Source organism: Phoenix dactylifera, unplaced genomic scaffold, assembly GCF_009389715.1.
Source record: "Phoenix dactylifera cultivar Barhee BC4 unplaced genomic scaffold, palm_55x_up_171113_PBpolish2nd_filt_p 000397F, whole genome shotgun sequence".
NCBI classification, from domain to species: domain Eukaryota; kingdom Viridiplantae; phylum Streptophyta; class Magnoliopsida; order Arecales; family Arecaceae; genus Phoenix; species Phoenix dactylifera.
This window is the reverse complement of record NW_024067841.1, coordinates 316,432-375,000: the sequence shown is the minus strand read 5'-3', so window position 1 is coordinate 375,000 and position 58,569 is coordinate 316,432. Positions and strand designations below refer to the sequence as shown.

At 36.6% G+C, this 58,569-nt stretch overlaps 3 protein-coding genes across 3 annotated transcripts; 2 read left to right on the top strand and 1 right to left on the bottom strand.

Annotated features, from left to right (window-relative positions):
- Window positions 1-8,236: 8,236 nt before the first annotated feature.
- Window positions 8,237-9,988, bottom strand: LOC103718503 (heavy metal-associated isoprenylated plant protein 39). The gene is made up of 3 exons (XM_026809031.2): window positions 9,733-9,988; window positions 9,109-9,184; window positions 8,237-9,018 (listed from the first exon to the last, which is right to left on the bottom strand). The coding sequence occupies exons 1-3, from the start codon at window positions 9,736-9,738 to the stop codon at window positions 8,609-8,611; spliced, it is 492 nt and encodes a 163-aa protein (XP_026664832.2). The 5' UTR covers window positions 9,739-9,988; the 3' UTR covers window positions 8,237-8,608.
- A 13,508-nt stretch (window positions 9,989-23,496) lies between these two features.
- LOC103718495 (transcription repressor OFP8-like) lies at window positions 23,497-24,434 on the top strand. Its single transcript, XM_008807351.4, has one exon. The coding sequence runs from the start codon at window positions 23,693-23,695 to the stop codon at window positions 24,350-24,352; it is 660 nt and encodes a 219-aa protein (XP_008805573.2). The 5' UTR covers window positions 23,497-23,692; the 3' UTR covers window positions 24,353-24,434.
- Window positions 24,435-28,356: 3,922 nt separating this feature from the next.
- Window positions 28,357-56,812, top strand: LOC103718502. Its single transcript, XM_039118703.1, has 8 exons — window positions 28,357-28,796; window positions 30,442-30,494; window positions 32,082-32,141; window positions 32,262-32,339; window positions 33,756-33,885; window positions 34,207-34,259; window positions 54,834-55,016; window positions 56,079-56,812. Exons 1-8 carry the CDS (start codon window positions 28,442-28,444, stop codon window positions 56,226-56,228), a joined length of 1,062 nt encoding a protein of 353 aa, XP_038974631.1. The 5' UTR covers window positions 28,357-28,441; the 3' UTR covers window positions 56,229-56,812.
- Window positions 56,813-58,569: the final 1,757 nt, after the last annotated feature.

Here is a 58,569-nt window from a genome sequence, read left to right as displayed (position 1 = left end):
TTTATTTTTAATTAAATAATTATGAATCACACATGCTACGTTCTAATTATCTAAATTACAACTTATACAATTTTGGATGCATTGGATGATGCAGTCGGTCACGAGAGAGATGCTATATTTTTTTTGGGTACATAAAGATGCTATATTCAAATGCAAAATATAATATCTCCAGGTTCCTAAATAATTTTAATTTCAATATTTAAATAATTTAATTCATAGACTATATTTGTTGCTCTTTAACCAATTAAAATTATTCACCATCAGCTGAATAAGTATCAAAAATGTTATTTTTTATACATTCAAAATTTTCAAAAGTAACCCTTAGAATTAGGACTTTATTCGGATCTATTGGAGAACCTAAAACATATTGAATCATATGTGTAGTGTATTGGCGATCTTCAAATGAAGATATATACATCCACATATTGCTCTTTCTTTTTCTTTTTTTTTTCCAGAAAAATAGTAGCATTAGCTTCAAACTTTAATGATATTCCAGCCTTCTTAGATGACAGCGATCCATCGGCAAGGAATAATATGGATTCCTTCCCAAATTATCCTGTACGGCTAGACCCCTTCTTGTAAGACATTAATGGAGGTCCCCATGTTCCATTGAATGAAACCATTTAGAAAACAGCCATGGCCACCTCCAGCGATGCATAGGCCAAGGTCCCGGGCTCTAAGTAGCCAAATAGTGCCATTTCTTTCTTACCCTATTATTAAGTGATTCACGTGAAAAGGATCTGTAGGCGACCTGATGTGGACCCAATCCGTGCCCAAGATCCGTACCCATGGGTTGGGTATGGTCCAGCTAACTCAGGCTTGGATTTAGTTGAATTTGACTCAACCCATCGGACTATTGGACTGGATTAGATCCTATACACCAATTCAAATTTCAATAACCATAGCTATTATTAGCCCATGCAAGTTGCCACAAGAGATGGCTGCAGACATGGTCGTAGATAAATAGGACATTGTTTGGCCTACAAATTTCTTCCTTAACAGGTTGCTTTGCTGCGATCAATGATTGTTGTAATACATCGTTCTCTAGCGATTATGATAATCTTTAATTCATAACTGTGATCGATCGAGGATGCATATGTTAATTGTCCAATTTTACTAGCGATATTCTTAATCTAACAATTATAAACAAGACAGACCTACGCATTAGGGGTAGGAAAAATGCTATAACAGAACATTAATAATATAAACAAAGATTATGCCGGAATAAAATCCAAAGAGCTATTGTCAATCCTATCATCAGAGCTTCCTTCATATTCCACCTTGTTATTGGCTTTGATAAAGGAAAAAGAAAGAACAAATAATGTTCCCTTTTTTTGTGTTAGGAACACAATACCGGCCCCGGCTCATATCTTTGGTGCACTTCTATCCTCTCCAGGAGCTCTTTGGGATGCCCCATCGAAATACATCTCCCAGTGAGGTCCAATATGTTCAATGACATGTCCTTCTTCATTTGGAAGATCAGTGATCAAAGGTGAGTCATCAGGCACCGGATGTGCAGCGACGAAGTCCACAAGTGCCTGTCCTTTGATATTTTTATATATATATATTCAATATATAATTTCATCAGCAAGAGAGCCTATTTGGCGAGTTCATAGGCTTTACAACTTGTCCATGAACATTCCAATGAGTAGTTGAGCGATGATCAGTGTCATGCCTTCCATAGACAAGGTAAGAGGTGGCTTGTCACGGTTTGGGGCCTTGAAGGAGCGAACTGCTATGGGTGGATTCACAAACGTTTCAGATAGGCTTGGGAATATGATTGTACGTTATTTGTAACCAGCCTAGGTTTGGTCACGGACTTCTGCTTGGATCTTGTTTTCGCCCACATAGAAACAGTTTCAAAAGTGTTTCAAATATTTTTTTGATGAAGAAGGAGGCAAAGCCACCCGGCCTTTATTGGAAAAGAAAGAGTTTATAAAAACTATTTATAAAAAATTTGTAATAAAAAAATACAAAAGTACAATAATTTTTTTTTTTAAAAATAGTAGTTTGTAAGTAGACATATTAAGCTATTCAACAAGCTGAACAAGTGATTTGAAGGATCTCTATATCTTCAGTATGCAACTATATGAGCTTTGTATCTTCTGCAAAAGATTACATTCAAAAAATAATTTCTGCAAAAAAGTATAGAATGAAAAAGATTCGGCCCTGGTACAACAACCTTGTAACACTTCATAACTAAAATGTTTCTCTGCAAAAAAAAAGGGCAAATATATATATATATATATATATATATATATATATATATATATATATATATATATATATATATATATATATATATATATATATATATATATATATATTTCTATGCCCGATTTCTGTACTGGGCTAGACGTTATCATTGTGTGTATGTGTTTTTTTTTCTCCTTTATTCGGCATTAGGCCTTGAAAAAAAAAAAGAAAGAGAGAGGCTGGGACTATGGGCCTATGGGCCGGCGGCAACTCTTTTCTATCCGAAGTTGGCTCCCAGTTTAAGGAACGTGGTCAGGTCCTTCACGCGCCAAACACCATCTTGGTTTTTCATGCACACGAGACCACCTAAGGCTCAAAAATTTTGCTATGAAATCTATATATCAAACGGATGTAAAATTTTTGGATTAAAATGATATGAGTTATATTTTACTATGACCTAAGCATTAAAATCTATTGATTTTCAATTTTTATATATATATATATATTAACATGTTTGGTTATGATCAGTAAAATTGATTCTCAAGTTAAGCATTTTCATGTATCTTAGTACATTAGCATTGTAGAAATCATCTATTTTTGTAAATACATTATACATAAGTTTAAAAAATAAAAATTATATACTTTTTTTATTTTTTGATATTTTTAGTGGTAAATATCATAATTTACGGTATGGATCTTTAATTTAGAAGCTCGCCTATTTATTCTAACCAGGAGAGGAATAGATACCCTCCTTCCTGAGGAGAGCATAGTGGATTCTTTTCACTTTGTTTCCTTGAAATATTGGGAGATTGGTGGAATTTTCAGCTTTTATTCTCAACAAAGGGCGAAAATAAAACGCTTCTAAGGTTTGCTAGAGTGCCCGTAAAGAGTATGCTCTCTATCATACCGAGACCAAGGGTGGTTTCATAAAACTCTAACTGGGATTCTTTGATCCCAAGAAAAAAGAAGAAGAAAAACAGAAAAAAAAGGGCTCTTTGTTGGCAGCGTTAATTAAAATAGTTTGAGGACTTACCAACTCAACCAACTGCCTCTGTTGGTGATTTGATCACTATGACATGTTATGTTTTTTCCAGAAAGAGAAAGAGCAAGGCTTCGCCTAATTTCGTTAAGATTACGAAGAGATACAAAACGGATTATCCATTAAAGGATAATCTAGAGAGAAGGAAGAATTTGGGAAGATCTGTTAAGTGCGGAAGAGAGCTTAAGAAAGCTAGAAATAAACCGGGTTGGAGCCATGCTTTTTCTTTAATTTGAAGAGGTTGATAGCTTTGCTTAAAACAATCTCCTATCGAGATTCTTTGGTGACGATTGCTTCGTTTAATCCTCTACGGTGTATGGCTCTGGATAGCAGCCACATTATCCATGTTGAAGATGGACGGTTGTCCCTCATCTTCAAAATCCAATTAGTAGAGCTCAGTGTTAAATATGGTGCACACCCAAGATGAGACATAATCATCTATCTCTGAAATGGATAACGTGGTGGCTATTCTGGATACTGTAGTTTTTTGTAGTACAAAATATGCATAGAAGAGTATCCTGCTTCATCAATGCTTCAATTTTGTAATTCTAGATAGCATTTATCGCAGTAAAAGTCCGCCAATTATAGCATTTGTTCTAAAAACATACAATTTGAAAAGTTCGGGCAATATGTTGGCGCGCCAAGCTTCTAATAGAAAGGTTGCACATTCTATTAAGTATTTTTTAACATGCATAATTTTTGTAAAACCAATATTCTGAAACATTTTGTTTGTTTACGTTTCCCATCGTTAAACAAATAAAAAAAAGGAGTAAGGCAATATGCTGGCGCTATGAAATGGAATGTGAACCTCCCCTTTTCTTATTTGTGTTTTGCATGGGAAAATCAATACCTAGAAACAAGCCATATGCCTTATCTAGATACATTAGATGACATAGCGAGGAAAACCAATATTCACTGTATCATGCCACTGGTAATGTGGGGATCAATATAAACAGATTATAACTGCACATTTTTCTGTTGATAAATATCTAAAAGAGACAATAATGTCTTCACCAATTTCTAATTTATAATGGCACGGATTACCCCTTGCTACATACATACATATGTATCTATGTGTTGTGTGTACGACCTAAATTTGGCTACATTTGAGTAGATCCCCACTCATCAAGTCTACATTAAACAATGGAGGTCCTACATCAATAATTGGAGCCATTAGGTAAACTACTTACACATCAAAAATTATGTAATTTAAAACTCCTAGCTAATGCCTCAAATGATCAAAAAATAAATATGATTTAATTTTATTTAGATGTCCAATTTTTTTGACTATTTGATACATAAGCCAGGGATGTTCGAATCAAATGATTTTTGTTATCTAAACAATATAGAGATGGTATATCTGCTCGAATCATTGATATGAGACCTTATTGTTCAACATAGATCTGATCGGAGATCCATTCGAATGTAGCCAAATTGCGCTCTCTCTCTCTCTCTCTCTCTCTCTATCTATATATATATATATATATATATATATATATATATATATATATATATATATATATATATATATGATCCAATTAAAATGTTATGTTCTGCTAATCTTAAGCAGTGAAAATCCATTATGGTCAAGGCCCATGCTTTTCATTAAATGTTTGTTGAGAATAGGACATCAGATCTCCGCCGGGATCCTCAGTTTTGGACCTTAGAAAACTAGCACCATCAATTACTTTTACTTGCGAGAGTCGTATCAACTTGAAGTACTTTGCGGACTCCATTCAGGCGAGATGGTTGAAGATTATCCCGTCCACGTTGGAGAGCTCTGGACGTTTGTACTTTAGTGTCAAATCATCTGAGTCACCCCACCGAAAGCCTGGCTAAAGGCGATGGTTTTGTTGCGGAGTCGCAAAGAATCGTTGCACTGCCCATGCCACTATCATCATGGTTCTGAATTCATGCCGACCCCCCCTGTGCCGTTCCTTAACCAAGTCGATGCATATCTAAGCAAGAACTTGTATCGCCCATCAATCAGTGGGCCAGAGAGTACCAGAATAAGGTTTCCCTTTCCTCAGGGTTTGCACAACTTCCTGTTTTAATATGCACAAGTTCACAAATTTAGGCAAGCATTGCTTTCGTTTTGTCTGAGCCATTGGATGATGGAGGCTTCTCTTTGCAGGGCGGTATTAGGCAGCGAATGGGAAGTCTCACTTTGCCACGACTTTTTCTCCATTGCAAGCTTGTTGTCAACTTTGAGCTGCGTCTAATGTCAGGCGTTGTTGTTCTGCTTATGGACACGAACATTTTCTAAATGAGTGAGATTTCAAGTTGCAAGCACCATTTGATAGATTGCCACCTCTGTGATTTTAACCTAAGACCTCTCCTATGGAAAAATAGATGCCAACCAATATAATGTCTGTTGATACCATTTGATAAATCTAGTGACGTGCTATCAATGTAAACATAGAGGGAGAGGAGAGAGAGAGACATAGAGAGAGAGAAGCAAGAGACGTAGGGAGAGAAAAATATGATCTTTATTTCACACATCAAATAATGTCATAGCCCACCTCTTATAATTGAAGATATATACAGCTAATAATATAGCTCATATACAGCTAGCAATCAAAAAGTACTAATGTGTTGTTTGATAAATCTAGTACTTCGATTCCAAAGAATGGCACTACCTATTATCTAAACCCGGTAGGAGCAATATCTTCTCATTCGCTTTATTTAAACTCAGTAGGGACGATAATAGCGAACCTTCTTAAACAACCCAAAATAAATAAGATTAGCTTAATTAATCATAATTCAGACTGGCACTACATCTTTAGATTTGTCAATTTTCATGTGGGAGAGTAGGCTTGGTTTTGAGGCTTCTTCGGCAGAAGAATTAAACAAATATCGTCCGTACGTTCCCATTTTTGCAAATCTGGCTATGAAAGCAGCATGTTAAGGTGGTTAAAATGTTGGCAATGTGAGAACCATTTCAAGCATCTTATGTGGTTCATGTCGCAAAAGCTTTACATTGATTAGGCCACCGAAGTCAAGTGAGCAAGATAATGAATTCTCCTAGTTGAATTAATTATTGAGAATAAAAATCCATATTCTTCTACGTAGACGTCCCAACTTCTAAACTCCAATGAGGAGACTACAAGTTTGAGTGTATTGCATTGCGGATGATTGATTGTTATGCATCACATGATGCATTGGATGTTTGATTGGTGTGAGTTTCAAATGGTGTAGATGATCAGGAAATCTGTATATCGATACACTGAAGGGTTTAAATCCACCAAAGGACCAAAGATGAAATGAAGGGGTGCTAATCATATCCAACATCCCTAGCTATATATATTGCACCATTCTTTATGCAAGCCTATGAATCAACGTGACAGTCTTTTGTGCTAAAAGGTTAAGCATTTAAATCCATTTTAAACTCCATTTTAAACAGTTTTTAATTTTTAAATGCCTGCCCGTCTTCATTTAAAATTTCCAAATATGTCAACTTTCAAAATTTCCTACACAATTATCATATTTCAGATTTTTAAAAATTATATAAAATTACTCTTTGGTAATTTTTAGTTTTCAATTAACTCCTCATCCTTCGTTTAAAATTTTCGTCTACCCCAATTTTCTATACAATTTCCAGCACCTTGATGACGGCAATTATTGGATTTCATATTTTCATAATTCTTTATTTTTTTTGTCCCTATAAAATTACATTTACCCTCACATAGATATGGGCAAACCGTGGAGATCGACATTGTGGGGTAAAAAAGTTGATGTATAGAGAGAAAAAATCCCTCTTTATATCAAATAAAATATAATAAGATCATAGCATACAACTTGGCAGATCCTTTTAAGGAAATGATATCCACATACGTAAATGGGCAGTTTGATGGGGAGAAAGATTAGTGACAAGAACTATTGAATGATTTGCCGATCCATGTGATTGCATGCATGATAAAGTTGCATTCTCGTGTCTTTTATGAAGTGACAAGAATCTTCTAGGTGTCATTCCTTGCCCACATTACTTTTCTTTGTTGCAAGGCTCCTTGTGTTGCAGGCTTTGGACTATTATAAGAGATATCCATTGTGATCTCCCTGTTTACTAGGATAATAGGAATATTTTCGAAAAAAAACACAATTTTCTGCTGTTTAGTTGGACAAAATTTCAGCTACCTAGTGACATTTGATTGTTCTTCTAAATATCCTTTGACATCATTGTTGTCAGTAATTGTGCATTTGTGCTTATGGTAAATGCTACCAAAACATTGCTTACTTTTTTGAAACAAGAACATCGAAGCCCACAATACTAAACAAATTATTTCAATGAAATGGTCGTGGAATTCTTTTACGAAGTTATGGAGCCTCAATCAATTTCTAAACATTGGAATATCTATTTTATTTTCTAATTTTTATGGATGTATTTTTACAAAACTGGTATAATAAATTCATCTTGCAAAAAAGAAAAATCAAATATTCTAAATAATAAAATTGAAATATAGTGACAATTAGCTAGAGCAGCAGGTACTGTAGCGAAACTGATTACAAAAGAGGGTAAATCGGCCTCATTAAGATGACCATCTGGGAAGGTTCGTTTGATATCCAGAAACTGCTTAGCAACAGTCGGATAAGTGGATAACCGGGTTATTCTATTCCACCTCTTATAGAGAAAAGAACTTAAGGCAAAATACTTAATAACACAGCGATACATTTATACAAAACTTCTACCCTGAGCACACGCCATGGAGCCATAGATAGTCAAGTGAAATCCAATCAACGAAATAATTTGATCCATGGACAGCATAATTGAAGGATAGATAATTTCTGTTTCCCTTGTTTTTCCCAAAAGCAACCTTGTGTTGCTCCCAACGCTTGCTGTATATGGCCGAAGGCCTCCATTTGTGCAAATCAGACAATCCACGAATTTGAGCATCAACGTCATCGGAATAAATAATTGAAGGTACCAACCAATGCACATATAAACTAATCATTTAGAACTGATACATGTGACTTTCAATCAGCATCCAATTGAAGTCCACGGTCTTTAAAACTCCTGCCATAGCTTTATATTCCCATTTATTTCAGTGAAAGATGCAATTCCAAAAGTGAGAAACCATGTAGAATAAGAAATCAAAAGTTTCTTAAGGCCGCTTCTTACAGACATATATACTCAGAAACCAGATACAGAAGTTTATTTAAATATTCTGTACATATTTCCTAGACATCGAAAGCTCAAGCAACCCATAGAACTTATTCGTTCACCATGAAACATACCTTCTAACAGAAACGGGAAATCTTGAAGCAACCACCCACCATCTATGCAGAGTCACTTCTTTAATTCCGCAGCTGGTTGGGAAGGCTCAAATTATTTCTTGTAAGACTTAAATAAAACCTTCCCTGTTTCCACGTAATCACTTACAAGATGGAACAAGAATTTGGATTCTCCTCTGCACTGTGGACATAGTAATGTGTGGTGAGTTGAGGATGGTAAGATTTGTAGGCATTGATGAGCTCGGTCATCATCTGCTCGTGGGGATCCTTCTTGGGTTCCTCTTTCTTGGGCTCCTCCTTCTTGGGTTCCTCTTTCTTGGGCTCCTCCTTCTTGGGTTCCTCTTTCTTGGGCTCCTCCTTCTTCGGCTCCTCCTTCTTGGGTTCCTCCTTCTTCGGCTCTTCTTTCTTCTCCTTCTCAGGCTCCTTCGCTGGGCCTACTGAGAACATATCGGTCGGCCAGAATTTCCTGAGTTTGCTCACAACGTTGACAGGGTCGACTGCCCCAACCACCGTCAGTTTCTTCTCCTTCATGTCCATTGAAATGGAATCGATTCCTGTGAAGTGAAATGCAGGATAACATGTAGCTAACCTTTTTTTAATTTGTTATTTTGGACGTGTGGATGTTATAGGAGGGGATATGACACCTGGAAGGGTGGAGACAGTCTTGAGAGCCTTCTGTTTGTCTTTGTCATCATGCAAGTCTAGTTTCACTACAACTTTCTGCAAAGAAAACCCAAATATCAGAATAGTTTTCAATAATAAATAATCTATTTTTTTTTTATGAAAGAATAGCCAGTAATCATGATTTGATCACTGGCGGAGATGAGCGAGAAAAACAGAGACAGATCCCCTGATTTATACTTGCATCATCATTAGAACAGAGGAAGGGAATTAGAAAAGGAAATAACAAACATGAATAAGCTTGAACAAACATCAAAACATCACTTGTTAGCTAAATTTCTTGTAACAGCTCACAAAAAACATACTCTTGCTTTCCGAAACATAAGACTTTACAAAGATAAAACGACACCCAACTATAACCACATTACTTTTGTCTATAAAAAAACTCTGCATAAAATTTAGCAAATGAGGAATCATTCTTCAGATCCCAGATGAAAAGTACAAGCTAGATGGTAAAGACGATTCCTTTTTAAGATATGTATCTTGCAAAATGATGAAGATGAAGAGAGAATCCATAAAGAAACCATGCCATTAGAATAGCATCTCATTTGATAGAAAGAAGGAATCAAATATAACAAATATCCAACCTTCATCTCTCCGAACTCCCCAAACAGCAAGCAAATCAAAGGCCAACAAGAGGCGGAGAGAGAGAGAGAGAGAGAGAGAGAGAGAGAGAGAGAGAGAGAGAGAGAGAAGTGGAGAGACAGAGGGAAGGGGAGGGGGGAGGCAGATATAGAAATGAATGAAGTACTAATAGGAAGGTCAAAGAAGGAGGGTAAAGAATGGTAGGAGGATTGCTGAAGAACTGCGTGAGAGGGTCCGCTACGGAAAAAGCAGCTGGGAGAATGTGAGGAGTGAGAGAAGTGGTGGCTGGTGGTCCGTGGGAATAAAAAGTGGTAGGTCACGGTCCCTGCTTACGTGGCAAAGATGCCAAGGATGGTGAGGGTTCGATTCCATTCTTGTTTCTCAGGCCTCTTGTTGACATCTTAATTAACGTGGCCCCGCAGTCAACGTCCATCCTACGTGTCGCCCCTGTTTTGCACTGGTCCCTGATCTCAGCCTTCGCCGAACCGGGGCGGCTAAACATCTATCTCATTAGTATAACGTACACTTTGCATGTTAACCCTTGGGTCAGGGCAATGGGCATCCGTATCTATTAGAAGATCTAATCTTTAGTATTCTTAGCTTCTCCCGTTCTCTTCCTTGTTTACACTTGCATCGCAGTATCATTGTGTAATCATTTAGGCAGTGTTAGGATTATGTTATAATCTTACAGAGCCATGGAACTCTATTAATTGTTGCTGTTTGATCAGATAGCTTATACGGCAACGGTTCATGACAAGGTATGAATACTGCCAATCTTCTTACGTAACAAAAAATATAACAGATACTGTTACAAAAATTAATGAGTTCATCGTTTGATAAAGCTTTAGTGTTATTATTTTATTCATCAGAATAATAGTGATAATATTATGTAGTTGAATAATTCTATCATAAAATATAGCTGATATAAAGTGACGAGATGCATGATGTATCTGAAATTGCTTGAGTGTTCACTATAAATTTATAATATAATGACAGCCATTTAAATTAAAGTTTGGATCTGGATGAGCTGTTTTTGCAAGTTTGTCTGCGTAGGCAATCATTCTCAAGGTTGAAGTGGGAAGCATCCCAAACAGTGGGATCCATGCACTTCTTAAACATAGCATTGGCGAGCGGGGACTCATCTATCTAAAGGTTCTTATAGTTATATCAATGGTGAAGCACCTGCCGCACCAGTAGTATCAAAGCGAATCTCACCGAAATGAGTCTTTGAACAAGAGCTCTTAGAGCCCAATGCATGGGTGATGCCAATGGAACTCTTAAGTGAGGTTTATATATGGAAACTGGTTGTTCTGGCCTCCAAGATGTTCCGAAGCCAAGCTCGTTGCTGTCAAATATAATGTTTGCGAGTCAGAGCTTATCTCTAGCCCTCTATTCCTATGGAATCCAGCAGCTAAAAGAATTCTCCACTTCGAATCATATCTTAAGAGAAAAAGGACGTGCTCTTTGCCGTTGAAGGAGGCCGACAACTTGTGCAGATTTGGACTCAATCTTGTTTCAGATCTTTACCGTGCATGGCTTTCGGCAGCTCTTTGCCTCCAGCAAATCCATTTTCGCTTTCAGAAGCTTTTGATCCATCCATAGATCATTATAAATGCATTGCAGTCAAATTTGGTGGACTTGGTGCAAGGTTACGAGAGCATATATATTGTTTTGTTTTAGAAGGGCGGCTCCATTTCAGGTGGTCGTTGGACCGGAGAGGTCCAATTTTCCAATCACAGCCATCCGTTATTGCATGATAGTCATGATAAAGTGAGCCCTAAGGGGTACATGGGACACCATATCAAGTAGAGCCTGCTCAATCACACTCATTAGCTGCACGTACGGCACATAAGTGCGTATTACTCTTGGCCAGGATTAATTGATAAAAATGACATATATAAGTGATATAATCGTAGTATTAGGGTTTTATTTATTTTAGTATTAAATCAAAATTCTTGAATGCCACTCTAGGAGGCTCCGCACCATGCAATTGTCTTTATTTTAATATGACCAATCTTATGTATGTCTTTCTTTTTTTTCTATTTAATAGTGGCATCTAAATGGAGTGGTTACAAAAGAGGTTACTTCCGCCATGAAGAATATCACTACTCTGACTTGGGCTCGGCTCGTGAACTAAACCGGTTCAGGCTCTCTTGGAAGCTAAATGAACCAATGTTGAATCAACAATTTAGGCTTGGAATTAATTTCACACTTAGCCAAAGATAGATTAAGGTTTATATGTATTTATAATTAGATCCAATGGTCCCTGGTATTAAGTTCATTTCAAACAGCTTGATTGTTTATTTAATTTTAGACCACATTAAATATATACTCAGATTCGAATTAAGCTCGAATTCAAGCTTGAACTTAATTTTTAGATCAATTTAGAATTTTCAAGCTAATCAATTAGGCTTTATTTGGACCAGTTTGAAATTAAGCTCAAATCGAGCTCAAAAGAATTGTAAATAAGTCGAGCTTGATCTCAACTTTTAAATATGAATTTAATTTCAAACTAAGTTTAATTGAATCTAAGCTCGATCAAGATCAGCTCGATTATACCCTTAATTATCACCTCAAACACCATGACAACAAAAGCTAAAATATACATCACTTTGCAACAATTGCTTCCCTCATATTCCATTTCAAATTTTTTTAAATGAAGCTTCACGTCTATCATTGCCAAATGATGACTTGTAACTTCTATTTTCTTCCAAAATTTAGAATATCTAATTTAAAAATTATAGCACCATAGCTTTATTGAAACTTTGTCGCATTCTTGCACGCATGAGAACTAATTTTATTTTCCCTTATTTCTAAAGAATAAGTTGTTATTGTTAGAGTTTATTGTGGAGTCAAAACACTGTCTTTTGCTTCTTCTTTTTTTTTAACTAGGTAGGTGGCACATGTGATGCATGTGCCAACACTAAAACCATATCAAATTATAAAATTAATTTATGTTTTTTCTAATTTCATAATCTTATTTGTTATCATGTTTAGTTTGATATATAAGTAAATTTTTTGCCATCTAATAATTTTACCAATAGCTCAAAGTAATTGAGATGGTAAAAAGCAACCTTAAAAAGATAGGATCATCAAGATTTGAGTACCATTTCTTGATGCAACAAGATCATAATATGTTAACCTTCTATAACGTATGTTACCTATGCATGCGTAGTTGAAAGAGAGAGAGAGAAAAAGAGATGTCTTGTCACTGTAAAACTTGGTGCGGTGTCTCTTTCATGCCTTCTAAATCTCCGTTAATGGCGATGGAGGAATTGGGCTAGCTTAATGCGTCTAATTGTGCCTCACCAACCAATTTCACCACAGCCAGGAGAGAGAAATGACTCGTGGAAACATCTGAACCTCGGTAGACTCTCGAATCTTCCGGAGTGCAGCCGGCTTCCATCGCTAGGGTAGAGTAGATCCCACCTACTCTTAACTTTTGGGCAAGAAAGCTAGGGTCCAATCGCACCATTTAAAAAAGCAATGTTATGCGAACGCCCATCAAGTCTCCAGACTAACATGTTCCAAAATTCAGAGCTAGCATCCCAAAATATACTTAAGGCCACCATTAAAGCCCAAAAGTATGGCCCTACCATCTTCACGGTTGTCTCCGCATCGTACGATCGCCCGTGATAGATGGTAGTAGCACGTTGTACACAGTAGTGTCCCGTTTAACTTTTGACAATGTAACTCATCTCTACTCCGCATCATTATTATAAGTATAATTAATCTTCAATAAAAAAGCAAGATAGCTTGTTTAAGTTGTTTTACCTCATGGACCATCGATTCGTGCAATAAACAGATAGCAGCAATGTCGAGCTTGGACTACAGAATTGGAGACAATCTTAACTCACCACGCAAAGCCCCATGACACTCTCACCCCCTGATCTTTTAAATTAATCAGTCATATTCAAATTAGTCTCCTGTACTATGTATACCATGTACAAGAAAATTTGCTGTATCGACCGATCTTGGTAGATACTGATTATACCATACCATATCGATATATAATATGAAAGACGTACCGACAATCGACACACTGAATCGGCCTTCATACCAGATCTACTAACATGGTAATAGGATGACGGACTTTGGTATAGAAAGATGTATTGTGCTTATATATTGGTGTAGAAATAGGGTTCCATGCTGATGATAGAATTTTTCATTTAAGGTTCATGAATGTATGGCTGAACAATTGAGGTTGCTTGGAAGGGTGTTATATGCTACAAATAGGGTTCCGATGTGCCTCCGCCAACCAAGCATGGATTGACGGATTGGAACATTTACCTTATCGTCTAGGTTGTGAACAAGGAGGCAATGTTTCACCAAACTTGTTACACTAACCTACAAGGAAGGTTAGTAGGTAACAGAATACTGTAGGCAGGCTACCCGTCAAAATCTAAAATGTAAGACAGCATCATCATCTCACTTGGCTCTGAATCAAAGTAGCAAGTTCGAGTCCATTTTTTTGAATAAAATTTTCATGCATCTACGCATATCTTTTAGGTTTATGTCTTTTTGCGTGTGATACGAAGGTAAACGCACACATATGCACACACGTGTTTAGATTCTTTTTTTTCAAAACAAAAGATGTCAAAAAAGAAAGCTAATTCAGAGTAGGTGGGCGAATGAAGTTTAAATATAAATAAATAAGTAATTTGCCCTCGATCAATCAGTAATTCAGAGTAGGTGGGCAAATGGAGTGATACTGAAACCATGCATCTTGTTCTCAATCTTGCTCACCTATGGTCCAATGATACCTTGGTTCTCCGGTGCGTTGAAGCTCATGATAACAAAAATTAACGATTGGAGATTTTTCAATACGAAAATTTAAGATATTTTTTGTAAAGAATACAAAAATGAAGAAATCTCATATGTATGTTTCTTGGCTAAGACATTAAGCCTTTTTGGTTGTGCTTGATCCTGGTTCAGACATGCATTTATGCATTATAAGAGCATAGTTTTTAGCCTTCATCCTTCAATTTCATAGATGTTATAAAATTAAGCTAGGACAGCTTAAAGATCTACTTTTGAGTGGTTGGGACAACATCCATGTATCTTGGTTCAAGATTTATGTGTAACGTATATTAATACATATAATTTTAAAAAAATATAACTAAAACATAACTTCAACAAATTAGTCGTTTGCGTGTTGCGTGCGCGTGAGAGAGAGACAAAAAAGAGGGCCCATATTTGCCAAGGCGGCTGCTAAATTAAGTTGGCAGCCAGTGATGTCAGTGTGAGAGTGAGAGAGAGAGAGAGAGAGAGAGAGTCGGACAAAAAAGAGGGCCCACTTGTGCTAGGTGGCTACTAAATTAAGTTGGCAGCCAGTGATGTCAAAATAATCACATCTTCTTTGATAACATAGTATTACTTTATTTTCATTGAGTTTATGTCCTAATTTCGGTTGGACTTCTCCTTTTCTGGATTAAAAGAATAATAAAACATATATAGTTGCAATTTTACTTATTAATAATTAAGTAAAAATATATTTCTAAGTATCGGACGGATTCCGCAACACACATATGTATATAGGTGGAAAGTTATCTTGGCAGCAGATGATGTCAAATTCATCTCAGCTTCTTTCATACGTAGAATTTGGTTGAGAAAAAGAAAATCATTTTCATACACATGAATTTGGACAGAAGAAGTCTATTTCGATCCTTACTCTTCGTCTACAGAATTTGTTTGGTCAACACATCTGTGCAAATATTCAATACAATGGTTTGGTAAAGTCTCAAAGATGTTACCTTTCTTATCTCGTCTCTTGTCCTAGCTGCTTATATTTCAGGTTGTAATCATCTGAGAAAATAGGTGTGGCTTGCCTCCCTTCAAAGTAAAGGCATCAAAATGAGTCCTTTATCAAACATGAAATAGGTATTTCTAGTAAAATTTTCTTGATTAAAAGTAGTGGCTAGAAAATTTCCATATATTGTGGTGTTCTCCTAATTGATCACGTTCCAAACCCACCACCCGGGTCCGAACACGTAACATGGTCGTACATTTTCTAGTGCAGAGCTCTAGAAAATATGCTAGGCCTGAAAATTTATCACAACTTCAATATCCGTAACTAATAATGATCTCAATTCATAACAAAAAATAAAACTGATCCAATTACAGAATTTAATCATTCAACCACTATCAGTGCCTCTGATCTCAACCATCGTGAAGTACTACGCAACCTGCAATTCTGACAAAGAAAAAGAGAAAGAAGTTTGTGAGTTTTACAGTAAAAACTCCGAACCGCTACACCATAAGTAATAAGAAATTAACCAACCAACAATACCAGATAACATAAATTGAGTGCAGTAACAGGCACCATCGAGAGATTTGATTCTTTAGAAGTTTAGGGTAAATCTACAAACTAGTACAAGAGAACAAAACGGATCTTGCTTTCTTCTCACTAAATTTAAATGAACCAAATCTAGCCGGATCCAAACGGATCCAAGGAAACATATTAGAATAGCTTAATTTGCCAAATGGATTGCACGGATATTCAAACTTTTTACAACTAGATCTAGCGTCTCAGAAGCTTACACTTCTAATTAATTACATTGACATCCACATCCGGTAGGCGAAGAAAAACTTGTCCGATGAAAGTTTATCGACGGCATCCTTAAAATTTAAGGATGACAGATGTACCAGAAGCGAACCTTTGTGGTTCTTTTTTACGCAACCAGCTTCTTTCAGCAATTCAACTTCTTAGATACAATAAGCTAATCAGACACCTTGAAAAGGTTGGTGATAAGAACATGTTGGGATCGACACTCAAGGTTTGACACCCAAAAATGGAATAGATGATGTGACAGATTCTCTTTTTTTTTTCAATCAACATGACACTAGCATGACCCCAAATGGAAATATTTTAGACGCTACCATTTCCGCCTTGTAAGAAAGAAAATGATACAAAGCAGAAGGAATAACACCAGCTCTAGTCTAGATAAACTTTCTGAAATGCCGTGCATTCACCTCTTCAATCCAACGTTATGAGGTTAGAGTAGATTTTTGAGTGAAATATTTATCATGTGTTTTAGTTATCCTGAAATTAATTAAGACCAGAAAACATAAATATTTTATGATACCTACCAAAAGTTAGCAACGCAGCTAGCCTCACGTTGAGATTTCAAATAATGTTTGTTTTAAGATTTTTTGCATACAAACAGCCATATTTTGGATTATCTAACAAAGTTGGTCATGCAAATTAATATACGTTACAATTTACACAGATTAGCGTGGTATAAGGTTATTTTAACTAGTTTATCATTTGTTTCAAAATAGATTGCTCTCAAAAAATAGTAACAAAGCAAAATAAAACTAGAGAGAGAGAGAGAGAGAGAGCATATTAAAACAATGAATCTGCTAGTACTTCTATTAACTATTCTTATTAAAGATGTTTTCAAGTATCGCCACTTAAAAAATAACATGGTTCGGATGCTTTTTATGCATGATTGAATTGGTGCGGATGCATGGTATTTTGCTTCGTCAGCAAACCACTAATTTTAAAAAGTTCATCATGCATTCCGATCCACTTTAGTGGAATCATTGCACAATAGAAACAAAGAGTTTCCATTGAAACTAGATGCGACATATATAGGATCAAATAATGAAAGCCAATAGCTGGTTAACTGAGAGTAATCATCTGTCAAGCGTGAATCTCTAGGTTTCTGATGCATTGCATTTGAACACTGTAGCCTACGTTGGCTGAAGCAAAAACTAAAGGTTTCTACTGGAGTTGGTCATAATACGCAAAGGCATCCCTGGATGATAATTGGTTCCATCAAGACAGAGAGTTACAGGTCTGAATAAACCATCCAATTGTGGTCAAATGCTCCAAACAAAACAAAACAAGATTGGGTGGAAACAAAACAAAACAAGATTGGGTTGGTGGGACGTGATAGAGAAATTGCACCCGATGCATGGCGTCACCGAGCACTGGCTCTCCTTTTCTTTTATTTTTCCTCAGGCATGCGAGAGATATAATAAAAAGTTCCTACTTCACAAGATAAATTACGACTAGTTGGACGTGATGGAGAAATTGCACCCGATGCATGGCGTCACCGAGCACCGGCTCTCCTTTTCTTTTATCATTCCCCAGGCATGCGAGATATATAAAAAGTTTTCACTTCGCAATATAAATTACGACTAGTTGATCAAAGAAACAAAAGGAGGGCCAAGGTTCATTGCAAGGAAAAAAAAAAAATACTGGCATATGTATATCAACACTAGACAGAAGCGTCAGTAATTTTGGCTCCGACGCTAAAATTTGCTAGCGTCGGCAGAAATGAAATTAAGATGTGCTAATTAGCATTATCGAAAGCAAATTATAAGATGATGTTTATAAATATTGTCAGAGAATAAAAACTGAAATGAGAAAAAAGAAAAAAGAGCAGATGACGCTGCAAAGCATCATCGGAATCTACGCACTAACTTCCTCCTCTTAACATTATCTTCCACTAAACTCTGCCTAAATACTAACTTAAGATGAAGCTTATGAGCACTGCCGAAGGCCAAGGAACTAAGATGATGTTGCTCGATTACTGAAGCCTTATCCAGCCTTCTGTTCCTTTCCACGTTTAGGTGTAGATATTTTTTTAAGGGGTTCGGTATCGAGCTCTGATATTCACAGTTACCATATCCTTATCTGATCGGCAGAGCACTAGGGGAGAGGATCGCGATCACGTCCTTTGTTACATTGCCGTTTTATTTTTATTTTTTTTGAATTTATAAACGAGAGTCGATTGAGCTAATCGGCTTCACTTCAAAATAGGCCCAATAGGCCAGTACTCACATAAGTGTTTTATCTACATAACTTTCTTAGAAAAATAGATACTCAATCAAACATAAGCCACTTTGCAATATGCTAATATCTTATAGTCAACCAACTATGCAAAACTACTTTTTCAGAGAACATATATCCAAACATCAACTTCCAAAAAAAAAATATTTTAATGAGATTTTTTTCCACAAACCAAACTAGTCCAAAAATAAAAGAAAAAAAATTGGACTGCTCTCAAATGGTCTACAATTAGGGCTTTGAGAAAAATGCTTAGCTGATGGGTTAATGACATGGTTTACGTTAGTTTTCTAAAAGTCTTTAAATGGGAAACAACATTTTCGATGAAAAAAAGGCCTAATTTATAATCATTTTGTTTAGCTTAACTAATTTGAAGAATCTAGATCCTTCTTGTTTTTAAAATCTTTATCATCTTAACAATTGAGGATTCCAATCTTTCCAAAACATAATATTATTTTACAAAGGTAAGTGCTCAAGTCAAAAACAACTTCTTGTTGCCCAATTGAAAAATTAATTAGCAAACTAAGTTATAGCATGGTAGGTGCACTTGCACCTCTCCTCCAATTGGAGACGGTTCAAGATTCCAGGCTAGGGAGATACTTCCTCAAAAATTTGATCCGAGTAAAGCCATTGCTACTGAATAAAAAAGAAATAAGGCTAAAAGATGCACCTTTTTGTTTATCGTCCCGAAAAGTTGATACAAACAACTAAGCTCATTGTACTCTTTTTATGATATAAAGTCACGAGACAAACTGTATTTCCAATTAACGTTCCTACTAGATATTATTATAGTTTTAAACTCTTAATCAGCTAAACCTTTTATTAATTAAGTATAATCAACAGTCATATGATCATACTAGCCATAAAGGATTTAGAAAAGGTTATGAAATAGTTACAAGTCTGCATCTTGGAAGCATGGGGTCGCACTAGTACGAAGACAGACAAAGAAGTAACATGGGCTGTTTCAAGTTAGGCCAGTCCGAGCTCAGGACTGGTCTAATTTGTCCTTGGCTTTTGTAGAGAGAACCCGGATTGGAGGTTTTGGACCAAGGCGAGCCTCCCATGGACTTATTTCCATGCATCATAGGGGCCCATGGATGTGGAATGACATGGCACAGGATCATAAGAAAAATTATTAGATAGACCCGGTCCAGTAGACCAGGCCAATGGCCGTTCGCCTCAATGCAAGATGAATTATCACCCTATGTATTTGGATCCTTCAAAAGCAAAATAGGGTGTTAATTGATAATGCAACCATTGGCCTGGTCTACTGGACTGGGTCTATCCAATAATTTCTCGGAGGGTGGTTCTAGGCCTAAGTGGCTGCTAGAATTTTCTCTCTCTCTAGAATTTTCTGAATCCAGAAAGCCTTTTTAAGACTTTTTAGTTTATTTATTTTATTCTCTTTTTCTCTCTCCTCTCACGTTAGTAATATAAAAAAGATAGTGAAACCTTTTAGAACTTTTTATTGGAATTTACAAACAAGCCTTGCATTTTCATTGGATTCACTCCTCAAGGATTGGGCCTCTGCAACTACGTTGCATATATGAAAACTGAAAACTGAGGAAGCGAGTATAGCCCCTGCATAGCCTGTATTAATCTCGAGCCCTTACCTTGACCTTTGTAACAAATCTCTCCTTTTTATTCCCTCTTTTACTTTTTGATCTCCCAATTACTTGGGAAATTTTAATCCAAGAAAGTTGTACTTTTCTCTCTCGCATTATAACATGAACTCCAATTGATTAACATATTTTTATTATTCTTTTACTATATAAAGATGAAGTAATGATGAGATGTACGAGAATACAGAATTCAGATGTTGTTCACCGGTTCTCTATTTGCTTCATGTAAACTATAGCAGGTAATCTTTATAATTGAGAATATTTTTGAAAATGTTCAAAAATTTTCGTTTACCAATTAGAAGTCAAAAGCAAAAATAATGTTGCTGGGCTTTCACCTAACCCACTGGGATGGCCAACGTTATGGGCCTCTGGCCTTCAATCTTTAACTGAGCGACGTTTGGCGAAAGAGGGAAGAAAAGTAGGGGTTGGACTTGGGGGACTTGAATCATATGGACGAGGCCCTTGGGTTACGGCATCTGCCATCCGATCATCCAGTTCAAACTAAACAACCACTGCACAAACTAAAACATTCCATGGCCCAAAAGTTCTCAATGGCCGGTGGGATAAGACTATAAGTCTAGTTTTGGCATAAATATATTTATGTAATTGATACGATTAGTTTCTTTATTAAAAGGATGGGTTCAGATTCCAAGCCATCGTCCATTTAATCTTGTTTTGACTTATTTAATGATCTGATCAAGATGAATAAGATTTATTATGTATAAGATTTATTTAACAGTACAAGAGACATAGGTTAAAGTTTTGAGGGCTTAGGAATAGAGATCGGAAGTTGATAAATTTTTGGCAATTGTATCAAATAACAGGTATTTGGAAAAAGGCTATCCTTGTTATCTAGCTCATTATGTATGATCATTTTCTATCAAGGCAAAAAAAAAAGACAATGACATTACCTATATAAGATTTGTTTAAGAAATACAAGGAAAAAGGTTAAAAGATTTTAGGTCCGACTATCCATAACTTCAACTATCAACCAAACACTAATCCGACCTAAGATAATTAGGTTACCGATGTCAAACTGGTCTAATAATTAATATGCACTTCGGTTCGTGTTATCTGTTCGATAAAAAAAGAATTCAGGTTCATATTTTGATTTCTTTTGTATTTAGTGAACAAATCTGGTTTGGATTGAAAATTTTTCCTAGGTATCCATGCCCCATCCCAATCTGATCCCAACTTGACATGATCCATTGCCACCCCTCCCATCAAGAGTTAGCCAGGTCAACAATAATTGCTAATGCTAGAAACGTCACAAACAGCCCTCCGACCGGCCTCAAACTTTCCTTGTTGCTTGCATTCTAGGGAGAGAGAAGATCATGGATGACAGATTAGAAAATCGAATGTTCCAACTGCCCTATATATCTTAGCATTAGATATCATCGTCCTTTATAGAAGAGGACAATATGTAAAACAAACCCCACATTCTCAAATCTCCTCAGGAAGGAAAGGGGGAGGATTTGGTCTTTCTTTTATCAATCAGATCACTAGTTACATTAGTATAATAATAAGGTGGAAGGTGAGTATAAGGGACACCCAACCATCCGCCGCTCATGTCTCATGGTATGGTAATATGCTATGCCGGCCTCACCCTAAGAGGGTCCCATAGTGACACCAAAAGAGGGCAAAACTGCCGACCGGATCACTTTGTTTACCAGCAGCAGGTCTAGTTTAATCATCTCAGAAATGGATTTGATATCATACAAAGCCGGCTGCTTGCCGGCCTGCGACACTCCGACCGATTACCGCCGCAATATTAGGTTCCAGTTCTTATGGTTTTGCTGGACTAAAGTTTGCAGTGACTTCCATTGGCATCTCGGATGCATTTACTTTGTATCAGTTGATCTGAATCATTTGAAGAACAGCCTCTGGTGGGCCTCCATGCATGGATGTGATGCAGGTGTACAGTGTCAGTGCATTTTAAATTTTGAATATACCAATTCTTTTTGTGAAAACATAACATGACTTGTACTTTTTGTTTGAGTGATATAAAGTAGAGAATTGATTGGAGAAGGAATGTATTCCTAAATTAGAGGGGACCAGCAGCAGTTCTGTAGGCCTATCTGGATAGATGACACATTTCCATATATTTTGACAGATTTATGATTATTTTGAGCTTAATTGAGATCATATATTATTTCTACCTTCCGAAGATGTTTTTCGAATATTCCATAATGCTTAACATCTATATAGTCCTTTTAGATGAGCATCACTCCGTTCCATAATCATCTAATTCTGGGATTGAGCGATAGAATCAAGTTAATTTTTTTTTTCTTCAAATTAGATGATGCAGGTATTGAGATCCATGAGACAATTATTAGGGTGCAAGCAATTCATCTCATAGTTTCAGGTAATCAGTAGTCTCATCATTTGATCAATTAGATCTCTCATCCATTGATCTTTGCCTCTCTTTCTTTTTCAAGACGGAAGCATGGTGATGAAGTCCCCTTGGATTTGGTCAAGGCTAGTTAAAGATCTCTTCCAGCTGCACCCTGGACATCATCCAAGGAAGTTTGACTATGAGAATTTGTGGGGAAAAAAAAAATTGTGCGGAACATCGCAAGAAACAATAAACTTATGAATTTCTTCATTCTGTTCGTTGCATCGAATTTCTAACATCCCATCCTAAATTGTACCCAAAAAAAAAAAAAAATCTCATGTCCGGTTGCAGTCAACTTTCCCCATCCAGTTTCCCACATGAAAAGTCTCTTCCTTTTACTGATTCTTCCTTAGAAAGTGGGAACGAGGGACTTCGGACATCACATCCGAATAAAATTAAACCATACGGCTTGGCTCCCGTAAACAAGGATGGCGGAATCGTTGCAAATTGAACGATTCCAACCATTCTGATAGCCCATTGGTATGGTTCGATAATAAAAATAAAATTTGTTGCCGGAGCAAAAAAAAAAAAAAAAAAACCGGCGGAGGCTACAAAAGGCATGGTCATAGCCTCCATCGGCCTTCCACCAGCGTCTCTCTCTCTTCCTCTATATCTCTTCTCCTTTTTTCTCTCTTTTTATTTTTGCCAAGCTTACTCATAAAAATTAAACGACTCCACAATTTTTATCCGTCGAAGATGCAGACCCGAATTCCTATCATAAACTATTCTCCATGCAGCCAAATAAACCAAGAAAACCAAAGATCGAATCAAACAATATATGGAGCCCACGATGGTGACAGTAATCCCTAAACAAGAAGGTATATTCCCAACTTGTCCATAATTTATCATCACCAAACCTATTAAAAGAAAACAATCGAACCAAACAAAGAAGAACGTAAAAAAAATTATAATCGAAAGAATAAGGTGCACCTTTGGAACCGTGGAGACCCCCCATCAGTAACAAATATTACAGCTCGAAGAGAAGGGTCCATCTCGGCGGACGACGAGGGAGGAGAATATATGGAACAGCATTAGAAACGCTAAGTAGAGAGAGAGAGAGGGGGCCATTTGGTAACTCCCCGTTTTCTCCCAGCTTGTCATTTAATCGAGCACATTAATCGGCCGTCGGAGTAGATCTGGGAGAGAAAATGTCTCCCGGTACGAGGAGGAGGAGGAGCAGCTCTCTTTTCGGCCTCGGCTGTGGGTGCAAGGACTCCAAATCGGTGTCGGCATCCGACGCCCCTCGCAGGGTCAGGGGTCCATCGTCGGCGGACACCCTGACCCTGACCTCCCCCTTCTCCTCCACCTCCTCTTGCTGGGAGGAGGTGGGGGAGAAACCCGATAGCTCGGCGAGCACGCCGAGATTCTCCGGGCTTCTGCGCCAGCTCAACGAGCTGGAGGAGAACGTTATGGCCTGGGGGAAGAGGACGACTCCTCTTCCTCCTCCACCAGGCGAAGAAGAGAAGCGGCGAAGGCCGCATCATCATCATCATCATCATCGAAGGAGCAGCAGCGAAGGAGGAAGAAGAATAGAGGAGAGCGTGGCGGTGGTGAAGGAATCGGCGGACCCATTGGGGGATTTTAGAAGGTCGATGCTGCAGATGATCGTAGAGAAGGAGATCGTTGACGGGGAGGAGCTGCGGGAGCTCCTCCGCCGTTTCCTCTCGCTCAATTCTCCCTGCCACCACGACCTCATCCTCCGAGCCTTCGCCGAGATCTGGGAGGAGGTCTTCTCCGGCTACGAGAACACCCCCGATCTCCTCCTCCGCCCCACCTACTCCGTTTTCTCCCAACCTCGCCACTTCTAATAATCATTCTCTGCTTCTCTTCTTCTGCCATGGATGAATTGTAGATGGAACTTGCTATCAATGTTATGATTCTTGGTTTTAATTTTTTTTTTTTTTTTTGTGTGTGTGTGTGTGTGTATATTCTAAGATGCAATACCGAAAATTATGGAAGTTTTTTTTTTTTTTTTTTGGGGGGGGGGGGGGCGGGGGCGGGGACAAATGATTGGTACACTTCTAATATTTCTAATATATATATGTTAAAAAAAACAAAAATTAACAAGTCTTGAAATGCTTGAAATAAATTTTTTTCTTCCACCAATATAGTCTCCTAAAGTAATTGACCACAAGCTCCACAACCACTGAGATAGTAGCCTAGTAGGAGCGTGGCCTTACTTCCAATCAAGTGGTTTCGAGTTTGCAACGCACGGGCATCGATTAAATTGTAGAGTGGTGACAAGTGTGATGTACTCACACGTGGTATTCGTGCCGGAGCTCAGAGGGATAACCGAGCCTGATCCACGGATGGAGAGGGTATAAGTAAAACCGGCCTTGATGCTCAACATACGGTCATTTCTACCCGCATCGAACATTCTCCTGGTGGAGTGGGAGCTGCTACGTGGGGTGGGCTTGTCCCTTCCTCCTTCATTTTCTTTTTCTTCAGCAAAAAAAAAAAATAATAATAATCGACCACATATGAGATCACCTAATTCATTATTCTCTCTATACATATGCTCAGCGTGCAAAATAACGGGGTGGTAACCGTAGTCGGAATTCCAAATCATCACCGTGGTGGTTGAGGTGGGAGGAATTGGCATGGCGGTGCTGTAGTGCTCGTGGGGTGGAAAGGACAAAGCGGACTCGGACGACTTGCAAATTGGGTAATCACTGTGGATGCTGGGTCCCGTGCGACGGAATTAAACCGACCGCTGTAGCTATTTGTTTTCATTTCATCGAGTCCGTGTTCTGATGCCTGGAATCGTGTTCCAATGTTTGATCTGCTACCACCCAACCACGAGGCATCAGTTTGGAAGTGGATTTAGCATTTTATCCGTTGTTTGGACCCACAGGATCCAGTTCTTTGATTTGAAGAATAAGAACCATATTACTTTATATTCAAAATAAACATATCTGAATAAGAACCATATTTTAGTGATACAAATATGTATGTATATATGTTCTAGATATCTACGTATGGATCCTTTCAGTAAAAAGTTAGATGAAAGAGGAAACCATATATGGGTTAAATATGATGAACAATTCTTGGTGCTAAATTGTTATTTGAAAAATATTTAAATCTCTGGGTGGTTAACATTAGGATTTCCACTTTGTTAAGTGAAAGGATGATGCCAGTTCATGGTAACGTGCAATTTGATGGTGCGTGCATTCATGTTGTCGCTTTTGATCAGTTGTTGGTGTACCTTGTTATTAGACTTTTATGCTATTTTTCAAAAAGGTTAGAAGTAATGCAGTAGACTGCTTTTTAGGAGAAGAATATTGATATACTATCTTCGCATGAAAATCCTCAATAAGCACTCGACGCTAGAAAATATAGGCCCTATTGGAAGAACTTTTGTTATAAAATTGTTGTCGGATTGAAACAAGCGATAAAATGTAGTGAAAATATACGTTCTTTTCACATGAAAGGATATTCCAACGAATATCACGATTCCTTTCTTCTTTCAGCAAGTTCAATTTGTGATTGCAATAACTTGTTAGATATTTTCCTCAAATAGTAAATATGAAATCTTGGACCACTTATTTTAGAAGTAATATAGTTAGATTCAGACATGTCTGATAGAGGTGTGTACAAGTCTTTCCATTTACTCAATACAAACTTCCATTATGACACAAATTTTTCATCAAAAGGGATGTTCAAGAAGCGAAGCTAGGATAGATATGTTACTCAGAAATATTAGCCAGAGTATGCAATCAAGCTAGTAAATGATTTGCTGGTCTTGTCTAATTATTGGGCTATATACTGTTTTCAAAGTATTATCACAGTACACTTTACAGTTTATATAAGATTTTGTATGTAAAAAAGTTATCACACCACTTCTCTTATTGATAATCCAACTCTTTTTATTCTTGATTTCAAAATTTAGTCATGCAACCATTAATTAGTTAAAATTATAAATATTGTGACAAATTATTAAGGGACTCAACTATCACAAAAAGATAATGAAAAATATAACTTAAATCCTTCTATACAGAGTGATGAATAATTATGCACAATGACTAGGTTTATTAAATCTTCAACTAGTATGAATCAAAATATTTGACAAGTTCTTGTTCAAATATTGATCAATTAATAGGCAAACTTATTTGGACAGAATGGCACAAAAGATATTGGTTATCGAGGTTTGAATTGCATTAAATTAGTTTTCAAAATTGTGATAGGATAATTTTATATCAAAAACAACTAAAGTAGTTATCAATTTGTTAGATGACAATCTTTATTATATTATTACAACCATCATAGAATGCTATTGAGATTTCAATTATGTTTTGGACTATATTATATGTTATAAACAATAATTTTCTTACATGTCATGACCATCATTATTAATAATGATAATAGTATTTTTTTTCTGCAAGTTTCTAAAACATGTATTGTCATCATCACTATTATCATTCATTATGTTAAAAAATATTTAAATATGTTTTTTATTTTATTATAAATTTTACATAGCATTATGTCATCCAAAGGAGTGACTATTAAAACACAACTAAAATATAATTAAAAAAATTGATTAGATAATGGTATTTAAGATATTATCTATTCCATTGTACAACCAAATTTTCCAGCACTTTACTTGTGAAGTTCATTTTTTCACAAGGGCGCATGATAGCACAAAAATCGTAATTTTTTATTGACAAATGGGCCCCATATGTGATCATCCGAAGTGGACTCCGCATGTAATCGCACCAAAGAGGCCACGGTGATCCAAGAGGGTAGGATAATTACACGAGAGGGGTGGGTCATGTGCTCATGCATTGCTTGATGTTATAACTGCACAAAATTAGTTCAAACTATACTAATTCTATCACCGTAATGATTTCATTAAGCAATACAATCTACACAGACTAACAATACTAATTGTTAATCAAATTAAATTGATTATAATAGTCTTAGAGCACCTCCATTATGTAACGAACATGTATAATAACTTGTAACAGCAGCAGTACAATATGTAGGTTCTTACCATTATAATTGCATTATATTTTGTGGTCTCAAATCTTGATGGGCCTTTCAAGTACTACCCTTGTTCAGAGTTTAATATTATTTATCAGTTCCTAAAAGAAGATTTTAATATAGAGGCACATAATTAAACTTGCAAAAATGAGATTATATGGCTGTTTTCTTTTCAATATTTTTTTTTCAGAATGATACATAAATAAATAAAGAAAAAAATAATATTTTCATTATGTGGCAAAAAAGAAAGTCAAGACCGATTAGAATTTTTTATTTGTCGGACTCATGCGGATGTCTTTCTTCATGCATTATGATATAAAGAGACACTTTCTGTAATTATATAATTTTATCATGAGTATTTTACTTTAATTTTTTTAAATATAAAATTATTTTTGGATGCATGCTAAAAGTACTTTTTTGAAGACACGCTAATTTGTAGATTCTTCTGTTTTCAACTTTTTAGCAAAATTAGAACATTTCAATTTTTTTATTAAATATTTTTATTCTATCTAAAAATATTTTTGAAGAGTTAAAAAATATTTTTTGGTCGCCAAAAACTCTGCTAACCAAATATTCTTAAACTATTTAAAGCCGACTCTCTTTGTTCAAAGTTTAACATTATTTATGAGTTTCTAGAACGAAATAACCACTTTTGGTGCCTTAAGCTATTTTAAGTGGTGGTATCCCTCGTTGTCGTAATCTAAAAGCTAAGTTGTCATAATCTAAAAGCTAGGTTTCAAAAAATATTTATAAATATTAAACTTTTTCCCATAATAATTTTAGAACTATTGACGGCGTTATGAAGACCTTGCCAGCTAGCCACCGTCGGTCGAAAAGACCAAACAATTCGAAGATAAAGATATTTCGAACCCCGCCGCAGCAGCGGTTCTTGAAAGAGGGAGAGAGAGGGGGAGAGAATGGCGACGACGATAGCGGTGGCGACAAGGCCTCTCTCTTCTCTCGGCGTCGAGCCTCGAGGGGGCAATAAATTTCGCCGCCGGTTCCATGCATTCGAAGCCATGCGGCGGAAATCCCGGCCGAGGGTACGATTCTCGCTCCCTTCCCTTTCTTGCCCTCCCAGAGCCCTCCACGACGCCCGCGACGCCCGCGACGCCCAGGCGGAGGCTGCAGAGACGGAAAATTCGCCGTCGGCGACGCCGGAGGGGGATGACGACTCTTCCTACTCGGTCCTCACTTGTATGACGAGCCAGCACAACAATATTGTGGTTGTGGACACTCCCAAATCGAGGTTTCTTCTTCTCGACTCCTCGCGTAAGAAATTCCCTCGTCTTCTTCCTTCTTCGCAATATTCGGGGTCACAATTTGTTATCTTGTTTGAAATTGATCGGACAGAAGGTTTCATGGATTTCGTGCTGATTGAAGAAATCTCTAGTAGATTAACAAGAAAATGCTTTTATAACCGATTCCGGACAGGTGGTATGTAGGGGATAGGTTGGAAGTATTGTAGGGAGGCCAAGAAATGGGTATTCTTGAATATTATGTGCTTTGTTCTGTTCTCCGATCTAGGTATGTACATGTAGAGCACATTCTTGAATTGGTTATAAAATTAGTACAGCACATTGCTTGTAGGGGGTAGCTTGGAGGTATTGTAGGGGGGCCAAGAAATGGGTATTATTGAATATTAGATGCTTTGTTCTGTGTTGTGATCTCTCTCTCTCTCTCTCTCTCTCTCTCTCTCTATATATATATATATATATATATATATATATGTATATGTATATGTACATATAGAACGGCACATTCTTGAATTGGTTATAAAATTAGTCCAACACATTCTTGAACTATATATATATTCCCATTAAGTTAGATAGCCTATATTCCCATTAAATTAGATATAGCATGTTCTTATATTCCCATTAAATTAGCTATAGCATGTTCTTGAATTGGTGAGAGAAGATCAATGGATGAGTTTTAAAACCACTGCACAGAAGAAAAGGAAATGAAAAAGCGTGATTACATATGCTTAACTTGATGATCTGGGTCATCCCTCTGTGTAAAAATTAGTTTGACTGTTTTTGATGCAATTGTTCAAGTTGTTACGTTTATCTTGGGTAAAAACATTGTTAAAATAGAAGGTTATAAGATTATATATTATTGAATTTCAGATGGTGTTATTTTTAGAATATGTGGCAAGGCATGTTGATAACACCTTAATCAAAGTACTTCAATTCCCGTATATGTCCTGTTGTCGATCGAAATTAGGTACTATGGCTATCTTGCCATGGTTGATCTAATAGGCTTAACTGTTAAGGGTGTTAATGAGATAATACAGTAAAATTGTGCTGACATAGAGGGTTTACTACTTAGTCTTGATGAGAATAAACTGTATTTCTTGACTTCCAAAATTTGGTAAGTTGGTGGGGCAAAACCTATAGAAAGAAAGTAAATCGAATATAAAGACTACAAGAGTAGCAAACTGCGAGGTGGCACATAAACATGCATGCTGACACACACACACACATTCATAATAAAGTTGGAATTCCAGAGTTTTGGCTTCAAAAGCTTCTCATAAAATTTTCTAAATTCTTACAAACCAAAAATCATATGTTTTAGAGGTCTCTTTCCCATGTATCGAGTAGAAAATGGATGGTAGCAACATATCTAGTTAGTTAAATATATTGTCATGATATAATTTAAAAATTCAATTGGAGAGCAGGAACCACTTCAAGACCTGCATCTGTCTATACATGCTGCCACATAAGCCCAATAGGCATATCAAACTAACATTGTTAGCACAGTTGGTGTAAATCGGCGAAATGCATATGTTCAAACTTATACTTTCTGCCATCCTTCTTCCTGGCAATATTTTGTTGCTTATTTAAGCCCTGATATAAAATTAGGACACTGACATTGTGATTTTGTTCAAAATTAAGTTTAACATTCTTTTTCTATACAGATAATATCCATAGCATGCTTAGCAAGGATCAAATATGGACTGGGTCATATTGGGTATGAAACTGCTCATTGGTCGATCCTTTTTCTACTTTACATAATCATTAGAAGTGAGGTTACAATTATTATTTTGATGAATGACAGCTTATGCCAAAGGTAACGCAGTTTGGTATTGTGGAAATGATAACTGTTGGACATATGCTTTACTTTAGTACATCTTTGCTGGCATTACAAGATACAACTCTGCAAAGACTCGTCTAGAATTTGTCCAACCAACTAATTGCATTCTTTACTCTTTACTTCTTGTGGCCTAATTGATTAATTGTTTGTAGTAAGGTATGCCGTCTTAGTAACGGCCCCGTACCGGTGCCACCTTGTTACTATATCGCTACGCCCAATACGGAGGCCAATTCGGCGTATTGAGTGTCAGCATGCCCCTCGTACCATGTACCAGTTCGGTGTCCGTTCGGTACAGTACATTCCGTATCATTCGCTTCGGTACGGTATATGGCATACCTTGATGTGTAGAATCTTTTATTTTGTTCTTGCTACATTATTTTTTTTCTTTTGATTTAAAATCATGGACTAAGTTAAAATCCTTAATATTGTTTAACTTTTTTTAAACCTTTTATTTTGTAAATCCTTTTGTTTTCCTTGAAACCTTTTGCCTTTTTTTTGGGTAAATGCTTTTGCTTTGGAGATCGAATATCAAACTTTGACTGTGAACCTACATTATTGCGCAATTTAATCCTTTGCTAGCTTGAAATGCTAAACAAAGCTTCCCCACCCGCCCCCCCCCCCCCCCCAAAAAAAAAAAAAAATCTTTTTTAGTTTGAACTTATTGTTGATTCTTAGAAACCTAGAAATTTCCATCTTTTTTATAAAAGGCTATGTTGTTATCTATTGTACTAATAACCAAAACTCTGAAATTTATGTGTTTTTGTTTCCATGTCTCCACCCTGCTAAGACTACTTCCATGCTAGCCAAATACATCCCTCCAAAATTCAGTTCTCTAAGAGAGAAACAAGATATGTTCAGCTCCCAATACTGGGAGCGTGTATATCAAATATATGATAGCAGAAAAAGTAATCGTAAAGTTCAAAGATCAGATCCATCCATGCTACCTCTTATGTGCATATTGCATCTTGAGCAAACCATGAGATACCTACATGCATAGCACGAGTAAGGATCTAGTATAATAAATTCAAAATATGATATAGCTATAAGATGTTAGTTCTCAATCTCATTTTTGACCACTTGGTTGTTGTAGATAAATTTGGCATGGGATGTCAAGCAACTTGCTGAGCTTTGCATGACTATTCTTATTACTCCCAAAATTGCTTAAGGGTCTCTTACAATACACACCTCAGACATTATAGTTGTATTTATTCATGCGTGCACGCACACATGTGATTGAGCTATGTTATAAAATCGTTTGACAATATGGTTTCTTTTCTATGCTTTTAACTAAACTTTTATTTGACTGCAAATGTTATAATGCACATATTGAGTTTTCTTCTTCCATATTTCATATCTTTCTTCTGGCAAAACATATTAATTATCACCTGACCCATTACCATAATTTTCTTTGTTAAATTAACAGTTTTATTCCCTTTGACCTCAATTTTTTGATGTCTTTTGCAGGATGAGTTTGCAAGCCTTCCTGCTATTGTTCCACAAGGTCCTATAGCAATCCTAGGTTTGGTAATTCACTCTAAAATCTAAATATTTTAAAAAAATTCTGCTTTGTCTCTCATGTCTCTAACTAGACATTTTAGAAGGATCTATATATTAAACTTACATTTTAAGGTGCAACTTTTCCAGGGAGGTGGCACAGCAGCACACTTGTTGCTTAAGTTATGGCCTACATTGCATGTTGAAGGTTGGGAGATTGATGAGATAGTAAGGGACATTGCCAACTTCTGTTAAATTAAATTTTTTATGATACCTGTTTATTTATTACTTTGATTCCTCTTAAGTTATTATCAACCCAATAAAAGGTTCTTATCATTTTTTTGTTTTCCTTGATTGGATGATCCTTCTTCCTTAACAACTTATTTTTGTTTTCATAATATTAGGAATTATTTTTATTTGCCAGATCAGGAACCCAAGGCACCTTTTGTGCCAAGTAATGAAATGAATCACAGTGCCAATTTCGTAAATATAAGACAAGCTGTTATCAAGCTTGTGAAATGTAAATTTCTGGAATCAAGGGAAATTGGTGCCACAAAAGAAGAGGGGTAATAGTTTTTATCGAGTTCTTATTGTTGTATTGAACAACAGATGTAAATTCATTGATTTGAAATGCATAGCAATGCTACTAGTTTATTCAATCTAATGTAAGAACTATCAAAAGTAGTTTCTTATCTCAAAAAGGCCTTAGAATCTTAAGAAAATACAAAAGATGCCAACCAAAATTAGACTTCCTAAAGTATGAAGGTAATATTTAGTAGGATTGAAGATTTCTATCATCATATTGCAAATGCAAATTACATAGTACATGATGAAACAATGTCCCATGCTCCATTTTATCATAACTTCCTTTTCTTTGATATCATCTTTGATTTATTACTTGCCTACCCTCCTTTCCACCTTTTCTCCTGAAATTATCTTGTCTTCTTTCCATTCTAAAACCCCATTGCATAATTACCCCCTTTCCGAAGGATGCTCATCCTTTAAAATAGAAACTTCAGCTTATCCAGCTAATATTTTTTAGATATAGTTTGGCAAATCATACCTAGTCCATGATGATTGCTTATCTTATACTTAGGGCATGCAGCTAATCTTTTGCCTTCTTTTTTCCTGTCTAAAACTTGATTGCATCAGAACCACTTTTCTTTAGTATCTACTTGGCAGAGTCTTGGTTTTTTTTAATGATTTTTTTGTGCAGCCGCATTTGTATGTATGCCCCACGTAAAATCATGTAAAAGATATGAGTATTATATGTAAAGGACCAAAGCTTCTTTTAATTGCATATCTTGTGCGCACACTTCTTTACAGTACTTGCAACAGCAAGATATCTGTTCAAAAATTGCCGATGCCATAAAAAGCAAGGACTTCTTCTACATTACATCAAACTTTCTTATGTACTCCCTGGTTCTACTGGCAAGCATGTCATTTTCTGATTCAAGTATATCATTGTTTAAGCCTCTGAAGTTCCTTTATTCATTGAAATTTTTGTTTCATCTCTCTATATTTGCAGCAACTCTTCAAGATTATATCTGGTCATTATCTGAAGCACTCCTACAATCTTTGCTTCTTGCATTTTTGCATGGAAGTTTACTTATTTGGGAATAACTTTGCTCTAATTCTTGGTAGCTGATCGACATGGCAAGGGAGTATTTTGGTCTATCTGAACTGGAGAAGTCAACACAAGCTGGTGGTTCACTTTCTGTTCACATTGGTGATGCGCTTTCTGAATCTGCTACAGTTCAAGGAGGGTTTGCAGGTACTCTTCTAATGCTTAATTAAACCACACACATTATTAAGCTTTCATGTTTCCTGAATTTCTTCATAGGATGATAATTCTTTTAATGGGTCAATTTGGCTAAATCTTCTGACATTAATTTTGCAAATACCCTTGACAATTAGCTGGATTAGGGATCAAATTGTAGATCTCACCATATTGTGTTTGCATTGAGAAAAATCATGTTAAATAATTAGTTTCTTTAATATTTAATTTCTATTTAAAATGCAAATTAAAATAAAGCATATGACTTTGGTACGTTCCTCTCCCTCAAGATCATATTTTACTTTTGTTGCAATACAGGCATTATTGTGGATTTGTTTTCTGATGGAAAGATTTTACCACAATTAAAAGAGGTTTGTAGCTTGTTCCTTTTTTATCCTTTCATTGTAATAAGCAGTATATTTTCTGAACTAGGTTATTTGGTTTAGTGGTAAGTTTTACATTTACTTTTTGATGACATGTATATGAGTTATGTTGCCTACTGCTATGTTTCTAGATGTTGAAAAACCTCTGTAAATTTAATGCTGATATACCTTCAAGGGAGACTTCTGATCCTCCATACATTTTGTGTTCTAAATAAATTATTAAACGACCCCTACGACAGTAGAATGATAATATATTGAAGGAGATAAAGAGATGAAACAAGAAGAATAATCAGATTATAAGAGGGAAAGGAACATATAGGAAGTGAAAGAAGGTGGTGCAAGCTCTAGATTGATAAGCCATTATTGCTTAATTTTTTTAAGGGCCTGTTGTTACAGCATAAAGGTCATAAGACAAAAGCCTATATGAGAAGGCTCAACTGTTTAATCTTCTAAACCACTTAATCTTCTATTAGAAGGCTTCCAGATGAAAGAAGATAAAGAGATTACTATAGAAGGGAAAGGAACGGATAGGAAGAGAAAAAAAAGGAGGCGCATGCTGTAGATAAACAAGCCATTGTTCCATAATTTTTTAAAGGGCCTGTGGTTACAGCATAAAGGCCAAAAGATTGAAAACCTCTTCTAGAAGGCTCAACTGCTTAATCTTCTAAACCATCCCAGAGACAAGCTGTCCTATCTTTCAGGCACCTTGCCCACACCAGAAGACTTGGCTTCTGGAGGCCCACACCCCCCAACCTTTACTTGCAATATGGTCAGGAGATTCATCTTCTCAACCATCCCAGAGACAAGCTGTCCTACCTATCAGGCACCTTGCCCACACCAGAAGACTTTGGCTTCTTGAGGCCTACACCCCACAACCTTCGCTTGCGATATGGTCAGGACATTCATCTTCCTATTCTGAAACTGAAGGACCTGTGCTTTCTCTTCGTGTCCAGTGGGAATTATAACGAGAACTCCAGTGAGTCTGAGTGAGAAGATTCTCCTTTACATTTGCCTGAAGAAGCAATGCAGAGTGAGGAATATGAAGAACTAGGGATGGAAAAGCCCAGAAGTTCCAAAGTTGCACCTCCTGGAGATCCTCAAAACAGCATGGCCCAGGATGAACCAACTCTTCTCCCAAACATATGCCTGATATCCTAGAAGCCCCCTTTTGAACCAAACGCTTGACAGGATACACAACCAACAATTTGTCACTAGATAGTGCTTTAAAAGCCACATTGATGGCAGGAATGCACATTTTAAGACTAAGCTACATAGAAAAGCATCAATAATAGCCTCCTGACGCATAAAATTATAGTTCGGTAGAAATTCAAGTAGGTCCTCAAATCTTTCGCTTGATAGGATATAATTTTTGCAGTTGACCTTGGAAGAAAACTCAGTCAAGCACGCATCAAGACCTTCGTGAAAGATATTAGCCTATATTTTTCTCTATTTTCTCTTCCTCTTTTTTTTTTTTTGACATAACTGTTTCACTGGGGTACTAAGAGTGACATTTTCCTTTCTACCTTCACATGAGTACAGGGGCGGTTAACTTGTGTTATCTGGACACTGTTTTCAGAATTCCAGTGTGCTGACACTTCTAGACTACTTGTTAAAGCATGTGCGTTGTACTTGGATGCTCATTTTGTTCCCAGCTAATAACACAATAACCAATTCATTTTATATTTAGTAACCTTTAATTTAATCATATACATCGGAATAGCAAATTCTGTTATTCCCCTAAAGTATGGCTTCTACTTCAGGATTAAAATATTGTTCATAAAAATCCTTTGGATGAATCTCTTTGTTTCCTAAAATCTGAGAAGAATTTGTAAGAGAGCATGTCATTTCTGGATTTTTAAAAGGCTTCAACACATCAACTTGACTGTTCATATCCAGCCACTAGCCAGTAATTTGTAGATTCGATTGCCCATCTCAATTCAGTTGCACCCAAGTAACTTTCAAATCTTGCCCTTGCGTCCCCATGATTTTAGCCTCTCATTTCATTTTGAGAATGTCATGAAGTTTGTAATGATTGTCCAGCTCTATCTTAGATACTCTTAGCTACGATTTGATTGAGTTCAATGCACCCACAAAATTGGAAAAAGGATGAGTAAATTTCTTACAATACTTCTTGCCCTTTGGGCATATCTGAGTGTACATTAGTGCCCCATAAATTCCGTCCTTTCAACTCAAAATATCAAGCAAGCATAATGCTCCATTATAAGCAAAATTCGGGAATCTGTCTCGGTTCTTATAAACAGCCTTCTGCCTTGCATCGGGAGCCTAGCATGACTTTAATTTCATAAAATGGTGAAGCTATTCTTATAAGGTGCAATGCCCGCTCCAAAAATTTGATCAAACAATCCTTATGAATTTTTTGCAATCCCATTCATGCATATGCCGTTCGCTACATTCCATGATGTTAACCCTTAATCAAGGCTTTTCCCAGACCTTGCATTGATGTTAACTCTTAATCAAGCTTTTTCCTAGACTCACATTCTTTTTACCACCCTTCGCAAACATGTCGGGTTGGCCAGTCTGTTGGAGGTGGATCTGATTGCTGGCTTTAGTGGCATACATGATGTGGTATCTGGTTCCAAAGAACCAGCAAAGTAAACCACTCTGTTGCTGAAACAAAAGAAATCTCCACCAAAACCTAGTTATTTCAGGAATTTCCATCTGGTTAGTGGATACAAATTGTGATTCCTCATGGTCAAGTTGCCTCATATGTGGGTCAACTTAAAAATAAGAAACTCATAATCCAAACCCTACTTAGTTGTATACTAAAGAAATTCCAGGTGATCCTGATTAATTTGGGTGGTGTGGATGGTCTGGTTGGTACATATGGAAATTACCTGGCATCAGCATTAATTTCATAGCCAAAACATTGGTTATTAAGTGATCTGTCACGACCCCCGCCCCGATCCGGCGGGCCGCCGCGATGGTCTTAGGGTGCGGGTAGGCATAAGGCCACCAGCCACCACGTAGAACCCTACTACCTATCAATCATCAATAAATCCTGAAAATTTTGGCATGATGCATGCACGAAATGATCACCTTTTCTATATTGACCTATCAGGATTATCTCAATACATACAACAATACTACCTGTCAGAGCATCGATCACATAATCTGTCACATAATAAACCTGGACAATATATAGCAATACATTATCACAGGCACACAACTGATCTACACATATATATATATATACCTGCTTCCAATCCATCCATGGTCAACCCATATCCACAACATGATCTGACTGTAACTATACACTATATACAACAGAAGGTTTATAATACACCAAACTATATAAACCTCTATCTATATTATACTATGGAGCGGCACAGCTAGCAGGCAATCTCTAACCCTGCTCTTCTCTATACAACACCTGCCCTGCAATCAAAAATACCAAACTGGAGAGTGAGTATATGAATGCTCAGTGAGTGGACTAGAGAGTACTATGCGCATGAGATAAGATATAATCATGGCTCGAGGTGAAATCTCAAGAGCATATGAGCAGTAATCAATAACAGGGTGCACACAACTCAACATAAGAAATATGGAGTAAATCATCACAGTATCACTACAATCATAATCAACTCATCAGGAGCATATATAGAATAATCAAATAGACATGAATGATACATCATGAATATGCTCAATAGATTATAACACTGAAATATGCAAATCGGAGAGTCAATATGCGAAGTCATCACTAGACAGCTGTCGGGAGGTGGGTCTTACGCCCCAGGCGAACCACAACAACTCCCTACTGTCACATGCATATGCAGGATAAGACACCATACTGATAATGTATATGCTGGCCAGTATCCAGAACAGAAATCCATAGAAACATCTCACGTCTGTATACTAAACGGCACCTTGCGGGGTTTTACTTTGCCCGGCGGCAAGCCATATATAAGTCGCAGGACCGGCCGATCCTACGCCTAGGGCCATGTCCCCCCTAAGAAGGGACTGGGCTCCGCCCGCCCAGAAGGCTACTATGTGCACACAGGCCGATGTCTAACCCCATCGACTATAGGTGTCCTGTAGATACTGCCAAACCATGCATAATGCCATAATGTACCCTCCCAATACTCTACTAAAAAGGAGCATAATCAAGACTACCACTCACTCGACCACGACCCAATCATAACTAACATCAGGGTTGGGAGTGAGGAATCATGGGAGTGCAATGCAACTCAATATACCACTGAAAAGGACTCTACAAGTCTTTGAAATAGAGGAAATGAAATTAATTTACAAAAGAAGTCATTTCACAATTCGGAACCAATTTGACTACTCTTCTATCCCTCGTAATTTCTCTCAATGTTTTCTCAAATGCGTGTACAAAATAATCAAGCATGGAGAAACTAGATTATAGAGGAATCTACTACAATATCAATCAATATGCACAAGTGGAATCAATTTACAATTGGCGACATTCATGAAAATGAATTAAGAATGCTCATGGTGCAAAGTACATGACTCCCACTCACCTGCAAATCCGGCACGGTTCTGATACACCTCCAAAACTCTATGGAAGGCAGTAGGGGACTTCTTCCTCTTGATCCTTAGTTCCTTGCCCAACTGAAACATGCATTAATAACACATTTATTCTTCTATCAAGGCCCAATAACCTACGTATCAATTGTAAGCATAAAAGTTTCAGTTGACACAACTCCCTCCCTTAATTAACATCTTTTCTTTTTCCCTTATTCTTATTAATTAATCCTCAATTTACATGAATCATGATGCAAGAGTATCCCACACATACCTTGGACCAATGCTATAGGATCAAGGTGTGCGAAAGGATCGAATCCCTTCTAATCCAAAATTTTACTGGGTCGACCCAACATCATCCTTTTTTCATCTTCTTCATCCGGATGAACAGTAACCCGGACTGACAGCGGGTTACTTCATTCCGATTTTGATCCACTTTCCGAACTTCAATTTTTATGAAATTTATACCTAATATTCTACCCTCATAGGGGTTTCCAAAATGGTAAGATACATCATCATCGGAGGCTGATTGACCTCCGAAATAATTCACCGAAGTTGGAACTTCGACACAGTTTTTCCGCAGTGCCGGAAAAACTTGTCGAAATCCGATTCTTCCTCTTTTAACCACCTTTACAACCCTTATCCAACCTCTCTAGACCACATCCACCCTTTGTATAGCCTAATTTCATTAGAAGACTAGGTAGGGATGGGTATTTACCTTTTCTCTTCGGAAAATCGAGGTCTTTGCGTAGAGGGGAAGAAGACCTACGCTTTTTCCTTCAGCTGGCAGCGCAACCGGGGCTCCCTTCCACCTCAAACTCCCTTCCCTTCTTCTTTCTTCTTCTTCTTCTTCTTCTTTCTTTCTTTTCCTTCTCTCTGTGTTTCTCCCTCTCTGTTTAAACTCTACCGTCTCACCAATCCACCGCCATACCAAACCCCTAATTAAGTCACATCAAGCACTATTCACCCTTTGTTTAAAATTATTAAATTCTCATTTTGCCCCTAATACTTCAACATATCTACTGTTATGCCATTAACTTTTGATTCCTTCCAATTTTACCCCTTATATCAATTTTTAAGGACTATTCTATCCTTCTTTATATAAAAATTTTTTTTGGGGTTATTACACCTCCCCCCCTTATATACAATTCGTCCTTGAATTTAAAAGAGTAAATTACCTGATTACTCAAAGAGGTGAGGGTATTTGCTCTTCATACTTTGCTCCGACTCCCAAGTGCATTCTTCAACATTGTGCCGGTGCCATTGGAGCTTCACCATACATATTTTCTTATTTCTCAGCTTCCTGATCTGAGTATCAAGGATAGCTACAGGAAGCTCTTCATATGAAAGGTCTCCCTCTACTGTAACTTCCTGCACTGGTAGCACATGGGATGGATCCGGCACATACTTCCGGAGCATAGATACATGAAATATTGGATGCACATAGCTGAGGTTTGGAGACAGTGCTAATCTGTAAGATACAGTGCCAACCTTGTCTAATATCTCAGAGGGGCTAATGTATCTGGGACTAAGCTTGCCTCTTTTTCCAAACCTCATTACCCCTTTCATAAGAGAGATCTTTAAGAAAACATGATCCCCCGTGCCAAACTGCACATCTCTTCTTCTGAGATCTGAGTAGCTCTTCTGCCTACTGAACTTCGTCCTCAACCTTTCCTATATCATTGGCACTTTTTCTGATGTCTCTCTGATCAAATCTGATCCTTCTAGGTGCTTTTCCCCAATCTCAGACCAGCATAAGGGAGATCTACATTTCCTCCCATAAAGTGCCTCATAAGGTGCCATACCAATAGTTGAGTGATAGCTATTATTATATGCAAACTCCACTAAAGGTAAGTATCTGTCCCAGCTACCTCTGAAATCCAGTACACATATTCTGAGCACATCCTTGAGGGTCTGAATAGTCCTCTCCGACTGCCCATCTGTTTGAGGATGAAATACTGTACTGAAATCAAGTTGAGTTCCCAATGCCTCATGGAGTTTCTGCCAAAACCTAGAGGTAAACTGTGAACCTCTATCTGATATAATAGAAACCGGCACTCCATGCAAGGATACTATCCTATCCACATACATCTCAGCATACTGAGCTACTGAATATGTGGTCTTCACTGGTAGAAAATGGGATGATTTTGTCAATCTATCCACAATCACCCAGATGGAATCATATCCTTTCTGTGTTCTGGGCAGCCCAACCACAAAATCCATAGTATAATCCTATACTTAATCCTAACTCATCCTATTGCTCTGACAGGACTCTTCTTTAACCTTTGTTCTGATACCAAGCTTGTCACGACCCCCGCCCCGATCCGGCGGGCCGCTGCGATGGTCCTAGGGTGCGGGTAGGCATAAGGCCACCAGCCACCACGTAGAACCCTACTACCTATCAATCATCAATAAATCCTGAAAATTTTGGCATGATGCATGCACAAAATGATCACCTTTTCTATATTGACCTGTCAGGATTATCTCAATACATACAACACTACCTGTCAGAGCATCGATCACATAATCTGTCACATAATAAACCTGGACAATATATAGCAATACATTATCACAGGCACACAACTGATCTGCACATATATATATATATACCTGCTTTCCAATCCATCCATGGTCAACCCATATCTACAACAGGATCTGACTGTAACTATACACTATATACAACAGAAGATTTATAATACACCAAAATATATAAACCTCTATCTACATTATACTATGGAGCGGCACAGCTAGCAGGCAATCTCTAACCCTGCTCTTCTCTATACAGCACCTTGTTGCCCAAGGTGACAAGCCAAGAGGGGGGGTGAATTGGTTTCTCTTAATTTTAACTATCTTACTTATGTTAAATGATGAGTTAGTAGAATTAAACAAATCACAATACAAACAACAAGAAGTATAGTGGTTCGGTGCTCTCCTTAGCACCTACGTCCACTCCCCAAGCGACCCCTTGGGAATTCACTATAATCCCGCGGATTACAGTTGGATTGTTTTCCGGGCTCACAATCCAAAAACCTTTACACTTTGGTTTTCCGGGTTCACCAAAAACCTATGTTGGTTTTACGGGCTCACCAACGAACCTATGTTGGTTTTACGGGCTCACCAATGAACCTTTACAATTGGTTTTCCGGGTTCACCAATCAACCTATTCCGTTGGTTTTGCGGGCTAACCAACCAACCTTTACAAGTAGTTTAATAAACAAAGGAAGAAGATTTAAACTCCTAGATGAGCAAATATAACAATATAATCTACAAAGAAGAGTTTAGAGAATAGTTATCGCTTAATGTGACTTCTCTCTTCTTTGTCAAGGATGCTTCACTCTTCAAGGGTGGAAGGAGATCTTAATGACTCTTGGAATCTGCTCAACCACTTTCTTTTTACTCTTGAATGAAGCACTTGGATGAAGCTTGCCTTGCTAGGGTTTTCTCTTGAATGCACTTGATGTATTTTTTCCAAAGCTTGCTTCCTCTGATGAATACTCCCTCTTAAATACTTCTCCAATCTCCAAATAGTCCTTCCTAACCGTTGGATTGAAGAAACTAGCCGTTTATAGCCGTTGGGAGTCCAAAAAGCACTTCTGCACAACTAGCCGTTATGCTTCTACCCGTGCTTGGGTCGACCCAAACTTTTCTTGGGTCGACCCAAACCACTGTTCATCAGATTTGGGTCAGCTCAAACTTTTCTTGGGTCGGCCCTCTCAGAACCACAGAACCTTGCATTTCAGCCTTCATTCACTTGGGTCGACTCAACATTTCTTTGGGTCGACTCAAGGTTCAGTTGGGTTGACTCAACTTTTACTTGGGTCGACCCTCTCAGGATTTCCAGAGAAACTTTTCTGTCATGTATTCTGTCATTGTCTTTGGGTCGACCCTCTCACTGTTTGGGTCGACTCAAGCTTGGGTCGACTCAACTTCATCTTGGGTCGACCCTCTCAGTATTTCCAGAGAACCATTTTCTTGAGTCTTTGAGAGGCTTGAGGTTTGGGTCGACTCATGCTTTCCTTGGGTCGACCCAACTTACTGTTCATCTGTGCCATTTTTGCAGAAGTGTGCCAAATGCTTTCTTGATGTGCCGGGGTCGACCCAATCAACCTTGGGTCGACTCAATCCACACTTTGCTGCATCTCAAGGTTAGATTCATTCATATAAACAATGAAATGTATCTATATCAATTTATACAAATATACTGAGAGTAATAGACTTATAAATGAAGTATCGATTTAACTTATAACATACTCTAGATAATTGCTTGTTAATCATCAAAATAACACTATCATCCTCAATCTCCCCCTTTTTGATGATTACAAAATAAAGAGTATGAGCCTATTGATACTTATCTTAAAATTAGTTTTAAAAGGGCTTAACTTGCTGAAATTCAGCTTTTCAAAATATAAGAGTGAAGTCTCCCCCTATATCATTCAAATGTTGCCAATTTGACTTTTTGAATTGCTCCCCCTTTCATTTATAATTCTTTAAAGATGAAACTTCAAAAATTTGAGTTAAAACATGAGTTTCAGGTTATGTATCGAGGTGTGAAAGGTGCGTGCCAAATTCTGAAATTCTATGTGCCAAATTCTGAAATTTGATAGAAATATTTGATTTGATCATTTTCATTGTTACAAATTGCTCCCCCTTGGATGTATATAATTTTCAATTTGTTTTACAAGTTATTTCTCTTTCTTTCTTTACTTCTCCTCTTATTGCTCTATCTTTACTTCTCCCCCTATTACTCTTTCTTTACTTCTCCCCCTTTTTGTTATCATCAAATAGGTGCATGGGAAAAGACACAATAAATAACAAACATTCAAACTTCATTGATCAAAATAGGAACATTTTAGTACATTCATGTCAAAAACAAAAGCAAATACAATGTTCCTCAGTCAAAGTTTAAAGATACATGATAAACACAAAATACATATGAGAACTAGATATCTAGCCTAGGCTTTAAACAGAAATGCTAATATCAGCCTAGGGAGTATCTAATGGCTGGGATCTAGTCCTCATCCTCCTAGTGTACGTGGCGAGGAGAGGTCGGCTCTGTAGCTTCTCTTTCCGCACGTTGGATCCGTGAGACTCTCCCGGATCGCTTGGCTACGGCTCTCTTGGGTCCCATTTCTCCAAGATCTTGAAGTAATCTAGTGTTTGGAGATGATTGGAGGAGATTGGAGAGTGGAAAATAAGGTTTTCGGAAGAGGACAAAGGGTAAACAGTGCCCTAGAAGCTCACGGGTCCCCCTTTTAACAGTGGGGTCCCGACGTTGAGTCGACTCAAGAATTTTCTTGGGTCGACTCAACGTTGGGTCGACCCAAGTTCAGAAATTTTTCCTTTCTCTTCCTTTTCGCTTCTAAAATTTTTCCTTGCTTCCAATCCTTACAAATTCTTTTTGGGACAATGATACATGAGTAAGGAATCTATAGATTACAAGTTTGACTCATGTTTCATGGGTTTTTAGAAATGGGAGGAATGTATCATGAGACTGCTTGCTCCCTTTTATATCTCTTCAATAAAAAGGATCACATATGCCTAATTCCCTCCTTAGCGTGCAGAATCTATCTTCATTCAAGGGTTTTGTGAATATATCAGCTAATTGTTTTTCAGTACATATATGCTCAATACATATGTTTCCATTTTGCACATGATCCCTAATAAAATGATATCTTATTTCTATGTGTTTGGCTTTAGAAATGAGACATTTAAGATGTGAGCCAAAAGAGATCTCTAACTGTAGATTCCAAAGATATTTTTCAAATCAAGTGTAGATGGAATCTTTTTCAAGTTATTTCAAGAAGTATCAAGAATAATATTCAAAGAAGGCACGAATGAAAATTCAACACCTTTATATATATATATATATTAAGTATATAGCAAGATGAGAGCAATCTAATTAATTTTCAGAGTATAGTATAAGAGCAAATAAAGATCAAACCTTATATACTCGAAAAACATAAGATTATGTTGAATCCTTAATTCTTAATGACTTCAAAGTTCTTTCATGATATAAAAGTATTGGGGCATAGATACCAAAACATGAATTTATGTAGTGTAGGATACATAAAATTCAAGGCTTTGAAAGTTCTTTTAGAGCTCTCTTAAAGACTTTCTTTTACTCCTTTAAAGATCATAGCATCAAAATCAATTAAAATAAATTGGCTCAGGATTGAAACACTAAAGTGCAAGCCAATAAGAACTCATAAGTAGATTTCAAGATAAATTTTCGAAACTAAGACAGATGGAATCCTTTTCAATTAATTTTTAGAAATAAATGATTTACCGATGAATACAGATGGAAATCCAACTTTCAAAAGATATTCAATGAAGCACAAAGTTTAATACCACTTTACATTTAGTATTCTTTGTCTCATCTTTAGATGCGAATTTATACGATTAAGTTCTATATGATCTCTCACTCTGAAATTTTATTTCTCCCCCTTAATTAATCATTCCATTTGAGAGTTTAGAGTTTGAAGATAATTTTCAATAAAGAGATTGAGTATTTAAAGCTCCCCCTCAAAAGATGCATTTTCTTTCAAACCTTTTTTTTTTGTTCTTCTATAATATCAAGAATGTAGAGTGATCTAGAATTTTTCAAAATTTATAGCAATCATTTTTTTTTTAATCTTTCAAGAATAAATTATATTTCCTCCGATTTTTTTGAATATGTATGGAAATATTAATCAGAAAATAATTCTTTTGAAGCTCAAATTTCTTTCAAAAGTAATTACATTTTCTTTCCTATAAGAATTATTGAAGTGAGTTGAAATATTTTAAGCTTTAGGATCATTAACTCTCTTCTTAAAAATAGTTTTTCTTTTTAATGATAGAAGCATTTAATTATGTAGGAGTGTATATTCAAAATATTAATTTCTTAGTCATAGTTTTTCAGCAATGTATATATGAAGCACCATAAATCTTTTTAATATCAAAATAATATCATATGTTTAGAACCATTTATTTGCAATCAAGATCATTGAAAAACACATCATTTAGACCAATTTCAGTACACTTATAAGGAAAAAAAATGATATGTTTCAGATGCGTATCGGAGCAAACAACCAAGGTATCCAAAGTAATTCTATTTTTCTTAAACCGTAGTTTTCATCTAGAAATCATATTGAGTTATTCCCCAAAATGATGCAATCATTGAAGTATATAATGAAAGTTACAAAAATGCAACGATAGAAGCATTTTTAAATTAAGTTTAAGCTTTTATCCTTAAGGTGTGTTTTCAAGTGATCGAAACTTCATTTGGCTTTTCACAAGCTTTTTATATACTTTCATTTATCTTGTCATTCATTTCCTCATTTTTGAATTTCTTCCTTTAACCACTCAGTGAATATTCTAATCTTCATTTCTTTTGGTTTTACTTTTCTATGCTCTTTACTCTATTTGCTCCCTATCCGGTGGAGTTGGAAGGGGCACGAGGTACTACCACTAGCCTCCCTCTTGTGCCGTCCCTAATATGCCCTACACCGAAAAGTTGGGTCAAATAGTGTCGGGTACTACCACTAGCCTCCCCATTGACACCATCCCAATGATGAGCAATATAGAAAGGTTAAACCGTTCCCTTTAACAACAAGATATTCACTCCAAACTCTTCCTATTAAATATAATTAATTACGAATTTTATTCCTTTTAAAAGAATGCTCACACAAGTCTCACAAATATGCTGAACATATTATGCTTGCTCTGCTTTTTCTTAAGATTGGAGTATTTACTTAGCTTTTACTTCTCCCGAACAATGTTCGTTTTCTTTTTCTTTCTCTCTCTTTTTTTGTTATTTTCAAGTAATTACATGAAAGAGCAGAATAATAAAAAAAATCTAATATGCTGCATATAAATGTATATCATGCAAACAGCATTTTCATTATGCCCAATGATTCATAGCTTATCACAAGTTATTTTGAATTAGAGATTTGAGGCATAAACTTGTGTATTTCATGGTTATGCATTATATAGGACAAAGTAAACTTCAATTTAATCATACCATGAAACAATTATCACTAGCATGAGAATGAAGCATGATATCAAGATGATCAGCAATTAAAGGTTTAATCATGCTACCATATAATTTCGGACTATTGATTTTGCTCAACTAACTCACAAGAGAAGAGTTTAGATTACCAGTGCATTTAGCATTCTTCAAGCCAAATACCTTTTAGATTCTTTACACCCTTGGCTGAAGAAAATCTCTCTTTTTTTTATATATTTACAAGGGAATGTTTATTGTATCTTTCATCGAGGTGTCCTTCAAGTTGAAATTTCTTGCTCATAAATCCTGTATCATTAGCAAAATCTTTTTCTTTTCTTGAAGGCAATTCATTAGGTTCTCTAGGATACAAAAACATTCATACAACATATTACTTAACTAGATGACTCAACATGAGACATGACAATAATTGAATTTGAGTCACTTTACTCAAGAGATTGCCTAAATATAAGCAAACACAAGTCACTTGAACTAAAGAGATAACTTCATTAAGTAAAATGGTTCAGGGACAAGCATGTGAGGCAATAGAAAGATTCATTAAAGTTAAATCAATTTTTTTTTGTTTTCAGAATCAATTTAACTTAGATTCTATTTGCATAAGATAATTATCAATAAAATATACAAGTTGAATTTTAATCATAGTTGTTTCTATCAAAATTCTGATTATGATTTAGCTTTCAACATAGATACTCTTGTTTCAGGAAGACAAGCAATCTTCTTTTAGAGCAAATAAGAAATATTTTTGACTTATGAGAGATAGTTCAAGGAAAATTAATATTCATGCTTTAACAGATTTTTATGCTCAGATTAAACATGATGAGTTAAAATTAATAAGTGGAATTTGAGATCATTTTAGAGAAAGATATTAATCATGGATACAATAATTATGCTCAATGAAATATTTTAATGATCAGATTTATTGATTTTGAATTTTAGAATAGTCTTGAGCATTACTTGTAAGAGGGAAGACGATTTGTTATTATAAAAACTTTTAAGTAAGTTTCTTATTATGATCATAACACATTAATCATTTATGATTGAACCAATTTGAAATGATTATGATTTAACCTATGATGCATATATGAGACTTATAAAGCAAATCATAATACATTTCAGATAATCATATAAGGAATGAATGGTATAATAATAACATGATGAATTACATTCATACCTTCACGAAGGATAACATAAGATTTCATAAGTATTATGCTCAATGAAATCAGCATCAACCATTTATATTAGAGAAGAATTTTAGATTTTGAAAAACTCAAAGGAGAAGGTTATACATATTCATTCATTGTTTTCTTATTATCATGCAAGCACTAGAAAAATTTTATGCTAAGATTGTTGACATAAAAATTCAACATATGAGGCATTTAAGAACTTTGATGCAGAGAGTATCGTAATTTCATAAAAAAATAATTTTGATACACGATGTAGAATGTTAAATCTTATACTAGATTTAATGAATAAATTGAGACTTATCTTTAATTATGTGTCAACGCACCCATTTGTATGAAAGTTTCATTTGTTCCATGGGTAGCTTGGCACACTTATATCTACACCCTCATATTTTTCATTTTGGGTACCCAAGCTTGCTTGGGTCCTTGAGGGTTAGTGCATATGGTTCCTTTTGGAACCCAAATCTGTTTAATCGTAATAACTTTACCATTTGATTTATTCGTATTAGAACCATAGATAAAGTTTTTATGCCCAATCTTTTTATGTTTGAAATAAGTTATCTTATTTAATGGTTTGCTTGGCGAATTGATAACCTTTTTCTTTGGGGGTTTATTGTTGAGCAAAGAAATCCAGCCAAGTCTTGATTTATCAAAAACAGCATGTTGACTTTCAAACATCGTTTTTAATCTTTCTGAACTTACAGTGACTTTGTTAATAAAAGATATCAATTGGTTAACTTCTTCACTTAAGTTTTGATTTTCTTTAATTAAATTCTGATTTTTCTGAATCAATTCTTCTGAATTTAATCTTAAGCGTTCATTCTCAGAATTTAATTTGTCTTTCATTTCAGCAGTAGAATTTCTTTCCTCTGACATTTTCAGATGTAGCTTTTTATTCTTTAAACTAAGCTTCTTATTCTTTAAATTAAGCTTCTTGTATTCTAAGTATAAATCAGAAAATGCATCATGAAGTTCATCAAATGTAAAATCAGATTGAGCTTCAGTATGTACTTGATTTTTGAATGAGAAATCACTTTGTATTCGAGTACATACCCCATCTTCATGTGCCACAAAGCATAGATCTTCAATTTCAGTTTGCTGCTCTTCTTCTTCTGAGCTAGTTTCAAATTCACTAGAAATGTTAGTGCATTCATATTTAACTTCAAGCATATTTCCTTAGCAGTCATGCAAAAAGATATGTTATTAAGTTCACTATCATCCAATGCACAATATAGAATATTCATGGCTTTTGCATTTTGCTGAGCCATTTTCTTATCATGATTAGCATTTGTATGTAGCCCATTGACTATGATACTCCATAAATCGTAGTCATGTGCTTGAATGAAAATGCGCATGCGTGCTTTCCAATGTGTGTAGTTTATACCATTAAATAGTGGAGGTCTATCAATTAATTGTCCCTCACTCATAGAACATCCCACTTGGGTTGTCATGATCTTTAACTCTTGATTGTGAGATCAATAATTACTATTGGAGCACCTTGCTCTGATACCACTTGTTGCCCAAGGTGACAAGCCAAGAGGGGGGGTGAATTGGTTTCTCTTAATTTTAACTATCTTACTTATGTTAAATGATGAGTTAGTAGAATTAAACAAATCACAATACAAACAACAAGAAGTATAGTGGTTCGGTGCTCTCCTTAGCACCTACATCCACTTTCCAAGCGACCCCTTGGGAATTCACTATAATTCCGCGGATTACAGTTGGATTGTTTTCCGGGCTCACAATCCAAAAACCTTTACACTTTGGTTTTTCGGATTCACCAAAAACCTATGTTGGTTTTACGGGCTCACCAACGAACCTATGTTGGTTTTACGGGCTCACCAACGAACCTTTACAATTGGTTTTCCGGGTTCACCAATCAACCTATTCCGTTGGTTTTGCGGGCTAACCAACCAACCTTTACAAGTAGTTTAATAAACAAAGGAAGAAGATTTAAACTCCTAGATGAGCAAATATAACAATATAATCTACAAAGAAGAGTTTAGAGAATAGTTATCGCTTAATGTGACTTCTCTCTTCTTTGTCAAGGATGCTTCACTCTTCAAGGGTGGAAGAAGATCTTAATGACTCTTGGAATCTGCTCAACCACTTTCTTTTTACTCTTGAATGAAGCACTTGGATGAAGCTTGCCTTGCTAGGGTTTTCTCTTGAATGCACTTGATGTATTTTTCCAAAGTTTGCTTCCTCTGATGAATACTCCCTCTTAAATACTTCTCCAACCTCCAAATAGTCCTTCCTAACCGTTGGATTGAAGAAACTAGCCGTTTATAGCCGTTGGGAGTCCAAAAAGCACTTCTGCACAACTAGCCGTTATGCTTCTGCCCGTGCTTGGGTCGACCCAAACTTTTCTTGGGTCGACCCAAACCACTGTTCATCAGATTTGGGTCAGCTCAAACTTTTCTTGGGTCGACCCAAACCACTGTTCATCAGATTTGGGTCAGCTCAAACTTTTCTTGGGTCGACCCAAACCACTGTTCATCAGATTTGGGTCAGCTCAAACTTTTCTTGGGTCGGCCCTCTCAGAACCACAGAACCTTGCATTTCAGCCTTCCTTCACTTGGGTCGACTCAACATTTCTTTGGGTCGACTCAAGGTTCAGTTGGGTCGACTCAACTTTTACTTGGGTCGACCCTCTCAGGATTTCCAGAGAATCTTTTCTGTCATGTATTCTGTCATTGTCTTTGGGTCGACCCTCTCACTGTTTGGGTCGACTCAAGCTTGGGTCGACTCAACTTCATCTTGGGTCGACCCTCTCAGTATTTCCAGAGAACCATTTTCCTGAGTTTTTGAGAGGCTTGAGGTTTGGGTCGACTCATGCTTTCCTTGGGTCGACCCAACTTACTGTTCATCTGTGCCATTTTTGCAGAAGTGTGCCAAATGCTTTCTTGATGTGCCGGGGTCGACCCAATCAACCTTGGGTCGACTCAATCCACACTTTGCTGCATCTCAAGGTTAGATTCATTCATATAAACAATGAAATGTATCTATATCAATTTATACAAATATACTGAGAGTAATAGACTTATAAATGAAGTATCGATTTAACTTATAACATACTTTAGATAATTGCTTGTTAATCATCAAAATAACACTATCATCCTCACACCTGCCCTGCAATCAAAAATACCAAACTGGGGAGTGAGTATATGAATGCTCAGTGAGTGGACTAGATAGTACTATGCACATGAGATAAGATATAATCATGGCTCGAGGTGAAATCTCAAGAGCATATGAGCAGTCATCAATAAGAGGGTGCACACAACTCAACATAAGAAATATGGAGTAAATCATCACAGTATCACTGCAATCATAATCAACTCATCAGGAGCATATATAGAATAATCAAATAGACATGAATGATACATCATGAATATGCTCAATAGATTATAACACTGAAATATGCAAATCGAGGAGTCAATATGCGAAATTATCACTAGACAGCTGTCGGGAGGTGGGTCTTATGCCCCAGGCGAACCACAACAACTCCCTACTGTCACATGCATATGCAGGATAAGACACCATACTGATAATGTATATGCTGGCAGTATCCAGAACAGAAATCCATAGAAACATCTCACATCTGTATACTAAACGGCACCTTGCGGGGTTTTACTTTGCCCGGCGGCAAGCCATATATAAGTCGCAGGACCGGCCGATCCTACGCCTAGGGCCATGTCCCCCCCTAAGAAGGGACAGGGCTTCGTCCGCCCAGAAGGCTACTATGTGCACACAGGCCGATGTCTAACCCCATCGACTATAGGTGTCCTGTAGATACTGTCAAACCATGCATAATGCCATAATGTACCCTCCCAATACTCTACTAAAAAGGAGCATAATCAAGACTACCACTCACTCGACCACGACCCAATCATAACTAACATCAGGGTTGGGAGTGAGGAATCATGGGAGTGCAATGCAACTCAATATACCACTGAAAAGGACTCTACAAGTCTTTGAAATAGAGGAAATGAAATTAATTTACAAAAGAAGTCATTTCACAATTCGGAACCAATTTGACTACTCTTCTATCCCTCGTAATTTCTCTCAATGTTTTCTCAAATGCGTGTACAAAATAATCAAGCATGGAGAAACTAGATTATAGAGAAATCTACTACAATATCAATCAATATGCATAAGTGGAATCAATTTACAATTGGCGACATTCATGAAAATGAATTAAGAATGCTCATGGTGCAAAGTACATGACTCCCACTCACCTGCCAATCCGGCACGGTTCTAATACACCTCCAAAACTCTATGGAAGGCAGTGGGGGACTTCTTCCTCTTGATCCTTGGTTCCTTGCCCAACTGAAACATGCATTAATAACACATTTATTTTTGTATCAAGGCCCAATAACCTACTTATCAATTGTAAGCATAAAAGTTTCAGTTGATACAACTCCCTCCCTTAATTAACATCTTTTGTTTTTTCCTTATTCTTATTAATTAATCCTCAATTTACATGAATCATGATGCAAGAGTATCCCACACATACCTTGGACCAATGCTATAGGATCAAGGTGTGCGAAAGGATCGAATCCCTTCTAATCCAAAATTTTACTGAACCTTGGGTCGACCCAACATCATCCTTTTTTCATCTTCTTCATCCGGATGAACAGTAACCCGGACTGACAGCGGGTTACTTCATCCCGATTTTGATCCACTTTCCGAACTTCAATTTTTATGAAATTTATACCTAATATTCTACCCTCATAGGGGTTTCCAAAATGGTAAGATACATCATCATCGGAGGCTGATTGACCTCCGAAATAATTCACCGAAGTTGGAACTTCGACACAGTTTTTCCGCAGTGCCGAAAAAACTTGTCGAAATCCGATTCTTCCTCTTTTAACCACCTCTACAAGCCTTATCCAACCTCTCTAGACCACATCCACCCTTTGTATAGCCTAATTTCATTAGAAGACTAGGTAGGGATGGGTATTTACCTTTTCTCTTCGGAAAATCGAGGTCTTTGCGTAGAGGGGAAGAAGACCTACGCTTTTTCCTTCAGCTGGCAGCGCAACCGGGGCTCCCTTTCACCTCAAACTCCCTTCCCTTCTTCTTTCTTCTTCTTCTTCTTCTTCTTCTTCTTCTTCTTCTTCTTCTTTCTTTCTTTTCCTTCTCTCTGTGTTTCTCCCTCTCTGTTTAAACTCCACCGTCAGACCAATCCCCCTAATTAAGTCACATTAAGCACTATTCACCCTTTGTTTAAAATTATTAAATTTTCATTTTGCCCCTAACACTTCAATATATCTACTGTTATGCCATTAACTTTTGATTCCTTCCAATTTTACCCCTTATATCAATTTTTAAGGACTATTCTATCCTTCTTTATATAAATTTTGTTTTTTTGGGGGTTATTACATGATCTAACTGAAAGTTGACTCTTTGCAACCAAATAAACACTTTAGGGTCTCCATTCACTCTGAAGAAGTCTACGGACTGGTGATTTTTAAACACACATATCGTTGAGGCATTTCTGCGATTCTGTCAAACATCTGGATGGCATTTAAAGTGCAGTCCATGTAACGCTAAATCAGCTGAAAATGGAGTTTTTTAGGTTACTAGAGAGAGAAGAGCAGTAGGAATGGATAGACAGTGCATTTTAGCAAGGAGGGGCTGCTTAGGGAGAAAATTGCTAGAGTAGCTGTTGCAGATAGCAAACAACTTGGAGAAACTGCAGGGCTGCTGATGCTGATGTTGCAGATGGCAAGAGGTGGTGCATTGGAGTACAAGGTCATGAGCTTGCCATTGATGGCGAGTTGGTTGAAAAGGCAAGGGGAATCAATGGAGAGGTTGTGGTGTAGGTGCTGATCTAGGAGAGGCAGCAGTGGGTGATACAGGCATGGAGGTTGAGCATTGAGGAAGGCTAAGGCTTGGTGAATGTGGCTCAATTTGGAGAGAATGGAGGAGATGTGGTGCAGGTGGTGACCAGAGAGAGGTGTTTGGGGACAAGCCATGTCATGACTAAACTGTACACTGGGATAGTGGACGTACAGCTACATAAAGGTTAGATGAGGGATGGATTGGAGATGCAAGCAGCAGGAGTGGAGAGATGATGCTGGCTTGCTTAACTTCTTTTAAAATTGGCAGCCATGTGGAAAAAAATACATGGTATTCTTTCCAAAATACTTAAAAGATAGTGGAATAAAGTAAAGGATACAAGAAAGTGGCAGATAATAGTAAATAAGACAACAAATATTTTTGGGCACTCTGAGAATAGAGCATCTTTCTCACATAACCAAGAGGATTGGCATATGGAAGATAGTTCTAGAGAAATATCATGGGACATTCCAATGCAAATGCTGGAATCTTCACTTCTAAACCATTAAAAGCACCAAAAAAGACTAATTACTAATATCTATTTCGACACTCCATATTTACAGCATTTAATGTCAAGTCCTTTTATTTCTCCAAAAAAAATTGTCAGGGCCTTGTATAGCTCCTAGAGGTTAAATAAACAGCTGTAATTTCTATTTTATATGGTACTCTTGGGATTCTATCATGGATCTTTACATATGAATAATCAATAATGATATGGCAACAAGATGTCCAAGATTTATGGGACATTACCATGTTCTGAAAGTTCTAGCTCAAATTAGTTATATGATTTCAGGCATGACATGTTGGTCTGTTTCTTATTTGTTATAACTTTTTTCTTGTGTTGATTTTTTTTAAATACTTGTTTCTTAGCATTGTGGTACATTGCAATTCCTTTCTTCTTTTTCCTTTTTTGGCTATTACTGCTTTTATATTTTGTTACATTTTAGGTCTCTCTATTTTATTCAATTTCTTTTTTTATCCATGTAACATCACCTATTTTTGAATTGTATTTTCTTATGTTCATGACAGGTTGAAACTTGGTTGGAAATTGAAAGAAAGCTGATGCCCCATGGTCGAATTATGGTGAATTGCGGTGGGGCACATTCTGAAGTATCTGGCAGTGGAGATAAAACAGTAGAAATGATTTTATCGACTGATTCCTGGGTGCAAAATTCTACAATTAAGGCACTATGCAAGGCATTTCCAGGAAAGGTATATTACCACTGATCTCTATATCTCAGCTGAAAATATGCCTATACATATGTTTCCCCATTTACCTCCGAATGATTTCCCAAGGGAGTGACAATCATCCTTTGGGAGTCAGAGGAACAGCAACAATTTCAAGGCAGCTTTCATCTAGAATAACTGCAGGACTTATAGTGCTCATTCTGACAATATTACAACTACCACCAATTGTTTTGCTATTAGCTGAATTAGTTGATCCTTCCTGGTCTACATCTTTATTTGATTATTATGTAATTGAGTTCCTTTGGATGATATTTCCTTTTCATTAAGAAAAATAGGATGAAATCATATTGCCTTTGTAGATGCATCTATGTTTGTCTCCATTCTTTCAGGCCATTTATGAGAAAATATTGATTTACGGTATATATGTATATATATATAAATTAAAGGTTCCCATTCTTAAATTTGACAATTTCATGGATGATAGTTCACATAACCATATTCTATGGTATGCAGTTGTTATATAAATAACTCATGAGAGTTCTGTTGAACATGAAATCATCAGATATTTTAAAAATCATTTTGCTTGCTAACAAAATTATTTTAATGGGCTTATGAAATGCTTGCAGAATTGTTGATCCGCAGCTTTTTGTACCATAATTATGCAAATATGCAAATTTTGGCAATATTGTTAGAAGGTAATTACGACTGATTATCCTAATTTGTTTCGAGGTGATTTGGAATATTATATGATATGTACATATCTTGGAGACTTAAAAGGAAAATTTTATAGAACAATTGTAAGGCTTTTTCATGTTATATGGCTCAGAGTGCTAGGCAAAAAAAAAAAAAAAATTTCTTTTTTATGTTTTTCCCGTCTTTTCACTTCAAGTTTCATGTTATTTTCCTTGTTTTTGGCTGCAACAAAACTAGAGTTAGATAAATTGTCGTGTGGAAAGCTGGCTATGAAGCTGTGGCTTGTCAACTGTACATGTTGATTGTTGCTTCTATTGTCATCCCTTTTGATCATGTTTGTGCATTTATTCTTGGCATGCAAGGCACTTCTGATCTACTTGTTTGTTGTTACAGCTAAGCTGGAAGAGAATGGCAGAAAAAGATAGTAATAATTATCTTGCACTCACAGGCCCGCTACCAGACCTGGATGCTTGGTCAGCTGCCCTGCCGAGCCCATTGAGCTTGAATGTTAGACAGTGGAGACCTTGCGAACTTGCTTGCTGATAATTTTCCAGCATAAAAGGTCCCATCCTCAGCTTAACAATCTTCTTCACTTCAGAGGTGTGCTATTTCCTAGATCTTTCTGCAGTGAACTCCAGCCATCTCGACATGTTCAGAACACATATGGCCTTCAGTTGGTAGGCTGCATGCCAGAGTCATTTTGCTTTCTCCATGCAGATTTTCATGTTGGCTGATATAAACCGATTTATCCTGAGATATCAGCTGATATGATATCAATATCTCAGCCGAGAATTTTTATTGTTCTTTTGTTACTTTAAAATGTATATTTTCATTGATAAAATACTAAAATTAGTGTCTTAAAAACATTGGTGAAACCCAGATTTATTATATCGGCCAAGAGTTTGATATCTCGGTTCTGATATATGGGCCAAGGTTTTGGAATACCACTTGCTTACAGATTTTTCCTTCCATCTCGGTGGAGGTAAACTGAGATATCAGTTCATCTCAGTACGGTCACTTGCCAAAATGACTATGTCCCTTCTTATAAAACCTTGCCTTACAGGGGAAGATTGTACTTTCTTAGCCAAGAACAAAAGATATTTCAGATCTTACTATTCTTTTTTGCATATCTATCTACTAATACTCAAAAATCGAAATCATCCGGAGTGCAAATGTTTTTATGAAGTGCTAGTGTCCTGGAGCAGCAGGATCTGCACATATGGAGGGTGGAAATATGTTGTACTGCCTATCAAGGCGCTAGAGTCTGCCTGATTTATTACCAGGTAATTCACATAATTTTTGTCAGTTAGAAAAAGTGCAGCCAACAAGATTCTTTGTATAATGTATGCAGTGAAAAAAACAAGTGACTGCTGGACTAGAAATCTTCTTCTTTTGGTATGACCTGAAATATTCTTCAGCAGAAATAATTTACCAACAGAATATATGAAATTCAACATTATGATTACCGTTCTCTGGTAACTTCAGTGTGTTTTTTATTATTATCATATTATAACTTTTGCTTAAATGAAGTTATTATTGTGCAACTTTTCTGATTTCTAGTGAATTCTTTTATTATATCAAATTTAACTTGAAACTGGTATGTCAGAAGAGTAACTGTTACCTACTATGTGGGAGCACCAGAGCTACGAGCCCCACCAACTGGATAGCGGAGGGTCAAAGAGGCAAGAACCAAAATCCCTCTGACCATCTGCTTGCTTAGTACAGTGTCACTAGAATGAACTTTCAATCAATCTTCCATGATGTTGCATTTTGCTACAAGTTGAGTAGTTTCTTTGTGGTGTGAATGATGGTGAACTCTCGGTAATACTATAGACTTGCTGACACGGAATAGCAGGTATGCTTTACTATATACTCTTAAGGGTCAGTGCATTTGAGAAGCACATGGTATGATCAGAGCTGCCCCAGTCGCCAGTTGATATCGTTCACCGTAAGTCTACCGGTTGTCGCTATTATTTGGGTAGTGCTTGAAAAATTAATAACAATGTACGGTTTCTACCTTTTCAATATTCTTTGCTACCACTTTTTTACCTATTTTTGTTTTGACAAAATCATTTTTAAATATTATTTATCAAAAATTTGGTACATTATAATTATTATTTCTTTGGATAACCTAGGTTATAAATTTAAAATTGTTATAAGTAATTGTTAGGATAAGTAGATAATAATTCATATAATAGACCTATATTTTTGTCTATCCTCGAACCTCTGGCACATTTGAATACAAGTTGAGTATTTCCTTAGTAGCGTCAACAAGGGTAAACTCCCGGCAATATAATCAACTTACCAAAACGGCTTTGGGGGCATAGTTTACCATATGTTCTAAGATATTTGTTATGCCCCAGTCACCCATTATTCGATATCATTCACTGCAAGTCTACCAACTGTAACTGTAACTTCGAAGCAACTGTTCTTTAAAAATTGAGAATGATGTACATTTTTCTTTCCTTTCCAATGTGATTTGCTATTATTTTTTGCATAATTTTGTTTAGTAAATCATTTTTAAATATATCTTACCAAAAATTTGGTACGCTGTAATAGGTTATTGGAAGAAACCAAGTTATAAATTTAAAATATACTACAAGTAATTGTTAGGTTATGTCCGTGATAGTTATTATAAGACACTGCCACTGGAATAATCTTTTTATCAGTTCTCCGACCTCTCCTTATGTTTGCCTATAAGTTGAACATCTTCGTTGTAGCATCAATTATAGTAAACGTAAACTTGAGATGTCTGTCTCTAAGTATTTTCAGATAGAGAAAGTCACAAGGGAAAAAAGAGGGTCCACGGTGCTGGGCCCATGGTCTTGCTGGCCAGGGGCCACCCCTCTTTCACGTGCGCTAGCCTATCTTGTCCGGAGCTAGT

Bases quoted from the DNA above. Each gene is read 5' to 3' on its own strand.
- LOC103718503 (XM_026809031.2), bottom strand. The intron at 9,019-9,108 runs GTGTCATATCCC...TTCACTTCACAG, and splicing joins GACTGTCTCCACCCTTCCAG to GAATCGATTCCATTTCAATG.
- LOC103718495 (XM_008807351.4), top strand. From the start codon at position 23,693: ATGTCTCCCGGTACGAGGAGGAGGAGGAGCAGCTCTCTTTTCGGCCTC.
- LOC103718502 (XM_039118703.1), top strand. From the start codon at position 28,442: ATGGCGACGACGATAGCGGTGGCGACAAGGCCTCTCTCTTCTCTCGGC. The intron at 32,340-33,755 runs GTAAGGGACATT...AATTCTTGGTAG, and splicing joins GTTGGGAGATTGATGAGATA to CTGATCGACATGGCAAGGGA. The intron at 55,017-56,078 runs GTATATTACCAC...TTGTTGTTACAG, and splicing joins GCAAGGCATTTCCAGGAAAG to CTAAGCTGGAAGAGAATGGC.